This window comes from Zootoca vivipara, chromosome 12 (genome assembly GCF_963506605.1).
Source record: "Zootoca vivipara chromosome 12, rZooViv1.1, whole genome shotgun sequence".
Classification (NCBI taxonomy): domain Eukaryota; kingdom Metazoa; phylum Chordata; class Lepidosauria; order Squamata; family Lacertidae; genus Zootoca; species Zootoca vivipara.
In genome coordinates, this window is record NC_083287.1 from 25,750,798 (window position 1) to 25,822,886 (window position 72,089).

General features: G+C 43.6%; 1 pseudogene; it reads left to right on the forward strand.

Annotated features, from left to right (window-relative positions):
- Window positions 1-35,432: 35,432 nt before the first annotated feature.
- Window positions 35,433-35,571, forward strand: LOC118092414 (U1 spliceosomal RNA; annotated as a pseudogene).
- The last annotated feature ends 36,518 nt before the right edge of the window (window positions 35,572-72,089 follow it).

The window sequence follows — 72,089 nt, forward strand, 5'->3', positions numbered from 1 at the left end:
GGAAGACAGTGGGCTTATGAAATTTGGGGCTTTCAAAAGCTTTTTGCAATGCACTGCCATTCAAATAAAAAAGTCTCACATGGCTAAAAGACATTTTTGAACTGCAGCTTTTATACATATAAAAAACACACAGAAGGGGAAGAAGCGGAGGCAGTGAGAGATTTTACTTTCTTGGGCTCCTTGATCACTGCAGATGGTGACAGCAGTCACAAAATTAAAAGACGCCTGCTTCTTGGGAGAAAAGCAATGACAAACCTAGACAACATCTTAAAAACCAGAGACATCACCTTGCCAACAAATGTCCGTATAGTTAAAGCTATGGTTTTCCTAGTAGTGATGTATGGAAATGAGAGCTGGACCATAAAGAAGGCTGATCTCCGAAGAATTTGTGTTTTTGAATTATGGTGCTGGAGGAGACTCTTGAGAGTCCCATGGACTGCAAGAAGATCAAACCTATCCATCCTGAAGGAAATCAGCCCTGAGTGCTCACTGGAAGGACAGATCCTGAAGCTGAGGCTCCAATACTTTGGCCACCTCATGAGAAGAGAAGACTCCCTGGAAAAGACCCTGGGAAAGATGGAGGGCACAAGGAGAAGGGGATGACAGAGGATGAGATGGTTGGACAGTGTTCTCGAAGCCACCAACATGAGTCTGACCAAACTGCGGGAGGCAGTGCAAGAAAGGAGTGCCTGGTGTGCTCTGGTCCCTGGGGTCACAAAGAATCAGACACGACTGAACGACTAAACAACAACAACAACAAAACACATATCACATTAAAAAAATCCTTCCAGTAGCAGCTTAGAGACCAACTAGCCATAAGTTTGTCTTTAGTATGAGCTTTCGTGTGCATGCACAGTTCATATCACATGAAACACATGTTACACTTCTGATTCTAAACCATTTGAACACTGCAGGATAAAACTAGCTCTTAATGGAAAAGATAGCCAAGAGATGTTAGCATGCTGCAGGAAATGAGTAAAATACGATCAAAGACGTAAAAACAAAAACAAAAAAAGGAATTAAATGGATAAAAAAAGACTAAAAGCCACAGGAGGTAATCTGAGATCTATGGGAATGATAGTTTTCCAAATGGAAGTGATGTCTGTTCCATTGCTTAAATCGTTTAGGCCCTTATTCAAAAAAGAAAAAAGAAAAAAAGCTGTTAAAGGTACAGCCACTGCTCTTGAAGTCAGTGGCAAAGTTCCCATTGATATTAATAAACTTCAAAATTGCATCCCAAGTAATCCTTTGCTACTCAGCAGAACTCTTGCATTATGGTGGAGAACACAAGAGTATATGTTCCTTTTCTAGAGTCAGTCAAAATGCAGGCATCTTAGTTGAGAGCTGTAAAAGAGAGCAAATCCATTTCTTATTTTTAAAATTATACTTGTTTCTTTAAACTGAGGCTCATGAGTTTTCATTGAATCGTAGAATTGTAGAGTTGGAGGGGATCCCAAGGGTCATCTAGTTCAACCCCTCTAACCTCTGCTTAAAAACCCATGCCAAGGCTCATGGAAATGCCATTTACCTTTCCGCCACAGCGATACCTATTTATCTACTTGCACTGGTATGCTTTCAAACTGCGAGGTTGGCAGTTGTGATCAACCACTGAGCCTCTTGGGCTTGCCGATCAGTAGATTGGCCGTTTGAATCTGCATGATGGGGTGAGCTCCCGTTGCTGCAATCCCAGCTTCTGCCTCAGAAAGCAAAAAGTCTTGAACTAGCCTGATTAGAGATGACAAGGATGGAAGTTGGTATCTTCTGCATGCAAAGCATTTACTTCCATGTGGTTTGGTTAAATTTCTCTGGCTTTCTATTATTTGTTTCTTTGCTTTTATTTAAATTTGAAATGTGATTGAGATATCAATCTATCCTCTCTACATTTTTCTCAGAAGATGTTTCCACAGGAAGAAAAGCTACCCCTGTCTCCAATCCAGTGTTTTTAAGGAACGTAACACTTCTGACTTCTGTTGTTGAAACTTTCTAAAACATGGCTTTGTTTTTGCAAAATGCCACATGGCGGAGTATTGCTTTACATATAGATCAGCCATGCCATGAGAAAAGTAATCAAAAGATTTCAGACACAAACTTTGGGGAACTTCTCCATTGAAATAAGGAGGCTCTGTGCATGCATGGGAGAAAAATTATTAGAGGATTTTTCAAGCATTCCCATGTATTAATAAAATTTCCAAAGCAAGCAATTGTGATAGACAGATACTATCTAGTTGTGGTCAAATAGGGGCCTCCTCAATATTACACCTTATTCTTTGCATAATACATTAGAACTCTAGCAGTTGAAAGCACTGCTTATTAATAAACATTTTATTTATCTGACTGAGAGCTGAACCATAAAGAAGGCTGATCACCGAAGAATTGATGCTTTTGAATTATGGTGCTGGATGAGACTCTTGAGAGTCCCATGGACTGTGAGAAGATCAAACCTATCCATTCTGAAGGAAATCAGCCCTGAGTGCTCACTGGAAGGACAGATCCTGAAGCTGAGGCTCCAATACTTTGGCCACCTCATGAGAAGAGAAGACTCCCTGGAAAAGACCCTGATGTTGGGAAAGATTGAGGGCACAAGGAGAAGGGGATGACAGAGGATGAGATGGTTGGACAGTATTCTTGAATCTACTAACATGAGTTTGACCAAAGTGCAAGAGGCAGTGGAAGACAGGAGTGCCTGGCGTGCTCTGGTCCATGGGGTCATGAAGAGTCAGACACAACTAAACAACAACAACAACAACAAAAATGACATTTTCACCATCCCTTAAATTTTGTTTAATTGCCACACAATCCTATGCATGCCAATTCAGAATAAGTCTTACTGAATTTAATGGGGGTCTTACTCCCAGGTAAGTGTGTATAAAAACCTTTCTCAATATGGTGCCCCAGCCAGCATGATCAATGGTCATAGATGATGTGAATGTCCAAAACATGAAAGGCACCAGGTTGAGGTAGAGTGGTAAGTAGGGCTGCTGTTTTTCAGTAGTTACTGGAACCTTCCTGAAGAGCAGTGCAATTTTTCTAGGAAAAAGAGGTGCCGGAACTTACCATGAACACCTCCCTCTTTCTCTTAGAATGGCAAGAGATGCATTTTGGGGGCCAAAAGTAGGAGTTGGTGCTGATGGTTAAAGCAGTGGCCTTAGTGACAGGTGGGAGTCAATTTGGGATCTGTTTTCAGCAGCGAAATGTATTCAGCCAGCCCTGACCCTTCCTCCACCATATGTGCATCAACCTATTGACTTGTGTTCCATCTTCTGGTGGGTTTTTAATTGCAGTCTGCTTAGGCATCCAATCTTGGCTGGAAGCAAGTTTCTAAATAAAAATGCACGATCCAAATGTAGACTAGACTGCCCTGTAGATCCATAAATCAGCAGTTTATGAGTTTTGGCTGGAAGAACTGCAGAAGAGGAAGGGGTGGTGTGTGTGTGTGTGTGTGTGTGTGTGTGTGTGTGTGTGTGTGTGTGTTGCATAGACCTAATGTCTTGTCCGAAGAATGCCAACCCAAATAGGAACAAACTTTGATCCCTTTCGAAAAGCTTGAGTTTTCAGCAATGCTCAGAGGAACCCATTCACCTTCTTTGCAGTGCTCGGGATCTGAAGCATCTTTTAACTTTAGCTGCCAGTATTTCAGCACACTGATTTGACAGCTTCGCTTTGATCAAATGCTCTTTTCTGCTCTGGTTCTTCTCATGACCTTTTGAAAATGATAGGCTCTTCCTCTCCTCCTCCTCCATCCCCTTGGCACATCTCTTAGAATCCCCCTATGGGAAATCAATCATCATGTCTAGCATATTTTAAAATGATGCCTGGCTTTTTTTTCAAGTGTGCCTTCTGTCTGTCTGTCTGTCTCTCTTGCTCAGATTTATAATTTTGCATGCCACTCTGCTCTCCGCACCTCCCCAGCATGCCTGCTCTTTCTTAGGAACGACCAAGGGTGAATTATTCTGTGTTAAATTAATTCACACTTTCACGATACCATCCGATGCCTCTTTCATTGGAAGTAAGATCCGCTGCATTCAGCGATGCTTACTCCCTAGAATAGAAGCCTCAGTAGCCTTTCCTGTAGTTGCACGGGGTTAGAGTTTGCAAATTCCCTTGATACATTCCGTTAAAAAGTTCCATATGATTCCTTTAGCTTAACACATTTTTTAAAGTATTCCTGCCTCCTTCAGTTGACTTTTACAAGTTTCGAGATTGATGGCAGCTAGTCTTGATTAATGACTTCCCCAAACATTTAAGCAAACATTAAGGTTTTTTTTTATAAAAAAAAATAAATCGGTTGCAACCATTCCTCTGAAGACCATATATATAATTAATTCAAGGTTCTCCCCTACCCGCCCCCCAACACCAAATGCCACCTAACAAAGCAAGGCTTGGAGACATTTGAACCATCTGGGATCTGATGCTGGAGATTGCTGCCTACTTGCAGAACCCTCCATAAATTAATTAGTCCTATTTTTTCATCTTCTTTCTGTGGGTGTATAAGCTGTTGAAGTGGTTAAACTTTCCTAGAGTAAATAAAAAACGACTAGACTGTATCTAACTTTCAGCAGGTGAGAATGAACACTTGGAAAAGATTTGTGCATTCAGATATAAAAAGATCTAAAGACCCTCATATGAAATTGGGATGTTAACCATTGCCTTTTGGAACCATCTTGTAGCATGATAATTATCATAAATCTATCCCACCTTTTATCTAAGGAACATAGAATGACATTCATTGGAGTCATTACAATACAATTAGGGATGAACAGCCATGAGTGGTTGTTGGGGTTTTTTTGGGGGGGGGGGTTGCATAAAAAACAAATTGTATTTTATTTGTATGCATTTCCCTTAAACTTCACATTCTGTATGCATTCTTCCCCTAAAATATGCATTTGCACACACGTCTTTATGTGCATTTTTTAAACTGTATTGCGAAACCCAGAGAATGTCATCCAACTGATAGCTGTGCTCTGATCTACATATATGCCTGGGACTAGTAAGTCATGTTGCTTTGCCCTAAAATACAGACTGCATGAATTTTTCGTCCATCACTAAATATGTTACATTTAGGCTGGATCTATACACATCAAAGAAGAGTTTCAGTTAAACATGTTGTAAACTTCTTAAAGGGAAATCATGTTGATGAAAAACAAGACTCCACAGCGCCATCTGGTGTCACAGTGTTATAACGCATACGAAACGGTTTTTCGTTACTAATGTAGCTGAGTCCTTATACAGTAGAACCTCGGTTGTCGAACGCTTCGGAACGTAAACACCGACAACCCAGAAGTGAATGCCTCCACTTATGATCAATTTTTGGAAGTCAAATGGCTTCCAGGGCTCGTTTCTCCATTTGTTCTCCATTTTTTCAATGGATTTTGCTGACCGGCAATTGTGCCTCGGTTGTTGAACGTCTTCAGTTGTTGAATGGTCTTCCGGAATGGATTACGTTTGACAAACGAGGTTCCACTGTACTCTACACTTCAGTGCAGATTGACTCCCAAAGTGGTTTGTAATTGCAATCCATAGAATGGTGCCTTATGAGGGACGGGGACGGGTGTGTGGAGGTGGGGGTGACAGTCTCTTCTAGGCCCTGATGACACAGTCCAATTTCTATGCTCCTCCTTCCAGAGAAGTTACAAAAAGCAGGCCTAGCATCAGGAAACGCCATCCTTGGGAAGATGCCAGGAGTCCCTGACACTCCACGAAGACCACTGATGACACCTGCTACAATCAGTCCTGTTGCCACTACTCAAATTTCCCACAACCCCCGTGATCTGACACCTAAGACTGATTTAGACGGCTGCTGCCACCTCCCAGGCCCCCAAAGATAGAAGGGAGCCCACGAGAGGTCATTTTGCTGGAGGCTCCCCAGAACTGGAGCCATCCTTTACTTAAAGCTCAACCAAACAATATTATTTTATAATTGTAAATACTTTAAAACGATAGCCATGAACAACAGAAATGGGACTACAGAAGTGTAATTGGACATCGGTATTTCCTATTCAGCTTCTCACCTCCCCCCCCCCCGTGTTTTATTGATTTTCAAAGCTTTATAGAAGTCATAACCACACGAAGAACAAGAATAAAAAAAATTAAATGGGTAAACAAAATACACCTCATAGTCCACCCCACCTTTCAACTGCCTTGGTTGTCAATGTATATGGGTTACGTATTCAACAATGCTAAGCAGGCTAAGTTGCTGCATGGCTTCCCACGCCACTATTTTCAGGGCTCAGACATTAGATTTATGGGAGGGGGGCAATGGGCCAACTGGAGATTTGCATGCATCTCATATTGTGATTTGTCACTTTTGATTTTACCCATTTTGTAACCCAGGCTGGATCTATACACATTTAAAAAATCGCTACAGAAAAACACATTATAAAAAGCTGTTGATGGAAATCCCCATTGGTGATGAATCATAGCTTTACAGTGCTATCTGGTGTCGTATGTTTATACCACAGTTCTAACAATATAATTGACCAGTGTGGCTGAGTCCCCGGTCTCCTTGCTTACCACCTAGAGATCTAGTTGCTGCACCCTCAGAGGTGGCCCAAGGCATTTGGCTGCAGGAGTTGGACCATCACAATCATGGTCACAGCCCCATGAAGCTGGTCAGATTATTCTGGCACCCGAGGCAGGAAATCCTGCATGCACCTTTTGCTGGCAGTAAAAATGCAATAAAATAAATAATTTGATGCTTGTTCATGATTAGAGATGTAAAATTTCCGGAAATTTTGAAGCTCGGAAACCCCCCGGAAAAATTGAAAAAAATGCTACATTAGCACTTCTTTTTTCTTTTCCAGATTGAAAGTCATTCTGTTAATTTAGAAACATAAAATATAACTATGGACAATTTTAATGGGCATAAAATTATCACAACTAGCAGATTAAAAATATAGTGTATCCAAACAGGAACTGAAATTTAACTTGTCATTCATCACTCTTTGCTATGCAACATGCTTACACCACCTCCCATGTTTTGCCCATGAGGCCTTACGTATTTCCTCACACTGGTGTGTGTGGTCTGTTAACCACTTTAGCTGCTACTATATGCTTAAATTAGTTTATTTCACTTTTTAAAGACTGTTTTACAGGATTTAATGTTTAAAATATTTTCATATCTTTTTCTCTCACTTCTCTGATTGCCACGACAACACATATACTTTCAGGCCCTTTTTGTTGCTCTAAATTTTCTTCCAGTGATTGAGGCCTAGTGAAGAGGAACAGAACCAATGCATAGCACACGCATGCAAAAACAAAACTGAAACCTTTTTCTTTTCTGGTGACAACAGCACCTCCTAAAGGAAGAAATGTATCGTGTTCTTGCATTGGAGAGTTCAGTTTGTAACCTAGGACTTGCTTGTCCTCATAGAAATTAGATACCATACATATTTTTTTAAAAAAATGATTTATAAAAAATTTGAACCCGTTATCTTAAAATATTTTATTCATCATGTTAAAATATTTTTTATTTTTCCATTTTTTCGTGAAAAAACAAAAAAGCTTCAGGAAAAAACCAGAAAAAAACCAGTTTTTTCTGAATTTTCGTGGTTTTTTTGCTGGGCCTTCGCATCTCTATTCATGATACTCAGAATTAGGTTCCTGGTGGGCAGCTACCTCACTCTGCCTAACAACAGAGTGTAGGATACACTTGTTGAGTTTCATACGCCTTAGCTGGAAATTGACTCCAATGCACATGCATTGTTCTAGATCCCAACAACAGTGGCCTGGTTTGCATGCCACCCTAAAGCAAACCATGGTTTAGCCAAAATGCATGGAATGCTGGAGAGGAGATCACGGCCACTCTGCTCTTCCTTGGCCATTTTGCTGCTATGCCGCGCCGCGGTTTGGCTTAGCATGCCATCTAAACCTGGGCTTGGAGTTTAGCTGTCTCCAGAAAAAAAAAACAACAACCATGAGCTGTAACCAAGGTTTGTGCTATGGTTTATGGCTTGTGGTTTGTCTGGGAGAGTTAAACCAGGAGCCCAGGTGTGGATGACATGCTAAGCCAAATCATGGTTCAGTAGAAAGAACAGGGGAGAGGAAAGGAGCTCTGGCCTTTTCTCTGGGAAGCCTGCCTGTTAGTGAATTCTTGTTAAGTCATGGTTTGACTTAATGTGATCTGTGAAGCAGGGCAGTGTCTGGCAACCTTAATCAATTTTTTTGAAGCACATAGTGGTAAGGAACCTTTAGATCCCCAGCCCTACATTGCTTTCATGTCCATTTGAAGTTTTCCTGCTGTGGATCAAAAGGGGGGGGGGAATGCTTTTAATGAGATCTCCTTAATCGGGAAGCAAATTCACAAAGCATCTAACCTTCCAAATAGTTATGAAATGGAATATTGCTGAGACTTCCTGAGCAAGAAGGGAGGGGGGGGGAAACCAGGGGTCCCCCACCCCCAACCTCTGTATTGTAAATCTTTAGAAATTGGAACCAGTAAAAAAAATGTGTAAGAATTCTATATCAATGGAGTTTGGGGTTTTTGAGAACGATAAACTGTAGAAAACAACATGAAACAGCATCAAATGTGGGCAATATTTATTTGACATGATCCTGGCTCTTTCTGCCGATCACTGGATGCATCTCATTTAATTTGCTGAGGTTTGAAAGAGGCAGAAGAGACCTCTCAGTGCTGCACTTCGTAAAACTGCAGCCAGAAACGGATAAATCTCGGTTTATTTGTCTCAAAAAAATGTGCCCTGGTTTTTTTTTTAAACACAGACATCTTGCATTTATGCTGATGGCAACATCCCTCTCCCCCCTCCCTCCAGATCACAAACTTTTTTGAGACACGCTGCCAAGAATTCTTTAACACAGCCTTCCCCAACCTGGTACTAACCAGATGTTTTGCACTGCAACTTCCATCCACCCAGAACTGGCAGGTTGGGGAAAAGGCTGCTTTAAGGTGGCCCCTTTGCCTAGGCAGCACCTGAAAGCTTGCAGCTAGCTTAGCTCAAAGTCTGCCTTGGCGATTTCAATGCAGCACTTGCTCTGGTAGCTAAGAATTGACCTTGAAGAATGATTGATGCTGTGTGGGGGCTGATGACATAAATCTGCTAAAGTGTGCCTGATGTACAGCTTCCCAGGCCTGGAAGCTGGAGCCACGTTGCTGTTCGAACACAGTGACACTGAACAGACTGTAGCAAATAAAAAAGAAAAAGAAAAAATCCCAATCTGACAAGTCCTTTAAAAAAAACACCCACCTCTCTATGCAGAGGATATGAAAGTTTATTGCCTTGTAACCAGCAAACCACTCAAGGAATAGTAAACAAGAATTATGATTAAGTGATTTTTTTTTTAAGGGTTTAAAATTTCTTAAAAGTGTTTTCTACAGAAATAGTTGTTGGGAAGTTTAGTCATGGGGATAACCAGTGTTAATCATACTCAAGAGTAGACTCACCCAGTGAAATAAATGTACATTAATTTACCTGGGCCTACTCTAAGTAGGATGGATGTCATTCAGTATCTATAACAGAGGAATCATGCTAAGTGATCCTATAAGTAAGCCCCATCCAGGTGGCTTATTCCCAGGGAAGCAGGTATAAAACTGCAACTTTAGGGTTACTTGGGAGTAAATCTCATTGAACTGAATGAGACTTACATGAGTGAAGATGAATAGGACTAGTATGCAAGGCTGCACTTCTGTGCTCTCCAAGATAGCTATTACCTAGTAAATGTGTATGTAGTCAGGATCCATGCAACTAAGCGCCAGTTCACATGACCAAACGGAAGTGTTTTGACTACAGTTTGAAGGCACCATCTTGCAATGGTTTGTGATTGCTTCTTTTCCAGTTATTCTATTTGTGATGGATGTAGATGGAAGTGCAAGTTAGTTGTGCTATGAAGCAATCTATGTTGCATCCGTATTCCCAACATGCCCTCATGGTTGTGTGAACAGCTCCAAAGCCTAATGTAAAACCTTTACTCAACACTTTGTCTTTCTGTAAAAAATCAGACCCCCATGGCCATAATGTAGCCACAACATTGGTGAAAACCAACTCCCCCCATTGTGAAGGCATTTAGATCTCAATCTTTAAGTCTTGTTAACTAAGATTATGTGACATGCCTTCTTCATAGTTAGGTTAGTCAGTTGATTTATACGCCACATTTTTCACAGATTTGTGCTCAAATCATAGCATATAGTGAGTGATACATTGCAATACTGTGTTCATGAAGTGAAGATCTACACTGAAACCTCAGTGTAGCCAAAGTGCGACCCTGCAAACTTGTTGACTGCCAGAGGGGAGTTCAAACCCACTTTGCTTCTCCTTGGGTGTTTTTTTTTTTTTTAAGGTAAATGCAGGTTGCCAGCTAAGCCAAAGTTTGGCTTAGCATGTCATCCAAACCTGGGATTGTGGTTAAAAACCCAGTCTTCATTAACCACAACCTGTTGGGCAAACCTTGGCTGAAGATCGTGGTTGTATGGAGGAGACATCTTAAGCATGATCCCTGGTTTGGACAACCTGCTAAGCCGAAACTTTGCTTCACTGCCATGCTGCATAGGACTAAGAAGCCTGGGGAGAAGCAAAGAGACTGTGATCTCTTCTTTGGAAGCCAGCTTGCTCAAACTAAACCATGGTTGGCTTTGTGTGACATGCACATGCAGCTATTGTGTGTGGGTTCAGCATGGATTTAATTGCACTGTTTGCTGAGCCGATTTCTGAGCCCACACCCACACCCCAATCAGTGTATAGTAGGTCTGCCTACAACTTTGCTATAATATCCACACACACACACATACCCGAACCTTCCTTTTGCTCTGACTTCCACATTTGCACTAATGGGCACATTATGTATTTGTTATATTATAATTGTTATAATTTGTATTGCATCCTTCATCTGTAGATCCCAGGGCAGTTCACAACACAAAAATGCAAGATAAAAAAACAGGAAATACAGTCGTACCTTGGCTCTCAAATGCCTAGGCTCCCAAACAAATCGGCTCCCAGACGATCAAAACCCGGAAGTGAGTGTTCCAGTTTACGAATGATTTTCGGAAGCCGAACGTCCGGCGCGGCTTCTGCGGCTTCCAATTGGCTGCAGGAGCTTCCTGTAACCAACTAGAAGCCGTGCTTTGGTTTCTGAATGTTTTGGAAGTCAAAGAAACTTCCGGAACAGATTCCATTCAACTTCCAAGGTACGACTGTACCTAATAAGAACAAGAACAAATCAATAACAACTCCCCCCCCCAAAAAAACCCCATTTAAAAGGGTATCAGATGTTAATCCGCCCAAGGCCTGGTTGAAGAGAAACGTTTTTGCCTGGTGCCTAAAGATGTATAATGATGGGACCAGCTTAATCACTCAGGGGAGATTATTCCAGAAACAGGTAGCCACCACGGAAAAAGTCAATTCTCGTATTCTATAACAAAATATCCCATGGTTGTTATTTTGGTTCATAATAGAAGAACATTCAAAAAGAAGAGCCCCACTGGATCAGAGTAAAGCCCCATCTTGCCCAGGATTCAGTTCCTACCCTGGACAACCAGAAGCCTACGGGAAGCCCAAAGCAGGATAATACCACTGCTCTCCTGTTTATACCCTGCAGCAGCTGGTATCTGAGGCTTACTGCCTCTGATTCTGTATGTAATACATAGACATAATGACTTGTAACCCCTGATAACCTTATATTCCATGAATACGTCTAGCCCTCTCTAAAGCCATCCGTGTTGGTACCTTTGCTACTAATGCGCTGTGGGAAGAAGTGTGTGGATCTACATACAAGTGGGGGGGGAAACACTATAAATAAGTCATAAATTAAATTGTTATAACCAAAGAAAAAAACACGCTATGGAAAATCGCTTAGAATTTATTTGCTCTCTGGCGCCATCTGGTGTTGCATGTTTATAATGCATTCAAAATGGTGTTTCTTAACTACAGTGGTACCTCGGGTTACAAACACCTCGGGTTACAAACACTTCAGGTTACAGACTCCACTAACCCAGAAGTAGTACCTTGGGTTAAGAACTTTACCTCAGGATGAGAACAGAAATTGCGCGCAGGCGACCTATAATCAGCTTAATTGGAGTACCCTGGGTTCTAGTGTTATGTAAGAGAGAATAATGTTTCTCTATCTATGCTTTCTAGACCATGCACAATTTTACAAACCCCTGTCATTTATGTCCACGCTGGTTTCTTGCAAAAAAAAAAAAGGCCTCAGACTTTGCAACATTCACTCATCCTTGCAGCAATCCCAAGAAATAACTGCTGTTTGTATTTTATAGATGGGGGAAGGTGGGTGAGAAGTAGTCTCCCACCCAAGGCATCTAACCAACCCAGGGTCAACCCTTTGTTCAGCGAGCCACGGTGGTCTCCCATGCCTATAGTCTATAGCTATACTTCCTCCGCAGCTGAAAACTCTCTCTAAACGTGCAAGATTTGTGCCAGAGTCAGCTAATTTACACTCCATTAAATCAGCCAGCCAAGGAGGATCTTTGAAAATACTTCATATATCAGAGGATATTTTAGGTGTGTGTTTCTCCTCATGCTCTTAAGAATTGCCTTCTATCAAACATTTGAGTAGCATTACCATCTGCAGCTAGTACAATAGCCAGATGTCAGGGAAGGTGTGTGTGTGTGTGTGTGTGTGTGTGTGTGTGTGTGTGTGTGTGTACAACACACACACGTGGGCATGCACATACTTAACATCTTGTGGAGAGCATTTACTTTTGCATGCTCAAATTGGAGAATATTGTTTGTACTGCTGGCTTTCTAAATAGCACCCTGCACTGTTGACAAGGAAAGGAAGAGCTAGATTTATTGTTATGTACTGAGCTTGGGTCCTAGAACAATAGGCAGGTAGGATCCTAGAAGGCAGCAACCTGATTGGCCTGCAGGAGCCGCCCAATCAGGCCACAATAGGAAGTGAATCAGCCTATATCACTAGAACAATAGGCAGGTAGGATACGAGAATGCTGCATCCAATTGGCCTGCAGGAGCAGCCCAATCAGGCTCCAGGAAGGGAGCAGAATCAACCAATCACGCGGGACCCATTGTGTAAATAATGTATATGAAGCCATATACATGTTATCTATATGTATTTTATCTGGTTAATAAACAGACACAAAGAAATACATTCCTGAACAGATGCAGTGTCTTCTTAAATGGAGTTCTATATACACAAAGGAGTTTTCACATCCTGTGATCAATGAGTTAAAGACCAGATGTGCTGTTGTTCACATTGTCAGCCTTCCAAAAATAAAGCAGGCATGGGGGGGGGGAGATTGGGGACAAGGAAGAGGGGCCTTTACGTCTTTGTCATCACTGGAGTCTCAGTCAGAATTTGGCCCCAATGGATTTGTATCTGGAATAGAAGAAGGACCTTCAATGCAAATAGCCACGAGGAAAGCACAATGCCATATCCTCCAATATTTCTCTGATGAAAATAGGGAAGTCATATTCCATCATCATCATCATTGTTTTGTTATTTAGGTAAAGGTAAAGGACCATTGGATGGTTAAGCCCAGTCAAAGGTAACTATGGGGTTGCGGCGCTCATCTTGCTTTCAGGCTGAGGGAGCTGATGTTTGTCCACAGACAGCTTTCTGGGTCATGTGGCCAGCATGACTAAACCACTTTGGGTGCAACGGTACACCGTGATGGAAACCAGAGTGCACAGGAACACTGTTTATCTTCCCACTGCAGTGGTACCTATTTATCTACTTGCACTGGTGTGCTTTCGAACTGCTAGGTTGGCAGGAGCTGGGACAGAGCAACGGGAGCTCACCCTGTTACGGGGATTCAAACCACCGACCTTTTGATCGGCAAGCCCTAGGCTCTGGGGTTTAACCCACAGCGCCACCCACCCATCTGACTGGGATGTCCCAGCCACTCTGTGTGGCTTCCAACATATATAAAAACATAATGAAACATTAAAAATTAACAAAAACCACCCCTTCCCTATGCCTTCAGATGTGTTCTATACTTTGTATAGTTACTTATCTCCTTGGCTCAAGAGTTGCATAACTCTATACCCTCCAACATTTCTCCAATGAAAATAGGGACATCCAACAGCGAAACGAGACAGCTTCTGTAAGTCCAGGACTGTTCCTGGAAAATAGGGACACTTGGAGAGTCTGCAATACCCATTGGGACCAAAGGCAGAAAAAAACCCTCCCTCCCACTTTAGGGTCCTGATCCGGATTAGGTCCCTCCATATCTGATACATAAAATTTAAAAACCATGCAAGGGATAATGGCATGAATAATGCCATATCTAGTTTGGTGCAGACCCATATGGGTTTAGTGTTTTGATGGCAGATGCTTTTTAGAAACAGTTCATTGTGGTCCATAGACTCTGGTTTTGTTCTGGGGTGTTTTGCAACAATTCTCAACTGTGGAGGATGAAAAAAGAATTGCAGTTGTTTTGAAAATAATAAACTGCAATTTGGGGGACAATGCAGACTTCGTAAAACCTGATTGCTAAAACATATGTACTTCTGATCAATGTCACTGACAAACAGGCTTACAAATAAGCATATAACAAAGTCATCACATTTTAAGTTTGAATAAAGTGAGAAAAACTAATTGGGGGAAGGGTATGCTTAATAAATTGTTGGGATTTTCCCCCCTTTTTTTTAGCTGATCTCCCCATAAACCAAGAAGAATGAGAATGTGATACATCATAAACTATGTGTTACTGTTTTCTACAATCACCCAGGCCTTACAATTTGATTAATTGCAGATCCTGAATCACTGAAAATAAATGGCAGTTAATTATCCCTAACACCTCTGCAGGAACAGATTGGGGAGGACTGCGAAATTAGCACACTGTGGTCTGAGCTAAATATATCATTTTAGCTTAACGAAATGCAATAATATTGTAATTCAAACTTATGTTCCACAAAATTAATAGCTTTTAATACTGAAATACCTCCATTTGATCTACCCCATATTTTATATGCACTGACGTTTATATGGAGGGTTGTTCTGAAATAACCATCACTTCCAGAAACTGGTTTTGAAGTTTGGATTTCAGACTACTATTCTTAAGTGAGAGTTTTAAATGGGAGAGGACTTTGTTTATCTTAATATTTTAGGTGACTTTTTGCCCTCCGTTTTATTTTTCCATGTTTAACTATAGCCAGTTCTGTATTGTCTCCGAGGAAATAGTTTGTAACCAAACTGTCATCTACTGTGGCCATAAAAGAGCTTCCCACTTTAACAGAAGTTAAGATATACAATGCTCGAAGTTCCATATCTGCCCTAGAATTTATATATGGGCATCCATCTGTCTTAGGAGAGAATGGGGGATTCCGTCTTCAGCGGTGAAGTCAAAGGGTTGTGTCTGTAAAGAACGATACACTAGATGCAATCAGGGAAATATCTGGGGCAGGATAATTCCACAATTAATTCCACAGATGTACCTAAAGCTTTCTCAGAGTTAGTCTTTCAAGGTGTTCTCCATCCTACCCAACAAATCCCCCAAACGGCTGTGACCTGATTCCTGTAATTCACCTTCCAGATCCTTTCCCTCTTTGAAATATTTGCTAGAGGTGTGCGAGTATACATTCACATGCTGTGCTGTGTGTGCATTTATGCATTTCAACCAAAGAGGACACAGGTTTTCATGAAGTTTGCATATGCCAACACACACACACACACACACACACACACACACACACACACACACGGCACTTAGGCCCAATTAAGATCTTAAGATCATGGAGAGTTAGGTTGATCACCCTAATTTCAATGAAATTTACATTGGATCCATTCCTATATTACTTTGCATTAAGAGTATGTTGTAGTGTTATAAATGCATTGCCCATATAACCTGGGCTACGCTACTTGGCTACATACTCTGAAACAGGTGTGCTGGAGTCATCAAAGGAGGGACAAGATGCATTGTGAGATGCAAAATCTAGAGTGATTTGCCAGGACAGACTAGAGATCCATCTTTACTTTGCATTTGAAGCACAATTCTCAGGGTTTTGTGGAAACGGTGACTGACTGTTCAACCACTCTGAAACTTGTTGCGCTGTGAGGGAATAGGGTTCTCCTAACAACAACAAGCTTGTTCCCTCTTCCCTGAGAGATTTCAAGATGGCTGTCATATCTCCTCTCAGTGTCTTCTTAGTCTCCTTGGTCTGTTCAATGGGACTTCCTCCCTAGACTGTGATTTTAGCGCCGTACTATGATACCACTTCAAACAGTAATGGCTTCCTTCAAATAATTCTGGGTTCTGTAGTTTGTTCCAAGTCCTGGGAGTTGTTAGGAGATCTCCATTCTCCTCATAGAGCTACAATTCTCAGAGATTCTGGGGAAGACACATTGATTGCTAAAAAAAACCTTTGGGTTGGCAATAGGCATCTCCTAGCAACTCTCAGCACTCTTAACAAACTACAGCTCCCAGAAATCTTTGGGGGAAGCCATGACAGTTTAAAGTAGTATCGTAGTGCTTTATACGTGTGGTGTGAATGGGGTCTTAATCTGGTAGAATTTGCATATGCTTGATTAAAGTATCTGTTTGATTCAAGACTTCAGCAACAAAACGCTAGACCAGGGAAGGATATAATTTCACTTCAAGGGCTGGCAGATTATTTGCCAGACACAAAACTGCGTAGGCCTATATCTATGGGGCTATCTTGCTGTTGAAAGCTGAGGACATACATATGCTTTTAAAATTAGGCCCATATGTACAGATACCCAATTTGCGTGAGCCAATGATGAGATGAGTTTTTCCATGACTACTTCAGCTTTTCCTTATTAAAATATTTATTTGTAATGCAGTAGCAATAACAATATTTTGTGGTCAAACACAATATGATCCCTTCATTTCAAATGTTATGGATTTTTTTTACCCACCAGGCATGCAGCAATGCCATGCTTAAAACAATAAACCAATAAAACAAACTTATATTTATATAGAAGTATCAGAAATCACAGATAGGGCCTATAAGGAGATCGTTAATCTAGAACACCCCAGACCACAGTGTTTCTGTCTTTAATCTTCCAAAATAGTTTTTTTATCCAAATTTGACCAAAAAAAAAAGTGTTAAAAAAGGCATAGCATTTTTATATGACATACTTCAAATATTGTTGCTTATGATCTCAGCTTCTGACAGTAAATATTGGGTTGGCAATTTTCTGGAATTTAGAAAGAGGATTTTCTCTCTCCTCTCTTCAGCTGAGTTTCTCTGTAATAGATCTTTTGCTGACTTTGCCCTTTCCTTAGACATGAGAAGTTCCATCAATATTTGAGGAAGAGTGAAGTGGGGAAAGTACATTGAAGAAATCTATTTATTATAGACTGAAAGTATGTCTTAGATCTGCAATGGCATCCCATTGATTGAGGCTGTCGGGACAGTGCCCCTTTCCCCCAAATGGACCAGCCTCCATTGCTACCACCAAAAAAAAAAAAGATTAACATTAAATTTGTAGGTGCTAATTTATAGTATTGGTTCAAATTTAGAAAGAATCACTGTAATTTAAATAGAAATACAATGCATCACATCGTAGTGAGGAGGTGGCCTGTGTGCCTCCTTAGTCTGGTGTTGAGGTCCTAAACGTGATGGGTAATTTCAGGGCCTCTGCCTTCCCTTCTTATGGTTCATTTGTCTTGAAAGCAGACTTGGACTAGACAACCCTTCAAACAGGAATGTTCCTCTGTTTAGACGGACACATGGGTACCCTCAACACTGGAGAAGATGGACCAGTAGTCTAATTCAGTGTAAGGCAGCTTCATAAGGCAGCTAACATGTATAGTTAATATATGAGTGGAGAAGAACATGCCAACTTTGTCCCTGTCGCCATCATCCTTCCTAAGATGGAGGGCAAACTCCAGGGAGCCTCTGATAGTTGTGAACTCTGCAGGGTTGTAGTTCACGTAAGTAAATACACAATACTTTGGCCACCTCATGAGAAGAGAAGACTCCCTGGAAAAGACCCTGATGTTGGGAAAGATTGAGGGCACAAGGAGACGGGGATGACAGAGGACGAGATGGTTGGACAGTGTTCTCGAAGCTACGAACATGAGTTTGACCAAACTGTGGGAGGCAGTGGAAGACAGGAGTGCCTGGCGTGCTCTGGTCCATGGGGTCACAAAGAGTCGGACACGACTAAATGACTAAACAACAACAACAAAATACACAGGAGGCTTCCTGTGTCGGATCTTCCCCTTCCAACTCACAGAGGAGGAGAGAGACAGTGAAATCAGGGAGCTTGGTGCTCATCCCCACCTTTCACATTCACATGCTTGTTTTACCCAAGAGTAGAACTCGAGAAGGGGGGTAGGGTGTGGCTTTGGAAGAGATGTTTATCAACAACAAATATTCCTCTCAAATGTCATTTGCTGAATTTTCTCTCGTCAACCTTTCCTGCTCCCAAAAGCCTCAATCTCTCCCTGAGTCCAGACATGGGCAGCCCCCTTCCTCAGACCACCAGTGACTATTCTGCATCTTTATGGTCATTATTATGAGACATACATTGTATCCATAAAAAACCCTCGCTATTGGATACACTGAAGGGTTTTTCTCCTTTTTTGCAGCTTGTGCTTTTAGATGTCACACCTCTTGCCAGCATCTGAAATTGCCCAGTCCTCTCTCAAGAGTCTTTCCCCTCTTGAGATATAGCTCGCCTCTGTCTTCAGCTATTACTTTCCACTGCATTCTCATTCAACACTCTGTCAGTTCCAGAACTTCCTCTTCTCCCCCCACCCCCGACACACGGATGCAGACACTAAACAGTAAATTGAATTAAGGGCCATTAAATAAAATCTGCAATGAGCAAATGACAACATGTGAAGCATTGCAGGCTGAAGTATTCAGTTGGTGTTGAAGCTCACCTTTGAGTTTCATTTAGGGCAATGCCACCTGGCTCAAGTTATGGATCAGCCAGCTGATGTCCCCCTAATGCCCTAGAGTTATGCTATGTTGAGCACAAATGATCCGGGGATTTGTGAAGAATTTAAAATGGTGGCCACGAGTTGCTGGTCAAAAGAGTGCCACCATTGAGTAAGTCCACCAGATGGGGATTTCACAAACAACAAGTCCAGGATTTAGTCATTAACATATCTAGGGATGGCTGTGAAGAACTCCAACCAGAAACAGTGGAGGAGCCACTTCCAGTGGGTGGAGTTGATACCGAGCTAGATGGACCAGCGTTCTCATTCACTTTCCATGTTTCTATCATAGCTGTCAAGTTTTCCTTTTTTTAAGTGAAATTCCCTTATGCTGGGGAAACCCAGCCAGATGGGCGGGGTATAAATAATATATTATTATTATTATTATTATTATTATTATTATTATTATTATTATTAGGCTTCCTTGTGAGAAAAGGAAAAACATGACAGGTATGGTTTCTATATTGCTGATGAAAACTACCTTTGTTCATTTGGCTTGCTTGCAAGATTTATTTACAGGTATTGGCCTTCTGAAACATTTGACTTTGGGTTTGTGAGCTACAGTTCCCAGAGTGGTTTATCAATCAATTCCTCTATACAGGGCATTCTGGGAATTGTAGTCCTGGAAGGGGAAATGGGGCCTCCTAAAAACTCGAAGCACCCTTAACAAACTATAGCTCTTTGGGGCAAACCATGGCTGTTTAAAGTGGGATCACACATTTACTAGGGACACAGGTGGTGCTGTGGTCTAAACCACTGAGCCTCTTGGGATTGCCGATCGGAAGGTCGGGGGTTCGAATCCCCACAACGGGGTGAGCTTCCGTTGCTCTGTCCCAGCTCCTGCCAACCTAGCAATTTGAAAGCACACCAGTGCCAGCAGATAAATAGGTACTACTGTGGCGGGAAGGTAAACAGTGTTTCTGTGCGCTCTGGCTTCCAACACGGTGTTCCATTGTGCCAGAAGTCTGTGGACAAACGCCAGCTCCCTCGGCCTGAAAGTTAGATGAGCGCCGCAACCCCATAGTTGCCTTTGACTAGACTTAAATGTCCAGGTGTCCTTTACCTAAACCACAGAGCCTAGCGTTTGCCGATCGAAAGCACGCCAGTGCAAGTAGATAAATAGGTACCGCTCCGGCGGGAAGGTAAACAGCGTTTCTGTGCACTGCTCTGGTTCACCAGAAGTGGCTTAGTCATGCTGGCCACATGACCCAGAAGCTGTAGGCCGGCTCCCTCGGCTAGTAAAATGAGATGAGCGCCACAACCCCAGAGTCGTCCACGACTGGACCTAACGGTCAGGGGTCCCTTTACCTTTACCTTTAAGTCTCGTTGAGTTTTCCTTCTCTCTTCCCTGCCTCATCCCCTGGCCCGTGGTCTTGTTCCTGGCACTTTTATTTTATATTTAATTGGGCATTCTTCTTTAATTTGCTGCTGCGCTGGAGGTGAGCATGAAGAAGTGGGACTGAGAAGCGGGTGGCTGTGAAAAGTGTTCCTTTCCCCGGGTCTACAAAAACAACCCAAATGAGCAGTTGGTAAAGCCATCAGCTTCTCTCCCTGAAACATACAGCAAACATGTGCCGTGACCTTCGCCTCTCCCCTTTGATTTACAGCTGCATTGGAAAGCAACTTAACGAGGTGGCATGGAGCTTCAAGAGCCGCTGAAGTCAATGTATTGTCTAAGTGTTATGGATGTTAATTAGATTAGGAATATGCTGAGGCTGTTACAGTTCCTGCATGGAGAGAAGGGTGGAGAGCACTCGTTTGAAACTCCGCTTTCTGTGGCATGGAAATGCAGGAAAAGAAGAAACCCTACACCCGGGGAAATTGTAGGGTTCCACTGGATTCCACAGAATTGTAAGAACTCCAATAATAATAGCATTTATGAAAGAGCCAAGAAAGTACCAGACATGAGCTTTTAGAAATAATAAAAATAAAATAAAATAGCCCTGTTATTCTTGCATTGTTTTCACTATGATAGTGACACAACCAGGAATGGTTTAGTGAGAAAATGCAAGTAGCGGGCCATTTTCTAGGCAGCACAAATTCTAAGACATGAATGGGAATTAAATTGTGGGGGAAAGCAAAGTAGTTGAAGACAAGGGGTAGCTTTTCAAATGGTTCTCTGGGGTTTCTATCTCCAAATCTAAAATAAAACCATTCTAAAACAAAGCAGAGCTGTGCTGGCGATGTTATTTTTATTTATTTTTTTAAATATAATTTAAAAATCAAATATATGTAATATTGCTGATAGTTTGGGGACTGTGGGATGTTACTCCCAGCTACTTTTCTGGAAGCTGTGCCTGTCTTTCAGGTATGGAGACAAATAATCCAGATGAAGAGAAGAATTTTTAAGTATTCAATATCTGTGGCTCTTTTAGGGTATCATGCCATAAGGAAAAGGAATTCAGAAATGGTTAGTAATTTGTTAACAGCTGCTAAAATAGAGAATGCTAAGAAATGGAAAACTTCTGTTACACTTTTTATGACATGCTGTGGAGTTTGCTGTCTGTTGGGTGACAGAGATTCCCCCCTCCCCCAGAAACAGGGTGCCACCTTGAATAAAATATGGGGGGGGGGCAGGTAAGCCCACCCTGCATAATCAATCACAAGATGTGGTGCAAGCAAACCATTTGAATGTCAATGCCTATCAACTTTTGGGTGTGTGTGCAGCCCCCTCAAGCTTTTTATTGGGGAACCTGAAGAGACCTCGGCCCCTAGAAGTTTGCTCCTATGCCCAGAAAAGAACCATCTATACCATTTTGGGCAGAATTGGATGAAATTTGCAGACTTCTTGGTTCATTATTTTCAAAAAAAAAAGGAAAAATATCAAAAAGAGTGGCAGCATATTTCAGTTACCCTTATGGCTAAGATGGGTAATTGTTTTTGCACTTGAGGTCACCAAGGGGTGTGAGAGAGTGCCTTTTCTTTCATTCTACAAATCACCTTTCAGCCTCCTCAGGTGCTCACACTTACACGAAAACCCAGCCAAGGATATCATGGAGTTTTGAACGAACATAGTAAAGGAAGGTTGCAGATTGTTGTGCCATAGAAGAGGACACTTGTTCACACACCCCTCAGCCACCTTGTAAGTAAAGTGAGCATGAACACTGTTAAAATAAAAATATAAAATAATTTATAAAGCTCTGGGAAAGAGAATCGGGGGGGGGAGGGACCTCCTTTTGCACAAGGCAAATATTACTTATAACAGAGGTTATCAACATTTTGAGTCCACAGCTCCCTTGACCAACTACATCTTTGTGTGGCACCCCCGTGGGGCTCAGGAGCCCAGTTATGTCACCCCTTGCCTGCAGAGTTGGCAGCCTCTCACTCTTTTACAAACACCCTCCCTTGTGGAGTGTGCCCTCAGCCTCCTCTCCTCTCCCCCCTCCTTGGGAGTCCTCTGGGCAGCCACAGCTGCTGCCCCTGGTCTCTAAGCTGCCACCCATGCCCCTAAGAGAGGTGCCTCCTCACACTGCCCCACAGGGGCCTGGGAAGCATCCCATGGCCAGCCCCAGAGGAACCATTCACCTGGGGAGCTTGTAGCCAGGACTGCTGCAACAAACAGCTGTGCAAGACTTTGGGAGGCAGAGATGCAAGAGGGCATCTGAGGAGGGAGGGAAGTAAAGAGGGACTGAGGCAAGTGTTGCCTGCTGCAGCACACTGGTTGAAATCATCATCATCATCATCATCATCATCATCATCATCATCATCATTTCATGGGTGGGGACCCATCTGGCTGGGTTTCCCCAGCAACTCTGCGCAGCTTCCAGCAAAATATATAAAAAACAATAACATGTCAGACATTAAAAACTTCCTTGAACAGGGCTGCCTTCAGATGTTTTCTAAAAGTGTAATTCTTTATCTCCCTGACATCTGATGGGAGGCTGTTCCACAGGGTGGGCACCACTGCCGAGAAGGCCCTCTGCCTGGTTCCCTGTAACTTTACTTCTTGCAGTGAGGGAATTGCCAGAAGGCCCTCGGAGCTGGACCTCAGTGTCCGGGCTGAATGATGGAGGTGGAGAGGCTCCTTCAGGTATACAGGACCGAGGCCGTTTAGGGCTTTAAAGGTCAGTACCAACACTTTGAATTGTGCTCAGAAACATACTGGGAGCCATTGAAGATCCTTTAGGACTGGTCTCGGTGGCCACTCCCAGTCACCAGTCTAGCTGCCGCATTTTTGATTAGTTGTAGTTTCCAAGTCAGCTTCAAACGTAGCCCCACGTAGAGCGCATTGCAGAAATAACCAGAGCATGTACCACTCTTGCGAGACAGTCTGCGGGCACGTAGGGTCTCAGCCTGCGCACCAGATGGAGCTGGTAGACAGCTGCCCTGGACACAGAATTGACCTGCGCCTCCATGGGTCCAAAAAGACTCCCAGGTTCCTGGTCGTAGAAATTTGAGGGCAGGATTTGGTACAGCGCTACCTATCACTATAAACTTGGCATGTTCAGAACTCAACTTGCAGTGACTTCTCCAATTCTTTGGGCACCCAATGCCTAACTTTCCGATATAGAAAACCAAGTCAAAGTTTGTTAGTTTTGATTATCAATTCTCCATGGATGACATGAGTCAGTTGAAGTTGGGTGCCTGGGATGGATTCAAGACTGCCATCTCATAAAGAAGCTTCCATTCACAAAGGAAGGAATGGAATGTGAACAGTGATTACTGTGATAAAGAGGCAAATAAGCCACAATACAGAACTGAAAAAGAACTATTATGGTTTGTGAACAGAATGAGTCTTCTCCTTTTATGGACAGACACTCCTTTCATTCGTGGATCAGAACCTATGGAGCATCCAGATTAGAGACCCCTGGAATTGCTCACTAGAATGGCTCCTTTTTCCAATGTTCATGCTTGTTGAGCTGAAATCCACATTCACTACTTGTGTGGCATTTAGGATACAAAGGATTCCATGGTCTGAAATAATTGCAAAGTCCTTTCAGGATCTCTGTTATGGTCATTTTGTTTCATTTGTTTAGAAAAGTTAATTCATTTCCTATTTCAACGAAGTTGCTGGCTTCATGGGGGGAAAAGGCTATTAATGGAACATTAAAAAAGAAAGAAAGAAAACTATGCAAGTATGATTACAGATCCTGTATATCACTTGCATCTGTGTGGTATCCAAATGAAACTTGTGACTCCTGGGAGAAAGAGAGAAAATCAACAGGGAAGTAGTTGCCCTGTTTAAAAAATATAATTTGTTTTCAGCTTTCAGAGCCATGTGTGTGGGACCATTCTATACATTTTTTATTTAGAGGGTCCCATTTTCTTAAGCTTGGTTGCTTAACAACAACAAAATTTAATCAGTGAGGTTGTAGCTGTAAGTTAACCGCTCATATATCATGTGAGAGATGCAGGTATTTCATTTATGGCACATCCACATATAAATATCCAAAGTGGAAATGGTTCTTAAGCTACTGACTTCACAGGCTCCATCTGGCATTTCAAGTATTCCATCAGCAAAAGAGAATGCCCAGTTTTGACTCGACTACAAAATGCCCCATTGACTGAGCAATTTGTCATTTACTGAGAGAGAGGGCATTGGCTAAAGGATGCGGACATGCAGGGAATGTTCAGTTAGGCATTTCTGCTGTGTGACAGCCCAGAGATGAAACAGTGTAGTGGTTAGTGGGTTGGACTAGGACCTGGGAGACCAGGGTTCAAATCCCCACTTAGTCACAAAGTTCACTGAGTGAGCATGGGTCAGTCACTATCTTTTGGCTTAACCTGCTTCATAGGATTGTTGTGAGGATAAAATGAGAGAACTACGCATGCCATATTGAACTCTTTGGAGGGAAGGTGGTATACAAATGTGATAATGATTATAAAAACCGTCACTAGTGTGGATGTCCCCTACTTGCTTTCTTGGTCAACCTGGAGCATCCAATTGTATTCATTAGACTACAGATGTTCAGATAGAAAATATTTTTATTTATTTATTTATTTACAAAAATTTATGATGCTCAATAGCAGTGTTCTCTGGGTAGTTTACAGGCAATCAAAGCATTCAGATCTCTCTCTCTCTCTCTCTCTCTCTCTCTCTCTCTCTCTCTCTCACACACACACACACACACACACACACACACACACACAGAAAGAGAGAGAGAGAATACAAATTTCAACATGGAAATCCTGCATGCACATTTCAACAGCAGCAAGAAGAACAGCGTAGGAAAATACCCAGTGCCGCTAAAATATATACAGTATAGCAGATCAGTGGATTAAAAAGTTCATCATTTTAAAAGCCTGTGAAATTTTTAAAAAGGATCTTCACTTGTCACTGAAAAGAGCACCAAGAAGGTGCCAGGCAAATCTTTCCAAGGACATGACTGAATACATCCTTTCTCTTGAATCCATCCATTACAATTCAGGTTAGAGGAAGGAGAAGAGCCATGGCTCAGAGGAAGAGTCCTCCATGCAGATAGTCCCAGGTTCAACCCCCAACATCTCCAGGTAGGACTGGGAGAGAACTCTGAAATTCTGGAAGTGCAGTCAGATGGCAGGTTCCTATGTCCCAAGTGGCAATGACCTCTGAGGACCATATCTCTCTCTCCAACAAATATATATATATATTTACTCCCCCCTTTTTGCAGTTACTAATTTTTTAAAAAAATTATAACACTGCATCTCCTTCATTACTCCAATTAAAAATTAAAGGTAAAGGGGCCCCTGACCATCAGGTCCAGTCGTGTCCGACTTTGGGGTTGCAGCACTCATCTTGCTCTATAGGCCCAGGGAGCCAGTGTTTGTCCGCAGACAGCTTCCGGGTCATGTGGCCAGCATGACAAAGCTGCTTCTGGCGAACCAGAGTAGCACACGGAAACACTGTTTACCTTCCCGCCGGAGCGGTCCCTATTTATCTACTTGCACTTTGATGTGCTTTCGAACTGCTAGGTGGGCAGGAGCTGGGACCGAGCAATGGGAGCTCACCCCATTGCAGGGATTCGAACCGCCAACCTTCTGATCAGCAAGCCCTAGACTCTGCGGTTTAACCCACAGCGCCACCTGGGTCCTTTCAAAGGTAAAGGGACCCCTGACCATTAGGTCCAGTCGTGACCGACTCTGGGGTTGCGCGCTCATCTCGCATTATTGGCCGAGGGAGCCGGCGTACAGCTTCCAGGTCATGTGGCCAGCATGACAAAGCCGCTTCTGGCAAACCAGAGCAGCACATGGAAACGCCGTTTACCTTCCCGCTGTAGCGGTTCCTATTTATCTACTTGCATTTTGACGTGCTTTCGAACTGCTAGGTTGGCAGGAGCTGGGATCAAGCAACGGGAGCTCACCCCGTCACAGAGATTCGAACCGCCGACCTTCTGATCAGCAAGCCCTAGGCTCAGTGTTAATTTTAATTGTTTGGTTTACGTTAATCCTGCTAATGAACTTACATGTGTACAATAACATTTCAAGTAATACCCAAATTTTCCCCAGCCTTTTATTAAGCCCCCCCCCAATTCCTTATTGCTCCTATAGGTTTTGCCATTTTGGCATAGTCCATTAATTTAGTTTGCCACTCCTCCTTGGTCAGTACAGAATCTTCTTTCCATTTCTGAGCATAAATCACCCTGGCTGAAGTTGTAGCATACATAAACAGGTTCGTTGTTGTTGTTGTCGGTATCTCTGTATCAATTATCCCTAAAAGAAAAGCTTCTATTTTTTTTAGTACAGTAAAAGCTATTTTAAACAATTTCTTCAATTCATTATAAATCATTCCCAGAATGCTTTTCCCTCTGACAAGGCCACCACATATGGTAACAAGTACCTTCCTTCTCTTTACATTTCCAGCATGTATTTGATTTTGATTCCTACATTTTTGCTAACTTACTTGGTGTTGAATACCATCTGTACATCATATTCAAATAGTTTTCTTTCAATGTATAGCATGCTGTGAATTTCATATCTACATTCCACATATTCCATCTCTGATTCCAGGTAGGTAAATGTAGAGGATGTACATTATTTCCTCATCCTATCTCTGTCAGATTCTCAATCAAGTATGGGGGAAATCCTCTCATTTGAAGACTGGGAGCCATACTTAACCATAGCACAAATTAAGATTGAGGTTCTGGTGTTGACCTCACAGTGGCCGTAAGTAGCTGGTTGGGTGTTGCCGATTACCAACTGCTGCACCTCACCACAATACCTCCTTCTCTTATCTAGTGTTTCCCCCCAGGGATGTTACGGTGTTGCAAAAGCTGAAGTCTTTTGCAGAGAAAGGCTTCATTGTGGCTGTTACAATAGGGAAAGTTTAGCCCTGTTGCTAGAGATTTGTCAAACATTTCAGAATGCGCTTCTCAATTTGCAATCAGTTTGGCACTCAACTCTCATAACTAAACAGAGATCTGTCTTAGGAGGGACGTCTGCAGGCCTGAACAGAAAGCATTTTGTCTTCTCTAACAGGAAACCTAAGGCACTACTTAGGCAGCCCCATATATTCAGCTGTGCCTGTCAGGACAATCAACATGTAACTTTTGATCTGCGGGGCAACAAATATATGAGTTGTCGTTTTGTGCTGGAATGGAATGAGAGACAAATCTGCCAGAGGTGAGCCCATGCCCCTGGAAGACTTCTCCACATCCTAAATTTTGCCAAGCTGAGACTGGGGGATTTCCAATAAATATGTCTAACAAACCCATAAAAAAATTCCAACTAGCATGCTGACTTAAGTCCTAATGTCAAAATACAGAACCACATAGGCTGTGCTGCATGATTTCTTGGCTCCTGCACTGCAAATTAAATCTCAGCAGAACCACTGCTTTTTCAAACAACAAAAATGAAGTCTATCCCCTTCTCCCCTCCTTCCAACCAGGGGAGAAAAAAAAATGCAGAATAAGCTGTCCTGAGACCTTGGGGCCAAACATAGCAAGGATGAAAAAAAAAATTGTTCTTACATTTAGGTAATCAAATCGGGGCGGTAGCTTCCTAGTCCTGGATAAGGCGAAGCCTTTGGACCTCATTGTCTTATAATTTCCTCTTGCCATCCACAGAGAGAGGCAGTATTTCACATAGCACTTCTGTTTACAAAGCAAAGGGCCTCACTTAAGCATCGTTTGCTGAAAAAGAGTGCTGTTCTGAGGAAATGTGAGTGGGCTGGAGCGGGGATCCCTGTTGAGCAAACTTGGCAGGACCCAAGATCCTGGCTCGGTCTGATATTAAAAGTGAGTCATCAGTTTACCCACACAGCAGGGCCTCTCTCCGGCCTTTGCGTAGTGAGCAACTTGACAGAGCTCCAGAAGATCTAAGCCCGGTTTCTATAATTAATAATAACTGTCTGAAAGAAGCTCCTTGTTAAGAAACACTCGCTTTTGTACTGTGCGACTACTCTCAAGAGCATTTCTTTTTAAATCTATTAAAACATTGCAGATCAAATCTAGTACTTGAAAGGATAGTTTTAGGCCACAATCTTATACACTGTCATCAAGGTTTCATTTATTAATAAAATTTATTAAATTTGTATACCGCCCTTCATCTGTAGACCTCAGGGCGGCTCGCAACATAAAAAGACAGTATAGAAACACAAAATGCATGATAAAAACAAGAACAAAAATACAACAACTTAATGGGGCTTACTTCTGAGTAGACATGCCTAGGATTGTACTGCTTGAATGTTATTTAGGTCACATCCACACCATACATTTAAAACAGTTTTCTCTTCTTATAACAGTCATGGCTCCCCCCCCCTAAGAATCCTGCAAACTGTAGTTTATTTAGGGGGCTGAGAACTGTAGCTCTCTAAGGCGCCTCTTAAGAACTCTTAGCACCCTTGACAAGCTGCAGTTGTCTGGATTATTTTTGGAGGAAAGACAATGCTTTTAAAGTGGAATAAGAGTGCTTTCAATGTATGGATATTAACTTAGTCCTTACTTGAAAGCTGTTTCCAGTAAGATGAGGGGAATTGGCAGTGCTCCAGAAGTTGTTGAACTTTGACTCTCATCATCCCTGATCCCTAGCCATGCTGGCTGGGGCAATTGAGAATCTGAGCATAATAATGTCTGCATACCTTGAAAATGTCCCAGAAAAACTGGGACATCTCTCTCTTTTTTTCCCCATGCAAGAGCACAGTTGGCCATTTTGGGTGCTGTGATCTCACACGATTTTACACCAAGATCTCGCCCGGGGGGGACCCCCACGTTTTTCAGGGGCCACAATTTTGCATGGCACCCCAAAACAGGCATTTTTGGGTGCTGTGCTCTCAAGCCAGGGCACAAAGAAGCCTGGGAAACATATAAATGGTGGCTGCCCGGTGCCAGTAAGAGGAACACTACCACTTCCAGGTAAGACAACGTGGGGAATTGGCCTAGGAGGAAGCCCAGCAGAGGGTAATCTGTGAAGGGTTCCCTCAAGCTTTGTGCTGAACCTGGTCAGCAAAGATGCTGCTACTCTCCCGCCATATGTTGGGGGGCTCCATAACATAGTGGTTCCAGTTTCAACCACTGGCAACTCCAGGTAGGACTGGGAATGCCCCCTGTTGGAACCCTGGAGAGCTGCCGCCATGCATTGTAGGCAATATTGAGCTAGATCAGGCATCCCCAAACTGCGGCCCTCCAGATGTTTTGGCCTACAACTCCCATGACCCCTAGCTAACAGGACCAGTGGTCAGGGATGATGGGAATTGTAGTCCAAAACATCTGGAGGGCTGAAGTTTGGGGATGTCTGAGCTAGATGGACCACTGGTCTCATTCTGCATAAGTCAGTTTATGATACGAGAATGAAGGTGAGAACAAGGCCTCAGAGCATAAACTGAGATGTGGGAGTCCCTAGTACAGTGGTACTTCCAGTTACAAACTTAATTCATTCCGGCAGTCTGTTCTTAAGCCAAAACCTTTCTTAACATAAGGCAGCGCACTTTCGCTAATGGGGCCTCCCGCTGCTGCTGCTGCTGCATGACTTCTGCTCACATCCCAGGGCAAAGTTCGCAAATAGGGGCACCTACTTCCAGGTTAGTGGAGCTCGTTACCTGAAGCATTCGTAAGGAGGACGGTACGTAACCTGAGATTCCACTGTACAATCATCTCAGCTACCAACTCTCTGGGTAGCTGTGAGCAAGCCTCCATCTCTCAGTCTCTGAACTGTCTCCATCTGTCAGCAATGTGTGGGTAATAACACTGATTTGCTATCTATCTTTATGTATGTATCTAACTGCCAGTCCCTGCCTTTCTACAACATACCATAAGATATTGCCTGGCATATGCCAGGTGAGACGAGTGATGCATAGATTTGAACCACCAGCAAAGGTCCATCCGTAAACTGGAATCTGAGCACCATGAAGCCACTCTGAAATCCATAGGGGTCACAAAGAGTTTCATTGGATAGTCATAAGTAAGGCAAAGTAAGTGAAACAAAGCTGACAAGCAAACTCACTTAAATGCCTGGCTGTGATAGGACAAAAACCAGAGCCCTTTCCTACTTCTGAACTGGTATTTCTGTTTCTTACATGGAGGGGCATAAAGTGTGTGTGTGTGTGTGTGAAAATATAAACAGATGGATAACCACTTTAAAAATCATAATGCATGCTTTCTGAGAGCCACGCAAGTGCATACTATAATGTTATTCTCCACACCTGCTGGTTCAAAATACTTCAGGCATTTTAGCAATGGTGAAGAAACAAACCTCAGAACAATCTGCTAGATATATATTTAATATATACCTCTCTCCCTCTCTCTTTGGTTGCTGGAAAATACTTTACCTTCTCTGGGGATTTTACCCTAAGATGCTTATCTCTCCTTACTAGTTTTTCAGACGGAGCATCTACTTTTATGTTAGAAGGCTGGTGGTGTAAAGTTTGGAAGTTGGTTCTGAAAGAGAAACTGACTTAGAAAAAAGCTGAGCAAGGGTGCAATAAAAAAGGATGAATTTGAGAAAACCTGGTGGCTTTCTCTAACTCTTTTAATCCAGCCTGGATATACTACGTAAATGTCCACCAAACGACCATGTTCCTCTTTGGGCAGACTGTGTTCCTAGATACAGCGGAACCTCGGTTTCCGAGCATCTCGGAAGCTGAACGTTTTATAACCCAAACACCAAAAACCCAAAAGTAATTCCTACCATTTTCGAACGCACTTCGGAAGTCGAATGGCTTCCGCGGCGTGTTTTTCCATTTTCACCATTGAAATTGCTGACAGCCTTTTGCGCCTCGGTTGTCAAACATTTCAGAAGTCAAACGGTCTTCCAGAAAGGATTATGTTCAACAACCGAGGTTTCACTGTATTAAGTTTTTATTATCCTCATGCACCCCATTCTATTATTGTATTCTTTTGTCCAGTGGGTTTTTCTTTCCGTTTTGCTCCTGCTCTGAAATGTAATCCCTGTGTTCATGGATATTTGTAATTTCTGTTGTCTTTTCCTTTGTTTATTTCTTTTGATTATTGTGATGTTAATGTTGAAAATTATCTATAAAAACAATGAGAATTAATTAGGCTGCAATCCTATATCAATTAATCTGGGACTTACTTTTGAGTAGACATATATGGGATTGGACTATTAATTGCATGCATAGTTTTATAGTCAAAGGTTAAAAGTAGGTATTGTATTCTCTCTCTGTCCATCTCTTTTTGTACTCATGTGTACAACTTTATGCAATGAAAACTTGCAGATGAATTTCCTTCCTTCTACAATACCTCTGATGATTGACTAAAAACCTTGTTGGTTGGACTCCAAGATTATGAATGAGTTCCCTCCTCCATTTCACTCTCTCACCTAGGTTTTCTGAGGAAAGGACATTGCCACATTATCTGGCTGCCATGCCGCAGAATCGGCACATAGTAAAATCTTTTGTCTGTAGCCTTTGCATGGCGAAGTTATCATCTTCTGCAGGGTGTTTGAGCACACATTTCACAAGCCACGAGCTAAGATGTGTCTTAATTAATTGAATCTGGCTTGCCCTCAGTCCTCCATCAAGCTTTCCAGACCTGCAAAGCTTTGAACCTTGAACATGAAAGGAAGAGGTATTTATTGGAATCTGTAGCGGGCAATGCTTTGCTGCTCATCTGAAAGTATTGCTTGTATTTCACTTCATAAAATAATGGACGTTGGAGCTGTCTTTTGTGAACTAGGCCGGCAGTCTTGTCTAATTTTAGTGGTAAAGGCAATAAAAGTTAAGTATTCCAGCAGCGAAGCTAGCTCCATGGTTGCCTTCAAAAGGTTTGCTTCTGTCTTGGCCTGTACATTAGGATATAATAATATCAAAGGCCTAGCATGGAATGAGACCTAATTCTTACAGCATTCCCATGTCACAGAAGTCAGCTCTTCATTAAGAATTTAGGATGCCGCAACTTCTTTAGTGTGATAGGAACAATGTGTAGAAGGAACGATTTCTCAAGGAGTTATTGGGTATTTCCTTTTGTTCTTTTTAAAAGTTTCATTCTCATTTATTTCCCCCCTTTTCCCACTTGTGGTTTACTTTTCACACAGTCTTTTAAGTCTTTGGGGTACCTTTATCAGGAATATAAACTCAACTTCTTTTTGAAGCATGAAAGCTTCCCCGCAAAGTTTTTTGTTTAAACAAAATGATTTTATTTTATTTTTTAAAAAAAACCTCTACAGAAGTGGCTGTTTCCAGACCACTTCTTGTCACTTGGGATAGGCACGTGATGGACTCGTTTGAGATTCATATTGCATTTGATTTTATTTGGTCTGGTATATATTTTTTGGCTTGTTTCAATCCCTGCTCTCTGCTTGTGTGAGATCTTGGAAACAAAAGAAGATCTGATCTTGGCACAGCATAAGATGGCTGGAAGTCCCTTTGCAAAAATGTTGAAAGCAGCATATATCATCTTAGCTTCACACGCTTGACGCAGTAGCACTAACAGAGAGTCCCTGTCAATTGGAAATCATTTCTAGTTGCTGCCATTTCTTTATAATATTTTTGTGTGTGTGCGTCAAGGGCAAGGTTTCCCAGATTTCTGATAGCTGATTCTCAATTCAGATTGGAGAAGCACCTTATTCTTACTCCTGGGCTATTTTTTTAGAGTGTGCAAAACAAGTCACGAGGGAAGCTGCTTTAAATGGAGCTAGACCATTGGTCCATCTAGCTCAGTATTGCCTTCACCGATTGGCCACAGCTCTCCAGCACTTCAAGCAGAAGACATCCCAAGCCCTGGCTGGAGATGTTGATGATTGAACCAGGGACCTTCTGCATTCAGAGCAGAGGCTCTTCCACTGAGCTTCATTATGTATTTTTTGGGGATTGCCATATGTCTGGAATTTCCCAGACATACCTGGAATACTGCGGTCAGAAGCAGTGCCAGGGCGGAAATCAGCAAAGTGTCCAGGAAATGTACAGATATACGGCTTCCCAATTTCGTGTTCTCATTTTGTGTATTACTATTTTTTTGTGAGTCACCCCGCAATCTTGATGAAGGGTGGTATGCCAATTTAATATACAACAGAAACAGAAGCAGGAACAATGTCTCAGCAGAATTCTCTGATTACACCTAAATCAAGAGATTAGGGGGGGGGGGAACCAAAGATTCTGGCTGGAAGGCAGTAGTGTGATCTGGTGGGGGGCAAGGAGCCAAGGGCTCCCACAAAATTTTCAAGGAGGGGCCAGGCCCCCTCAATATTCTGCAGCCTGCTGCAGGCTCTGGTGAACCTTTCCGCAGCCATGGCAGGCCCCATAGGGCCTACCCACAGCTGTGATGGCCCCTGCCAAGCCCCCTCCCACTGCATGACTATGCTGGAAGGAGATAGGACCAGAACAGAGGCCTCAGAAGAGCCTTCAGTTAATTTATTGAGTACACTGCTCCGGCCTGGCTTCCTGCTAATGTGGAGGTGTCATTATTTCCAGGATATTAGAGTCAGAAGATCATGAGCTGTATCAAACTAAGTCAGAGTAGACCCATTGAAATCAACAGGCTTAAGTTAGTCATTCCCATTCCTTTCAATGGACCTCCTCGGAGCGTGACTTAGTTGCAGACCCTCCAAGTGCCCCTATTTTCCCTGATTAAGAGAAGCCGTCCCGGTTTCTGATTTGATCTTGGAATGTCCCGCTTTTCCTTAGGATGTCCCTATTTTCATTGGAGAAATGTTGGAGGATATGGAGTTATCCACCACCTGAGCTGCCTGAAGGCAATCCTGTTAAATGTTTTATGTTTTACTATGTTTTTATATACGTTGGAAGCTGCACAGAGTGTTTGGGCAACCCCCCCCCAAATGTGTGGGGTATAAATAATAACATTATCATTATGGAATGGGGCGTCCCTATTTTCATTGGGGAAATGTTGGAGGGTATGTAGTAGCTTCCTACCGCTTAGTTTCCATTTGATTAGGAAGTTGACACAATTGGCATGGCGTCTTATGTGCTGAACAATGCTGTAACATCATGTGTTGCCTCTTGCTATGCAATAACAAGCCGCCAGCTTACCATTACGTGCAAGCGAGGAGCGCTCTTTGGTGTTTGTGGTGCAAAGTTCCAAGATCAGAGAGATAGTTTGGAAACCTGGGTCAAAATGCTGGAAAACAAGTTACCATTTCAAAACCAGCCACTGGCACCTACTTATTTAAAGATTGTAAAAAAGAAATAATTTTTTTTTTGGTAGGCTTAGAATGCTTATTACCAGCAGAGAGTTTGAAGCTCAATACGCTGCGCTGAGGTCACAGTTACTTTGATGGCGACATGACTGTTTTCTCCCTGAGCCGAGATTTCCTTGGTAGCTATTTTAAATGGTTCTCCTTTGGCTTCTCTGCCAGGAGAGGGCAAAGGCACCTGCAAACTCATCCACATCAATCAGCCCACAACACTCAAATATGTCAGGGTTACTGCACAAGGCAAGCTGGAGAAAATTGGCAGTCTGGATATGAAAGCTGTGGACTGGAGACAGGGCGTGTGTGTGTATGTGTGTGTGTGTGTGTGTGTGTGTGTGTGTGTGTGTGTAGCTTCAACAGATGATTGACTATGAGCAGAGGTGATGAAGCCAGCATTTTCCTAAGGCAAAATTCCCATAATCCTCTGGAACCTCTAACCAACCCTCGCTTTTATACCTGAAGCGACTGCACTGTAATTGTGCATCCAGATGTTCGCCTTCCCCACAAAAGCCAGTAGCAAAACAGGAAGACTTGTTTTTTTTTAAAAAAAGCTTTATTTCTTGTTAAAACATTTGCAGCTCATAACAAACAAACACAAATCATAACAAATCATATCATATCAAATCATACCATATCAAATCATATCATACTCCATCCAAATCTAAAGGAATATAAAACAATATACAAAAACAAAAAACAATAATATAAAGTGACAAAAAACAAGAAAACGAAGGAATCCAAAGAATAAAGAACAACTTCCAATCAATTTAATATCGCTTCCCTTTTTTATTATATTACATTTACTTTGCTTCTTCCTTGTTAGATATAATTAGATATCCTTCTCTCTTTTTTCCATTTAAATTCTCTAACTCTATATTTGTTTTCTCAATCTAAGCAAATCACCAGATTCATATTTAAACCTTCTTTATGCAAATATTCTTCCACATATCTCCATTCATCTTTAAGTTTTTGTTTTGGAACATTCCTAATTAAAAAAAACAGGAAGACTTGTTATCATTGAGGTTTGGAGCTCCCGGTTCAGCTTTGACTTACTAGGGATGGGGGAGAAATTTGCTTCAGTTTGCTTCAATTGGCAAGGGAGATACCTTGGTCATGAAGGAGGTTTTCCCAGGGTGAGGTCCGTCCGCTGCATTCTGAAGTGTGCTGAACCCTGAGATTTCCCCCAAATGTGGGGAACCTGGCTGCATAATTTGTGTCACAAAACTTACCAAATTCACACTTTCTGAAACAAGATGCAAAGCAAAACTCAGCCACCCATTAATTCCCTCCCTACTTCTCTGAATTCTGCAAGGCATTTTCCCTGCCAAGTAATGTGCACCAAAATGCATAAATTAGTGTAAACTACAGGTGAAACTCGGAAAATTAGAATATCGTCAAAAAGTGCATTTATTTCAGTAATGCAACTTAAAAGGTGAAACCAATATATGAGATAGATGCATGACATGCAAAGCAAGATATGTCAAGCCTTTATTTGTTGTAATTGTAATTATTTATCGTTAGGGGGGTCAATTATAAATGGAATGTAATTAATGAAATGTAATAGCGATGTTTATTTTTGTTTATTTTTGTATTATTGTAACTATTTGTTTTATTACTGTGGAATTTCCAAAAGAAAGCATTTGTAAAAATTAAAGGAAAAAATAAAAATAAAAAGTTGCATTACTGAAATAAATGCACTTTTCAACGATATTCTAATTTTCCGAGTTTCACCTGTATGTATATAGTTGCATATATTAGTAAAAAATGTCTGTGTTTATTGAACAAATCCCCCACAAAATCCTATGTAAAGGGTGGGTAGAAGCAGTGCTTTTCTGGTGGGGGACACGGGGGGATGCATACCCTTAAACATTTTGTGAATCTAAGTTTGGCGTCATTGAGGGGTAGTATAAAGAAAAAAAGTACTGGGTAGAAGTAACACAGGTTAAATAACACAGGTGCAAGTAAAAGGTAAAGGACCCCTGACAGTTAAGTCCAGTCATGAACGACTCTGGAGTTGCAGCGCTCATCTCGCCTTACTGGCCGAGAGCCAGCGTACAGCTTCCAGCTCATGTGGCCAGCACGACTAAGCAGCTCCTGGAGAACCAGAGCAGTGCACGGAAATGCTGTTTACCTTCCCGCCGGAGGGGTACCTATTTATCTACTTGCACTTTGACGTGCTTTCAAACTGCTAGGTTGGCAGGAGCTGGGACCGAACAATGGGCGCTCACTCCGTCACGGGGATTCAAACTGCCGACCTTCCGATCGGCAAGCCCTAGGCTCAGTGGTTTAGACCACAGCGTAACACATAAAACATATGAGTAAAAGAGGTCATGCAACACAGGGCAGTGTTATCAATCAGTAATGCAAATAAGGCTATAGCAACCAAAGACAGGAAGAAAATAGCCTGCTCTATTTGCTTCCCTTGGTAACTGAACATTGGTCTGTTGGGTTTAATGGCTGACACTTGACTCCACTGGTTGTGGGTAGCAAAAAGACTCTTTCGTGGGCAGCTTCCAAATGCTACGATTTATCACTGGCATCAGCCTGCACTGGTGGGAATTAATGAATTAATAAATATATTGCAGAATGGCAAAATAGGCTACCAACCACAGATTTGCTATGATCTCCCAGGGACTCCATCATCCATATACTGTACAGTGGAACCTCGGTTGTCAAACGTAATCCGTTCCGGAAGACTTACAAAACATTTGACAACCGAGGTGCAATGGGTGGTCGGCAAATTCCATTGAGAAAATTGAGAAATGTGCCTCGGAAACTGTTCAACATCTGAGGTGCGTTCAAAAATGGAAGCATGCACTTCTGGGTTTAAGGCGTTCGGAAACCAAAACGTTTGGCTTCCGAAGCGTTCAACAACCAAGTCTTGTGTTTTCACATCTGTTAGTACAGCTACAAATTGGTGAATTGTTTCTATATAACTTGGAATGTGTTAACTTGTTGCCTAGCATTCAAAGTAGATGTGTCACCAGGATGAAAGTGATATTAGACATTAGATGAAGAAGGGTGACTTTTAAAAAATGACATAAAAACTCATGTTAATGCTGTAAAATACATAGAAGACAAACAATAACATTTTTTTTTCACTCCACCCATTCTTCAAACAGTACCACAGAAAGGAAAATGGAAAACCTGATATTACGGTGTGTGCATTTTAAAATCTCCATCTTCCATCAAGGCTGCTCACTATTTATAGAGCTTTTGCATGATTAATAATCTCATTTGAACAGGCTAATAAATAATTTGGTTAATATTCTTTAATTTATTTAATCAACTACACCAATTAATCAATTAAAGGTTGATCCCTCACCATACGCTGTGTGCGTCTGTGTAACACTGTGTATCCTGGACAATTTGTTTCCCCCTTTGTTCTGGAAAATTAAAAACCCAATTACTATGCAGCAAACTTATTACTGAGGTTTCAAGTGCAGGTTTACTGCTCCGTACACTTAAGTCTACATTGCAAAGGGAAAACCCCTCAAATATCAGGAAAAAGGCACTTCTGAAAGGTGGTGGCTAGGTGGCGCTCTATTTCCTCTTTGAAATTCAGGGAAGTTGGTTCTTTGCTGGGAACATCAAACACAAAAAGGGAAGATAACAGAGGATATCTTGTAAGATGACGTTGCACAGTTGAGAAGTTGCCAGAAAATGGCCCAAAGCTTGCATGTTTATAATGCAACAATAGCCATGCGTGAATATGTAGCCTCACTTGCAATTTTTCTGTGGCTCATCTGGGTGGCTCATCTGCACTGGGATGTTTTGACCCCACAAAGGACTTCGTATCTGCCTATTTTCTGGATTTCCCCCAAATTCATGTTTCGAAAAGTTTTCCAGAGCAACCTAAAGTATAGGCATTTGGCGAGGTTACCCTGCTCTGTCCACATGTTTTCTTTCAACACATTTAAAAATGCATTTTGATAATATTTTGGAGCTGCAAACTCTGTCAGAACATTCAGGAAGTTCCAAAGCTAGTGGATAGCTAAGTTCTGATCCACATATATAAGTCCAGGAGCTCCACAGATCAGGCAATTGGTAATGGAATTCATGACAACAGAATTGGAATTAAAAAATAAATAAATGTTTGATGCTCCTCTAAGCGCTGCATTTTTGAGCGGCAAGAGTTGAAATGATCTCTTAGAAGGAAGCTCACTGAGAATTGAGACAAGACATGGGGATTGTTTTAGATGTCATGTATCTCTGCCTTGCCTCCAAACATCAATGCCAAGGCATATTCCCCCCCTCCCCAGTGAACACCAGGTCTATATATAATCTAGAAACTTGTGCAGGAGGAAGAAGGCAGCAATTTCTATTACAACATTTATTTCTAGGATAGCTCAGTCAGTACAGCATAAGACTCTTAATCTCAGCGGCATGGGTTTGAGCCCCATGTTGGGCAAAACTTCCCCTGCTTTTCAGGGGGTTGGACTAGACTACCCCTGTGGGCTCTACAATTCTATGATTCTCTGTATTCATCGCAAGCAGCACAGTTTCCATTCCGCTGCAGTGTACTTTCCCCCAAATACTTCAATATTCATCTTGCCGTGTACAATTAATACAAGTTACCTAACCAATGAAACTATTTGCATAGCTTACTTAACTGGCATTCATTTCAATGTAAAAGAAACATCAAAAAGATATTTAAAAGTCGTTAATTATGCTTGCAGACTTAACCTCACGAATCTAGATTTTCAGATGACATAGACTGTGATATTCCTGCATTCTCTCACTCCACACTGAAGTTAAGAGTCATCTGCAGGCAGCAGGGGGCTTCCCCCAAAGGGAGATGCCCCAAAGTGGTTTAGCCTGGATTCTCAGCTCAGAGACATATTGAGCAGAAAAGTTTCCATTGAGCCTGGAGGACAACTTGTCTTCATTTCATTTGCTTCTTTGCGTTACTTGGTTTCTGGGCTACAGAAAGTTATCTGGGTGGTTTTACCGTGGTGCTTACCTGTATGTTAAAATCTTCAGCAGAAGGTTTTCTGCAGGTGAGATGAGTGGGCACCAATGGGTGGCACCCCAATTGTGGAATGCTCCCCCATATGGCTGTGCCAAAATGTTGAACTGTGCTCCCCACTCCCAACCATTCTCCATTCATTTAGGAGAAAAGAGATTGCATTTGAAAAGGAAATGGAAGATAATTTTTGGCAAAATTCTTGTGGGTGGAGTGCAGTGCTTTTGGTCGTGATTACCTTACATTCAAGGTGGAAGCTGCCTTGGGCTACAAACACACCATACGTTCAAAGCACATTAAATGGGGACGCAAGTCCCGCTGTGGTCTAAACCACTGAGCTTCTTGGGCTTGTCGATCTTAAGGCCGGCAGTTCAAATCTGTGTGACAAGGTGAGCTCCCGTTGCTTTGTCCCAGCTCCTGCCAACCTAGCACTTTGAAAGCACAAGTAGATAAATAGGTACCACTGCAGTGGGAAGTTTCCATGCACTCTGGCACTCGTCACAGTGTTCTGTGTGCCGGAAGCAGTTTAGTCATGTTGGCCACATGACCCAGAAAGCTGTCTATGGACAAATGCTGGCTCCCTTGGCCTGAAAGCGGAGATGAGCGCCACACCCCATAATTGAATTTGACCGGACTTAACTTCAAACACATTTAAAGCACTTTAGTTCCACACAAGAATCCTAGGAATCCTTTAGTTTGGTTAGGATGCTGGAACATTTAGCTCAGTGAGGGGTAAACTATAGTTCCTAGGATTTGGAGGGGAGAGATCAGGTGTTTTAGATATATGGTCTGTATGCAGTCTTACACTAAGTCAGATGGTATGTAAGGCAGGGACATTTATATTTTCACATGCTCTCAACAAAGGGAAGACGTCAGTCCCAGGAACGTGGTCAATGCAGTGTAATGTTGGGTAGTTAAGTCAGTATTCTCAAAACACTACTGTGCCCTCTGTTTTGTTTAATCCCCGTTTACAACTGCTTTATGAAGCAGGACAATACGTACACTAATTTTTGGTGATGGGGGATTGAGCCCTGGTTCTTAGGGGGGGGGAGGGGTAGCTAACCATGTTCCTGCTGCTATGTCAGTAGGCCAGAAGTTGGAGTAGCAATGGAGCAGAGTCTTAGTGGACCAGTTTTCTTAGTGGAGTGACTTCTGATAATCTCTGAAAAGAATTACTTCCATAGATTCCCAAGCACAGGGATAGACAACCTTTCACCCTCGAGATGTTGCTGTGCTCTAGTTTCCATTGTCTTTGACTATTGGCTGAGGTTGATTGGGGGTGGGGTGGGGGAGTCTAGCAACATCTGCAGGGTCACAGTTTCCTCCCTCTGGTTCTAGCATCTCAAGCCGTGCAGAACATGATCGTTGCCGGAGGACGTGAATTTCAATGCAAATGCATTTTACACAACGACAACAGCACAATTCCCCAAAGAAGAGTTGTGTGTGAAACTGTCGATTTAAAGAGACCACTGTTTTTTTCCAGGATGCAATTGATTTTGCGACATGGAAGACACTCAGATTTATTGCCTATTAATTTATTTACTTTATTGCAAAGTTTTGCTGACTTTGAGCTGCATTTCTTCCGCAGGTATCGTTTTTTAAAAAATATTTTGTTAGCCGCCACCACCACTCACCACTCTCCTTGTGCCTGTGTGTTCTCTTACCCATCACTGCCAATTAATCATATTCGCTTTTAAATTGCAACAGCTATTATTTTAAGTCGTGCTGAATCATAAAATTTAGGAAATTTAAATCCGGCTCAAATACTGGTTTTACAGAGAAGCGGGTTATTGAACCAGACAACCCGTGTTATTTAAGTACTGAGAAAGTCAGATGATATATGTGTGAACAGATCTTGATTGCAGCCAAACTACTTATAAGGACAAATTCCAATACTTTTTAAGGGGTTAGAACTGAATCAGTGGTTTATTTTTCAGTCATCAAGATGGAGGAAAATATGTTATTTAGCAAATACGCTGCATTTCACAAAGTTCTCCGTTGCATGACTAACTTCTTTTTAAATTAAATGGCAAGCATTCTTAAAGTGTAATTTACTAGCACAGCTGAATTCCCCAAGGTTGTATAAGCAAACTGTAATGCTGTGCAGTGGAATGCACAGCAACCTTCCAACAATGGATAGCAACAAGTCAACAATTTTGGACTTGCATATATTTGCAGGCTCCAAAAATATACAAAACAGAGGTAGAGAACCTTTTTCTGCCTAAGGGCCACATTGCCTTCGAGGCAGCCTTCCAGGGGCCACATTGGTGGGTGGCATTAGAGGTGAATATAGATGGAGCGATAGATTTAGATTTTACCCAATAGGCAAGTTTCTACATACACTCACAACTCATGAGGAGCGTGTGAAGCAAGGCTGGAGAGGAATGGGGTCTTGGGAGAGATCAGGCAGAGAGGCTTGGAGGCCCACATTCGCCCCTCAGGGATGAACCTGCTCACTCTTGACACAGGATGTTTTCTTTAGATTCATGAACAGAAGGGCAGACCCTCCAAGTGTCCCTATTTTCCAGGGGCAGTCTTGGATTTACAGTTTCTGATTTGATCCCACAATGTCCTGCTCTTCCTTAGGATGTCCCTATTTTCATTGGAGGAATGTTGGGGGATATGGAGTTATGTGACCCCCGAAGCAAGGAGATAAGTAACTGTTCAACCTTTAGAAGACATCTGAAGGCAACCCTGTATAGTAAGGTTTTTTTTTTAAAGTATTTAATGTTTTATCATGTTTTTATATATGTTGGAAGCTGCCCAGAGTGGCTGGGGCAACCCAGTCAGATGGGCAGGGAATAATAATAATAATAATAATAATAATAATAATAATAATAATAATAATGTCTCTGTTTTCACTGGATAAATGTTGGAGGGTATGGAAGAGCTTGAACAACTTTTAAGCCTATGCTTTAATCTCTCCCATTAAAATCAACAGGCATTAAGGCTGCAATCCTATGCGTACAGTTTCTTGGAGATGAGCCCCACTGAACAGAGTGGGACATTCTTCTAAGTAAACACCCATAAGATTGGGTTGTAAAAATACTTATCTCTGGCTGGATTGTGCCCTAAATTCCTCCCCGTCTTTTCCAACCTCTGCTTGGTGAGGTCACTTGAGATTCCCACTGACCTTTTGAACACAGTATAATTCTGTTACCGGTGCTGCTGAAACAAAAATTATTTGACTTGTAGAAAGGGGAGCTGGCCTTTGTTGTCAAGCTGAGCCTCTTTTTGTGGGTTCTGCGAACTGTCCTCAGCACTGATTAGCTTAATCCCTGCCTCATAAAAAATATTTTTAAAGAGCACTTTCATTTTTGCTTTGAAATACCCTTCCTTGCATTTAATAGCAGATATTTATAAAGGGGTTTCTGCTATGTATCTGCATCTCTGCAACCAGTTCCCGGGGCTTATTTATGTTTCGTTGTGCACGACCCTGGTTGGTTCCAATAAATATAATTTTTAGCTGTAAACAGCTGAGGGTGTAACACTCATCCCATAGAGCTCCTACTCCACCCCCCCCCCAAATTCCTGATTTAAATTGAGCTCAGCTCACCTGATAACCCAAAGTTGTATTTAAATAAAACAACAACTAAGAAACCTCAGAACTCATTTATTTGGAAATTATGTGCAGAATGCAGCTTCAAAAACCTGAAACCTGTTTGCCTTTGAAAGTCTTGCCTTTTTGAAAATGTGTGTTTAGGAACACATGGAAACATAGAATTGTAGGATCATCTATCCAACCTCAAAAATATGCAGCAATCCCGCCTGAGGATTAGAACCTGCAACCTTGGCATTATCAGCACTAAGTTCTAACCAAGTGAGCTATTCAGGCTGATTGGAATAGGGGGTGACTTTTGCAATGAGTGACACAGTCTAACCCCAAGCAAAGGATTCTCAGCCTTTTCATAATCTTTAAAATAAGAACCTGCAAGGGAAGAGGGAATGCAGGACTCGAGGGGGTCAAAGCAGACACAGTGGAAGTGCCTCGAATAAGCTCTTGTTTCCAAGCTTGATTTCATCAAGTGTTGCAAAGCCCCAAAGACCATTTGCAAACACGTCGTTTTCTTCATTGCCTCTAATTAACGTTTTCCTTGGCTCTCGCACTCAGTGAACTTGGGAGGGTTTTGAAGAAGAAGGAAAGTCTGTTTCCCCACTTCCCTTTAGCAGGTGGACTTCTCCCTGTTCGACCAGTAGTGACATTGTGTGATCCTTCCACTATATTTTATTGGATTTATTGATTTTTAATAAATACATTTTTAGTCTTCAGCTCTGACAGAAGATGGAACATTCCACAAATCCCAGCACGGAGCTTATTTGATGAACTAAGTTTGTGCAGTGTGTCCAGGAGTTATGGAGTTGTTTGCAAAGGACTTTATTGTCCAAAAATTTATGGCAGCAATATAAACTCACAAACGTCTCTCTCTCTCTCTCCCTCTCTCCTGCAAGGAGTTGGCTTCAGTAGCCAAATGACGGATGATGTGACAAAGTGTGATAGCGAGCACAACTGCAGGGGAAACAGCAATAAATAAATAATAATAATTAGAAAAGATAAAACAGGAGATAAAATGGCTTTCAGTCAAAGTGCTAATGAATGCCTATGCTTTACTTTTTCATAAAGTAATAGCCCCCTACCCAAGTTCTCCCTTTGATCATATTTGTGGTTTTGTGAAATATACTTAAAGTCACTTTTTAAAAAAGGGTTGGCAGTTACAGTATTTCAGCCTTGGAGGTTTTGACAAGTTTTCCCCACTATCCCTCTTAAGTAAAACATCTTTACTGTTAAGCCTTTGCTTTATTTCTTTTTCCTTTCCTTTCCTTTCCTTTCCTTTCCAAGGATATTAAGCATCTCATGCAAAACCAAGGTAGTGGTAGTAGTAGAAGTAATAATAATTATTATTATATGCCACCCATCTGACTGGGTTACCCCTGCCACTCTGGGCAGTTTCCAGCAAATTAAAACACAATACGACATCAAACTTTACAAACTTCCTTGAACAGGGATGCCTTTAAATGTCTTCTAAAAGTCAGATAGTTCCTCATTTCCTTGACATCTGATGGGAGGGCGTTCTGTTACCGAGAAGGCCCTCTGCCTGGTTCCCTGTAACCTCACATCTCTCAAGGAGGGAACCGCCAGAAGGCCCTCGGAGCTGGACCTCAGTGTCTGGGCAGAATGACGGGGGTGGAGACGCACCTTCAGGTGTACTGAAGGGTTTAAGTAAATGACAAGGTTGTTGCAGCAGCAAGAAGTTCCCTCTTACTCCAAACGCTCTTCCAAAAACAGGCTTCATCTTAACCAACCTCCTGAAGCTATGAAGAGATGAGGCCAAATGTTCCCCAGTAGGGAGAGAGTCACATGTGCAAAACATTTCCACTGGGGGGGGGGAGCCCTTCCCTGACTCGAAGCGTACCTAAGGGTTGGTGAAGCCAGACGCCGCCAGGGGCGCAGGCCCAGCCCCCCCAAAAATTACCCCAAATTTAATTTGTAATCAGTTATCTCTGTAAGGTCATGAGCTTCGACAAGAGCTGGGAGCTGGGCAGCAGGAGAAATGGCAGTATGAAGGAAGACTGCTGGAGACTATGGATTGTATGGTGCATATATATATGCCTGGCAATGTGCTGCCACTACCATGGTGAGAGCCAACATGGGAGAAGTTTCCCATCCTTCTAGCACCACGGCAGAAAGATGTGCACTCCACCCCCCCTTTCTCCTCTCCTTGCGCTCACTTGGATGCTTCAAGTACATGGTTCACATAAAATGTAGTAATTTCTAATGTAGCTATTGCAGTAAAGTGAGTTATTCAGGGAGAAGGGTGCCGAAACAGCCCCTTGCCAAGGGCGTTGAAAATCCCCCCCTAACAATTTTGCGCCCGGGGCAACCGCTACACTATGCCACTGGCACATTTGGGGGTACTTATTTTTTATTATTTAATGCATCTATTTTTATTTAATTTTTTATCTGCCCAGAAAGATAGTTTACAGCAGGGTCCCCAAACTAAGGCCTGGGGGCCGGATGCGGCCCAATCACCTTCTAAATCCGGCCCGCGGACAGTCCGGGAATCAGCATGTTTTTACATGAGTACAATATGTCCTTTTATTTAAAATGCATCTCTGGGTTATTTGTGGGGCATAGGAATTTGTTCATTTTTTTTTCAGAATATAGTCCGGCCCCCCACAAAGTCTGAAGGACAGTGGACTGGACCCCTGCTGAAAAAGTTTGCTGTCCCCTGGTTTACAGTTTACAGTTTTGTTTTTAAATAAAACATGAAACCACCACGATACCACAAAATAAGCATCAACGTTAAAAACCAGAAACAGTCAAACTTTCCCAGCCTTGCGGATCAGCGTTCGAAACTCTAATGCAGGGGTCAGCAAACTTTTTCAGCAGGGGGCCGGTCCACTGTCCCTCAGGCCTTGTGGGGGGGGCGGACTATATTTTGGAAAAAAATATATGAACAAATTCCTATGCCCCACAAATAACCCAGAGATGCATTTTAAATAAAAGGACACATTCTACCCATGTAAAAACATGCTGATTCCCGGACCATCCGCGGGCCGGATTGAAAAGGTAATTGGGCTGCATCCAGCCCCCGGGCCTTAGTTTGGGGACCCCTGCTCTAATGCAAACAGTTGCGTTTTGTGACAGGGAATGTACTTGCTGTGATTTGTTGAGGAAGCCTTACTGCAATGACGGGACTTCAAAGAGAGGCCCCCCTCACTCCAGTCCTCTCGTTCTGATTCGCCAGCTTCAGTAGCTCCTGCATTAGGGTGAATGTCCTCCATGAGGACCCACAATCTATCGTTTGGTGGTAGAGCTTTGAATACAGAAGGTCCACGTTGAACCTCAGGCATCTCTGATAGGGCTGGGAGGGACCCTTCCCAGAAGCCCAGGAGATCTTGCTCTCCCCCTGGCCAAGAGCATGGGGATTAATTCTGAGAAACCTCTTGCAATGGAGCACCTGCACCAGGCAGGATTGGTACCTCCAGCTGTTCAGTGGAGACAACAATCCTAGTCAATTGCAAGTAGCTTCCCTACAGGGGGCGCCATGCAGCAGCAGTCAGGATCAGCGCTGCCACTGAATACCTATTCTGCAGCATTCCTGCAGGATATTGATGAAGATTTAATGATACAGGTGGCAGTGTTGATGTCAGGGTTCTCCTTTACCACCTGAGGCCCATTCATTTAATATTGTCACCTTGGAGAACTGTTGACCAGGGGAAATTTCCAAGCTCACTAGATTGGTAATCATAAATCACTGCCAGAAATGCAGTGGAGGCTGATGGCACCCAGACCTGGTGGAGCACCTAGGAGGTCCCATGGGTGGGGCGGTGCCTCCTTGTGAGATACCTTTGCAAGGGCAGCACAGATGAACAAATTATTGGCCCCTGAAAGTGTCCAAGCTTGGCCCTTGCTGTCGCACTTGCTTGTCTGGAGGATCCCACTTCTCTCATCCATGATATTATTGTTACAGGGGAAATATTGGGTCGTGGTATTTGGATGTTTTGGGGGGGTTCAGAATCTTGGCAGGGCTATGCCCCACTTCGCCCCCTAGGGATGCTTCCCCTGCGAGAAACACCCGGGGAAGGGGACTATAGACTGCAGCTGTTTTTCCACGGCTCAGGTAGCTTGCCTTCCAAAATCCAGGACTCTTGACTCCCTTTCTCTCACCAAGTAGTCAACACATGTTCCCAAAGAAAATACAACGGAGGTCAAAATGGCGGGTTTTCATTGGGCAAAGTGTTGATATTAGAGCAAAGTAAAACAAGAAGCTGTTTTACGAGAGCTGTCAGTAATTAGCCCTGCTTTTGAATTACATATTGGTTTCTAAATGTTGCTTCAAGCAGGTTTATTGGATTCCCTCTGAGTTCAGTCATTTAATATGGCTTAATATAGGCATACACTATGTTGGAAAGGAACAGCTCCTGCTTATTTATTTAAAACTTTTATATGCCACTTCTTTCTTAAAAGACCAAAAGCCGTTTGTCATATGAGAAATCGTAAAATGATGAAAACACAGCGAATGCAGTTTAAACAGCAGCAGCCAGAGGAAGTGATCTAAGATCCAAGAAAACATTATACAGTTAAGTACAGTATCCCTCTACTCAGAAGATACAAGTTCAAACATGCCCGCTCCACTCAGAAGAAAGGGGCCTCTAAGATGTCGTCCAGCCACTGGCGGTGGTAACATTTTGATTTGGTAGGGCTGCAATTTTTAACCATGCTGTTTTCGTCACAATAGGTCTTGTGCAGCACTTATTTAGGAAAGTGCGCCATTGCACATGTGCAGAGTGCCGTCAGCTCCTCTGTTCTCTAAGGAAGGAACAAAATTTTTCTGTGCTATCTATGAACAGAAAAAAGGCTTCTATACTTCTTATTTAGCAATCAAGCCATGCCACACAAGGTTTTTTTTTAATCTTTGGGATGCAATCAGGGCCAGGTTTAGATATGATGAGGCCCTAAGCTACTGAAGGTAATGGGGCCCTTTATATGTCCAGCTGTCCTTTGTCAACAACAAATTGTCACTCTTTTATGTGTTGAATATATGCTATAGTAATTTATGGACCTAATGGGTATCTAAAGGCATTAGCACATAACAAAATATGTACATCATAGGAGCCTACGCAACACAAAACACTGTTAGGTAAAGAGATTCCTAAGAGAAACGTCAATTTTTTAATGTATGCTACAGCGGCAGCAAGAATTTTGTTAGCAAAGAGCTGGAAATCCCAAGCAATACCAACTATCGATGACTGGCAGATGAAGATGATGGAGTTTATGGAACTGGCTGAGATGACCGAAAGAATCCGTAACCGGGGGGAAGAAGCGATAGAAGAAGAGTGGAAAGATTTTAAACTGTATTTAAAAAATATGTAAAAGTTATATATTAAGATCAGAAGTAGGCTGAAATTAAACTGTGGAGATGATGAATATGCAAGATGTAAATTATAAAATAAGATATGACAAGGTGAACAAATTGGTATATAAATTGCTAAAATGTTGTTGTTGTTGTTGTTTAGTCGTTTAGTCGTGTCCGACTCTTCGTGACCCCATGGACCATAGCACGCCAGGCACTCCTGTCTTGCACTGCCTCCCGCAGTTTGGTCAAACTCATGTTCGTAGCTTCGAGAACACTGTCCAACCATCTTGTCCTCTGTCGTCCCCTTCTCCTAGTGCCCTCAATCTTTCCCAACATCAGGGTCTTTTCCAAGGATTCTTCTCTTCTCATGAGGTGGCCAAAGTATTGGAGCCTCAGCTTCACGATCTGTCCTTCCAGGGAGCACTCAGGGCTGATTTCCTTAAGAATGGATAGGTTTGATCTTCTAGCAGTCCATGGGACTCTCAAGAGTCTCCTCCAGCACCATAATTCAAAAGCATCAATTCTTCGACGATCAGCCTTCTTTATGGTCCAGCTCTCACTTCCATACATCACTACTGGGAAAACCATAGCTTTAACTATACGGACCTTTGTAGGCAAGGTGATGTCTCTGCTTTTTAAGATGCTGTCTAGGTTTGTCATTGCTTTTCTCCCAAGAAGCAGGCATCTTTTAATTTCGTGACTGCTGTCACCATCTGCAGTGATCAAGGAGCCCAAGAAAGTAAAATCTCTCACTGCCTCCATTTCTTCCCCTCTATTTGCCAGGAGGTGATGGGACCAGTGGCCATGATCTTGGTTTTTTTGATGTTGAGCTTCAGACCATATTTTGCGCTCTCCTCTTTCACCCTCATTAAAAGGTTCTTTAATTCCTCCTCGCTTTCTGCCATCAAGGTTGTGTCATCTGCATATCTGAGGTTGTTGATATTTCTTCCGGCAATCTTAATTCCGGCTTGGGATTCATCTAGTCCAGCCTTTCGCATGATGAATTCTGCATATAAGTTAAATAAGCAGGGAGACAATATACAACCTTGTCGTACTCCTTTCCCAATTTTGAACCAATCAGTTGTTCCATATCCAGTTCTAACTGTAGCTTCTTGTCCCACATAGAGATTTCTCAGGAGACAGATGAGGTGATCAGGCACTCCCATTTCTTTAAGAACTTGCCATAGTTTGCTGTGGTCGACACAGTCAAAGGCTTTTGCATAGTCAATGAAGCAGAAGTAGACGTTTTTCTGGAACTCTCTAGCTTTCTCCATAATCCAGCGCATGTTTGCTATTTGGTCTCTGGTTCCTCTGCCCTTTCGAAATCCAGCTTGCACTTCTGGGAGTTCTCGGTCCACATACTGCCTAAGCCTGCCTTGTAGAATTTTAAGCATAACCTTGCTAGCGTGTGAAATGAGCGCAATTGTGCGGTAGTTAGAGCATTCTTTGGCACTGCCCTTCTTTGGAATTGGGATGTAGACTGATCTTTTCCAATCCTCTGGCCATTGCTGAGTTTTCCAAACTTGCTGGCATATTGGGTGTAGCACCTTAACAGCATCATCTTTTAAAATTTTAAATAGTTCAGCTGGAATATCATCACTTCCACTGGCCTTGTTATTAGCAATGCTTTCTAAGGCCCATTTGACTTCACTCTCCAAGATGTCTGGCTCAAGGTCAGCAACCACACTACCTGGGGTGTATGAGACCTCCATATCTTTCTGGTATAATTCCTCTGTGTATTCTTGCCACCTCTTCTTGATGTCTTCTGCTTCTGTTAGGTCCTTACCACTTTTGTCCTTGATTATGGTAATCTTTGTACGAAATGTTCCTTTCATATCTCCAATTTTCTTGAACAGATCTCTGGTTTTCCCCATTCTATTGTTTTCCTCTATTTCTTTGCATTGCTCGTTTAAGAAGACCCTCTTGTCTCTCCTTGCTGTTTTTTGGAAATCTGCATTCAGTTTCCTGTATCTTTCCCTATCTCCCTTGCATTTTGCTTGCCTCCTCTCCTCCGCTATTTGTAAGGCCTTGTTGGATAGCCATTTTGCTTTCTTGCATTTCCTTTTCCTTGGGATGGTTTTCGTTGCTGCCTCCTGTATAATGTTACGAGCCTCCATCCATAGTTCTTCAGGCACTCTGTCCACCAAATCTAAATCCTTAAACCTGTTCCTCACTTCCACTGTGTATTCATAAGGGATTTGATTCAGATTGTATCTTACTGGCCCAGTGGTTTTTCCTACTTTCTTCAGTTTAAGCTGGAATTTTGCTATAAGAAGCTGATGATCTGAGTTACAGTCAGCTCCAGGTCTTGTTTTTGCTGACTGTATAGAGCTTCTCCATCTTTGGCTGCAGAGAATATAATCAATCTGATTTCGATGCTGCCCATTTGGTGATATCCATGTGTAGAGTCGTCTCTTGTGTTGTTGGAAGAGAGTGTTTGTGATGACCAGCTTGTTCTCTTGACAGAACTCTATTAGCCTTTGCCCTGCTTCATTTTGAACTCCAAGGCCAAACTTGCCAGTTGTTCCTTTTATCTCTTGATTCCCTACTTTAGCATTCCAATCCCCTGTAATGAGAAGAACATCCTTCTTTGGTGTCATTTCTAGAAGTTGTTGTAGGTCTTCATAGAATTGGTCAATTTCACTTTCTTCAGCACCGGTAGTTGGTGCATAAACTTGGATTACTGTGATGTTAAAAGGTCTGCCTTGGATTCGTATCGAGATCATTCTGTCATTTTTGAGATTGCATCCCATTACAGCTTTTGCCACTCTTTTGTTGACTATGAGGGCCACTCCATTTCTGCTACAGGATTCTTGCCCACAGTAGTAGATATGATAGTCACCCGAACTGAATTCGCCCATTCCCTTCCATTTTAGTTCACTGATGCCCAGGATGTCGATATTTATTCTTGTCATCTCATTTTTGACCACATCCAGCTTACCTCCACTCATGGTTCTTACATTCCAGGTTCCTATGCAATATTTTTCTTTACAGCATCGGACTTTCCTTTCGCTTCCAGGCATATCCACAACTGAGCGTCCTTTCGGCTTTGGCCCAGCCGCTTCATCAGCTCTGAATCTACTTGTACTTGTCCTCCGCTCTTCCTCAGTAGCATGTTGGACGCCTTCCGACCTGAGGGGCTCATCTTCCAGCGTCATAACTTTTATATGCCTGTTGTCTTTGTCCATGGAGTTTTCTTGGCAGGGATACTGGAGTGGCTTGCCAGTTCCTTCTCCAGGTGGATCACGTTTAGTCAAAACTCTCCACTATGACCTGTCCATCTTGGGTGGCCCTGCATGGCATAGCTCATAGCTTCTCTGAGTTATTCAAGCCCCTTCGCCACGACAAGGCATTGATCCATGAAGGGGAAATTGCTAAAATAGTGTATGTTAAAGAACCACAGTGGATGGGGGCCCGAGGAGGTCCATATATACAAAATGTGAGAGGAAATTAAGTATAGTATTTTTTTTCTTTTTTGTTATGTTTTTTGTTTCATTGTAGAGTTTGTAGTGTTTCTTGTATTTCTTTTCTGTCTGTATTTTTTGTGGTGTTTTGGATAAACTGTAATAAAAATTATTTTTTAAAAAACACAAAACACTGTTGCTGTGTGTAGATTTTATTTTGTTTGTTTGTTTTATCTTATCCAGGGGTTTTTTCCTTTAATTTTTTGGAGGGCCCTCAAAAGAGTGGGGCCCTAAGCTATAGCTTGTTTAGCTTATATGTAAATCTGGCACCGGATGCAATGCAATTCTAGGAAAAAAAGTAATGGTTAGATATGAGCAATGAGTTAGCACATAGATATCCACTTCCACCCCATAAGGTACCTGCTTCATCAGCATCAAAAAAGAGAAGATGCACCCATTTTTTTAACCAAATTGACATATGCTAACATATATTTAAGGTTTAAATTTAACAATAATCACTGTAATTTAAAATAAATCCAATATTCCTTACCATATTGGGAACCTAGTAACCCAAGCGCTTGCTCTTAAGACATTTTTGCTGTTTTATTATTTGTTTGCTGCCTTCGGCTCCTTTGGAGGAATGGTGGGGTATAAATTTAATAAATAATCTAGAGGACACCTTCAAATAGAGGACTGTTCTCTGTAAAGTCGGACGCATGTACATGCCTACCATAATATCCAACCGGTGCTATTCTAGAATATCTTTCCAATACCAAAGTCAATAAATTCAGTCATGCTCAAGCCCATCATACTAAATAATAGCAATTGCAGCTTTTAATAATGGCTTTGCTAAATGAAATTCTGGTTGCTTAGTCATGATCTTATCGATGGAAACCAAGGCTTGAGAGATGGGAGTCATCTTATAATATTTATTCTAGAAGAGCCATCCCCTTCCTTTCCGCGGTAAAAACAAAAATGCCTCAGACTGGCTTGCATCATTTAAAAACAAAGCAACAACATAGAAACACAAATTTAAAACAACAATAAAAGGGACGATGACAGCAGATAAACAATTGAGGGGGTCAGGCCAAATGGGGACTGAACTAGGTTGACAGCCCACATGTTGCATACTCTCCAGTGTTCTGCTGATGAAAATCAGGATGCATGTATTTTGGTGCCACACTCCCGTGCAAGCCAACTGTGTCTTTTGCATTCTCGCGCAGCACCAGAAGATGTGCATCTTTCAGTGCCATGCTCTGTAGGAGGCAAGGTGACTCTCATGAGACCATGGTACCACTGCAAGTGTTGGCGTATCCTCCTCTCCAAGCTCAGTGTCAGGCTTGATCACACAGTTGTTGTTGTTGTTGTTGTTGTTGGTTGTTGTTGTTGTTGTTTAGTCATTTAGTCGTGTCTGAATCTTCATGACCCTATGGACCAGAGCACGCCAGGCACTCCTGTCTTGCACTGCCTCCCGCAGTTTGGTCAAACTCATGTTCGTAGCTTCGAGAACACTGCCCAACCATCTCGTACTCTGTCTTCCCCTTCTCCTTGTGCCCTCCATCTTTCCCAACATCAGTGTTTTTCCCAGGGAGTCTTCTCTTCTCATGAGGTGGCCAAAGTATTGGAGCCTCAGCTTCAGGATCTGTCCTTCCAGTGAGCACTCAGGGCTGATTTCCTTCAGAATGGATAGATTTGATCTTCTTGCAGTCCCTGGGACTCTCAAGAGTCTCCTCCAGCACCATAATCACACAGTAAACGTAGTTCATTAAAAAGGATGATTTATTGTCAAGACAACAAATAGCTCCGGAGGGCTTAACACAGCCTTTGTCATCATCACTCAAGATGACCCTTCTAAGGATACCTTTCGGTTTCTAAAACAGAAAGTGAACTTATGAAGCCTACGTTTCTTGTTTTGCTTCCTGTCTAGCAAGCCCCCTATTTTCTGGCTCTGGGGAAAGATTGGATCAGCTCCAATCTCTTCCTTTTCTGACACACTATCTTTGTCTCTGTTTCCACCAGTTGGAACTTCCAGAGAGCTTTGGCAGTGTTCCCACTCGCCCTCCTTTGTTCCCTTGGCAACCGGCATTGCTAGAGGCAGGGGAGTTTGCACTAGCCGATGTTCCTCCTGCGTGGCAATTCAACTCTCTCTGTTCCTGGCTGCTTCCTTCAGTTGGCTGCAAACCTTCACTGGGAGTTGTCTCATTCATGACACTCAGTGGCGGCACCGCTGAGGAAGGATAACAGGACATTCTGGGATCCAACCACAAGCTAGATGGCTTCTGTAATTCCAGGATGTCCCTGGAAAATTGGAATGGTTGAGGGGTAAACTGCTGGGTTAAGCGATCAGCACATACTTCGTACAAAGAGGAAGCATCATGCATGGGAATCATATGCAGAACCCCCATATTGGATTGGAGCACACGATACCAAGTATGTTAATCTCATCAATGTCTCCTTACCTGAGCTTCAGTCACTTTAATGGGGATTCAGCACTGCTACCCTTTTCTGGAATGGGGTCCATAGGAGCCATTTTAAGACTCAGCCTGTTTAATATAGACATCGACTAAAAACTAGAGGTTTGTGGGAGGAAACAAATACATGGACCAATTCAGTGACTACATTATAATAATAATAATAATAATTTATTATTTATACCCCGCCCATCTGGCCGGGTTCCCCCAGCCACTCTGGGCGGCTTCCAAAAAAAACCAGAAATTCTAAAATACAGAAATCCATCAAACATTAAAAGCTTCCCTAAACAGGGCTGCCTTGAGATGCCTTCTAAAGGTCTGGTAATTGTTCTCTTTGACCTCTAGTGGGAGGGCATTCCACAGGGTGGGTGCCACTACCGAGAAGGCCCTCTGCCTGGTTCCCTGTAACTTGGCTTCTCGTAATGAGGGAACCGCCAGAAGGCCCTCGGAGCTGGACCTCAGTGTCCGGGCAGAACGATGGGGGTGGAGACGCTCCTTCAGGTATACCGGACCGAGGCCGTTTAGGGCTTTAAAGGTCAACACCAACACTTTGAATTGTGCTCGGAAACGTACTGGGAGCCAATGTAGGTCTTTTAGGACCGGTGTTATGTGATCTCGGCGGCCGCTCCCAGTCACCAGTCTAGCTGCCGCATTCTGGATTAGTTGTAGTTTCCGGGTCACCTTCAAAGGTAGCCCCACGTAGAGCGCATTGCAGTAGTCCAAGCGAGAGATAACTAGAGCATGCACCACTCTGGAGAGACAGTCAGTGGGCAGGTAGGGACTCAGCCTGCGTACCAGATGGAGCTGATAAACAGCTGCCCTGGACACGGAGTTGACCTGTGCCTCCATGGACAGCTGTGAGTCTAAAATGACTCCCAGGCTGCGCACCTGGTCTTTCAGGGGCACAGTTACCCCATTCAGGACCAGGGAGTCCTCCACACCCGCTCGCCTCCTGTCCCCCACAAACAGTACTTCTGTCTTGTCAGGATTCAATCTCAATCTGTTAGCCGCCATCCATCCTCCAACCGCCTCCAAGCACTCACACAGGACCTTCACCGCCTTCACTGGTTCTGATTTAAAAGAGAGGTAGAGCTGGGTATCATCAGCATACTGATGGACACCCAGCCCAAACCCCCTGATGATCTCTCCCAGTGGCTGCATATAGATGTTAAAAAGCATGGGGGAGAGGACAGAACCCTGAGGCACCCCACAAGTGAGCGCCCAGGGGTCTGAACACTCATCCCCCACCACCACTTTCTGAACACGGCCCAGGAGGAAGGAGCGGAACCACTGCATGACAGTGCCCCCAGCTCCCAAGCCCTCTAGACGGTCCAGAAGGATGTTATGGTCGATGGTGTCAAAAGCCGCTGAGAGATCCAGCAGAACAAGGAAACAGCTCTTACCTTTGTCCCTAGCCCGCCGGAGATCATCGACCAGTGCGACCAAGGCAGTTTCAGTCCCATGATGAGGCCTGAATCCTGACTGGAAGGGATCCAAATGGTCCGCTTCTTCCAGGCGTGCCTGGAGTTGTTCCGCAACCACTCGCTCAATCACCTTGCCCAAGAATGGAAGATTTGAGACTGGGCGATAGTTGGCCATATTGGCCGGATCTAAAGATGGTTTTTTAAGAAGCGGTTTAATAACCGCCTCTTTCAGCGGGTCTGGGAAGGCTCCCTCATGGAGAGAAGCATTTACCAACCCGCGAAGCCCATCGCCCAGCCCTTCCTGGCTAGCTTTTATAAGCCAGGATGGGCAAGGATCAAGGAGACAGGTGGTTGGTTTCATTCGTCTAAGCAGCCTGTCCACATCCTCGGAGGTAACAGATTGAAATTGATCCCACAAAACTTGACTAGACAGGACTCTAGCACTCCCCCGCCCCGGCCCTGCTCCCACGGTGGAGTCTACCTCTTCCCGAATCTGAGCGACTTTATCTGCAAAAAACTTTGCAAAATCATTGCAGGAGATCATGTGGCCCGTACTGGGCCCGGATGGAGCAGGTGGTTCCGCTAAATTGCGAACCACCTGGAAGAGTCTCCTGCTGCTGTTTTCTGCAGATGCGATGGAGACGGTGAAGAAGGTCCTCTTCGCCGTCGCCATTGCCACTTGGTAGGCTCGAAGTTGAGCTCTAGCCCGTGTCCGGTCTGATTCAAAATGAGTTTTCCGCCACCGGCGCTCTAGCCGTCTCAACGACTGTTTCATTGCCCTCAGCGCCGGGGAAAACCACGGGGCTGTCCGGGCTCCATGCAATCTGAGAGGGCGCTTCGGAGCCAGACAGTCAATAGCGCTGGTTAACTCCGCATTCCAGCGGGCCACCAGGGAATCAGCTGAAAGGCCATCGACATGGGATAAAACATCCCCTACCACTCTTTGGAAGCCAATTGGATCCATTAAGTAGCGGGGGCGGACCATCCGAATCGGTCCCACCTCCCTGCAGAGGGAAAGGGTTGCGGAGAAGTCCAGTTGCACCAGAAAGTGATCTGACCATGGCACTTCTTTTGTTTCGCTTTTACTTAATGTCAGATCACCAACATCCATAGAGGTAAACACCAAGTCCAAGGCATGTCCGCGGCTATGAGTTGGGCCAGACTTATTCAGGGACAGCCCCATGGTGGCCATGCTTTCCATGAAGTCCCGAGCGGCTCCTTGTAAGGTCGTGTCGGCATGGATGTTAAAATCCCCTAAGACAACCAAGCTAGGTGTCTCCAGGAGCACATCCGACACGACCTGAAGCAGCTCGGGCAGGGAATCCTTGGTGCAGCGGGGAGGTCGGTACACCAAAAGGAATCCTGTACTGCCTCTATTGCCCAACTTCCAGAACATGCACTCAGAGAACTGGGTCTTTCCAATAGGACGCCTGGTGCAAACTAATGACTTCCTAAAAATCACTGCAACCCCCCCTCCCCGCCCAGATGGCCTGGGTTGCTGTGCATAAGAGAAACCTGGTGGGCAAGCAGCGCCAAGAACGGGCCCATCGGCTTCCTCCAACCAGGTCTCTGTCACACATGCCAGGTCAAATCCTCCATCCACAATCAGGTCGTGAATGGCGGTGGTCTTATTCATCATCGACCTGGCATTGCACAGCAGCACCTTCAGGTCATGTGGGTATCCCTTGCTGATTCCAATATCCGTCCGGTCAGGACCAGACCTGGAGGCAGGGATAGTCCTCAGACAACGACTAAGTCTGCCTCCTCGGTAATGACATGGTCTGGTCTTAGCGTAACTCCTCCTCCTACCCGTGACCACTGAGATCGGTTGTTCCAGTGCACACCCCCCTGTGGAATCTGCCCCAGCCATTTTGCTTGCTGGGACCCCCTCCCGGGCAGCCCTGACCCCTCCCCTTAAAAACAAAATAAAACCTCTGTAAAAAACAGCAAAGAACTCAACAAAAGAAGAACACAAAAAAGACAATAAAACAATAAAACCAAAAACAATAAAAATTACAAATACACTAAAATTTAACAGATTCCCACCCCCAACTAAAAATCCCTCCCACCTACCACCCCAAACACAATAAAACAATAAAACCAAAAACAATAAAAATTACAAATACACTAAAATTTAACAGATTCCCACACCCAACTAAAAATCCCTCCCACCTACCACCCCAAAGAAGATTTAATTATGATTTATGATTTAATTCTAAAATCATATTGTTCCTGGTTTTGACTACGCCTAAATGAATTTTCAACTATTGGCCTCTAGGGTTGCCATATTTAAAAAAGGAAAAACCAGGACACCCTCAAAGTTGTTCAGCTTTTTCTTTTCTTTTTACAAAAGGACACGATATTCTGATTGACTTGTCTAAGATCCAGGACAAAGCAGCCCACTATAGGGACACTAGTCAAGGAGGCTATTGGACACTTGATTACTTGCCCCTTCTACATATTATCCCTTATTTCAAAGGTGTTTATAAAGTTCTCCCAATTGTAGAGGAAAACTGCAGCCAGCTTTTTAGCATGCATGGAACGACAGTATTTTCCATAGGCAAAGAATGGAAGCCATTAACCTGGTGTGTGCTCTGTTGTATATATAATGTGTGTAAGTTTCGGCCCAAGGACCCAATTATGTGAAAAGGGAGAACATTATCAATGGCTTGGAAAGTCTTTTAAAAATTAATTTTCAAGGAAACACTATAGAGTAACCTTCATAAAAATACTTCTCTTGGAACAGTGGCTGTTCATGATTACACTGTCAAGGTATTATTTTAAGAATTCGTTCGGTAAACCCTGAAAACATCTGGACAATTCCTAACGTTAGTGACCAGGAGAGCATTTCTTATATTATGAAACTGCTGCAGAATAGGAACAGGTAAAAATGCTGTTGTTGTTTAGTTGTTTAGTCGTGTCCAACTCTTCGTGACCCCATGGACCACAGCATGCCAGGCACTCCTGTCTTGCACTGCCTCCCGCAGTTTGGTCAGACTCATGTTCGTAGCTTCGAGAACACTGTCCAACCATCTCGTCCTCTGTCATCCCCTTCTCCTAGTGCCCTCCATCTTTCCCAGCATCAGGGTCTTTTCCAGGGAGTCTTCTCTTCTCATGAGGTGACCAAAGTATTGGAGCCTCAGCTTCAGGATCTGTCCTTCCAGGGAGCACTCGGGGCTGATTTCCTTCAGAATGGATAGGTAGAGACCCACCATTTTTACAATTTAAAGGGGGCTCCTAATAACTTGTAACAGAGGTGGTGATGAACCTGCAGACTTCTAGATGTTGCTAGACTACAACTCCAACCATTCCTGAGACCATTAGCCATACTGGCTGGTGTTAATGGGAGTTGGAGCTTCTTATGTTCTTAAGCTTAGGACTTCTTAAGCATTTCTTCCTTCCCAGTTTAGCCCATTGCATTTGCCATAAGTATTAATGCATTGTGCGATACCTTTCAGTATGCATGCAATGGATAGGATCTTGAAACTTGGGTTTAAGAAATGAAAGTATATGGGGATTTGGAAAAAGACCAGAGCTCACCTGGAAAACATCTGAATAGGCTTTTAAAAACATAATATTATACTACATTTCACAGCCAGTTTGTGATGGCATGAACTAGCTGTATTCTCTAGGCAAGGATTATTCATTTCATACATCATTTAGAGCTAACTGTAGAGATCCTGCAAAGGAATGTTGTCTTGAACATAAAATTGGGAGAAGCAGCATGGCTTCTAAAGCCCTCTGATGTCTCTGATTTGAATTATTTTATTTTTCTTGATTGCAAGAAGGATATGCAGCTTTCTCTTTTTACTTGGAGCATTTAAGTAGTGAAAAATAAGGTTCTTCTCTTTGTTGGGGTAAGTAAAGCCAAAACCATGATATTTTGGGCCATAACCCACAGTCCTCAAACCCTCCTCCACCACCAGGGAAACTAGGTAGCATATAAACCTAATCAGTAAATTTGAAAATAATCTCTCAACCTGGGGGGGGGGGGCAGGGAGGGAGTTCATAGTCACATACTAGGAGTATTATTTCAGATTTTCGGGATGAGCCAAGAGCAGGGTTCTCAATAAAGACTGTAGAGACCTGTTTCCAGATAAATTCAAATTGCAGGTAATAAATTAATATATTTTAAAGAACATTTGTTTTGGCTACTTTTTAAAATCTCACCCTAAGGATTAGAGGCATGCTGTTGACATTAGGCAGGCACCCACATTTTTAAAAGATGCCCACTCTTTTTATTTAAACAAAACTCTCCAGTTATATAAGTTAGTATTTGCTTCTAAATTTCGCTGATTTTATCCATATATTATTTATATATTTTATATTGTTGTATATATTAACACTTAGAATTTGGGGTGGTGGTGGTGAAGCAGTTTATATATATTTTTCTAAAAAAATAAATTTCCCAATGCTGTCTTCCCCTTTGCAAGCCAATGGTAAGCTCTCCATTGTATATCCCCTAAAACCCCAAACAGAGGCTCACCCTTACCAATTACCTTTGGAGTAACAGGTCTCATAGCAATTAACAAGTTTTCACTTTTAAAAATTAGTTTGGTGGTGTTTCCTTTTACATCAATTTAAATATAATTGTCGCCTTCTCATTAGTTCAGTGCAGCAGAGAAAGATTTCATATTTCATCAGCTCCTGCTTGAACTTGTGTGATCCCACTCTTTCCATTTAGCTCTCAACACTTTGCAGACTTAAGGAAATTTCATATCTCATTATGCTATTTGTGGAGGTTCTAGTACAATCATGCAAGATCTCATTACATTAATTTTCCATTTGTTTCTGGCATGCTCTGATCTTGTAATTGGAAATACTAACAAATGGGGAGTTCTCCAAATTTGATGCACGCATCCTATTTCATTCCTCAAAGTGTTCCAATCGGGATATTTTGATACCCTTTGGTTATATCGGGGCCATTGGAAGATGATGTGGAAATTGTAAAATAATGTCAAGAATATCAGGCGAGTGGTGCAGAATTCTGCCAGTATGGTTATAGAAGATCTTTCCATTTTCACAATTCTAAAACTTACAGTAACGTCTCCCAATGTGAATTGAGTTCAGCCTTGGAATATAGAGCAAAACCCCTTGTTGGGAGAATGTCTCTGTGCTTGGACAAATCTGAAAGTGAACAAGATGGGCCAGAAATGGAGAGGCAGGATTATGGGACTGGGGAAGCCTCCAGGTGTTGTATGGTGAAGCCCCAAGCACCACCACATTTCTTAGATAATGAAACACACGGACACCAATATTTTGGGTTAATGGGATAAATAAGGCCACAACTTTATTGATTACAGATGTGAGTGGTATTGACTTAGGCAATGGAACTGAACCGACTATCCTGACTCCTGCCCGTCATGCATGTAGTCTCATGAGGGTCAACCACCAGTAGGGGGAGCCCTGTTGATGTACATCAACTGCGAGCTCCCCCAGGGTCCCCGAAGGGGTCGTGACTTGGTCCTAGCCCATACCCGGGGTTCGGACAGGATCCACAGCCCCGGATCCCTTTAATGGAATACCCTTAAAGAGGAGGGGCAGATGAAGGCCACAATTTCCCCTCCCATAAACCAGGTTTACCAATGCCTAACCGCCAAGCCTTACAAAGTTGTGACGATTGCTATAAGGCAGGTGAAAACCACATGGCTGGTGCCAATATGCCAGGTGGGGAAATTCCTACCTGGCCCCCTCAACAGGTGACCAACCGTAGTCCATAGCAAGGCCAGGATGACGAATGCATGAAGATAGGGTGGGAGGGTGGGAGATCCGGTGCAGGAGGAGAAAAAGGAGAATGGGCCCTGGCTGTGCGGAAGTTTAAATCTGGTAAGCCACGCCCCATGGTTGACCCGATTGGTCGGCCGTAGGGTGTGATGCAGCCGGGACTCCCGATGATTTGGGCGGCATCGTCACGCCCTCTGCTGTACCTGGGGAGTGCTAGTGGCCAGCCTGCAACTCCGCCCTCCCAGGAAGGTGAGCGGTTTACCTTACCCAGGCAAAGGATAAAGCAGAGGTTGCTGGCCATAGGAGCCAATTCCTAGGGGCCAAGGGGGCTCCGCTCCCCAATAAAATATTCAAGCCCCCCCCCAATTGATGGGCATTGCCATTCAATTGTTGTGCATGCACATGTGATCGATTATGCAGGGCGGGGTTTACTTGGGCCCCTCCCAATAGTTTATTCAAGCTGGTACCCCTGCTGCTAGCACACTAGGGTTCTCTATTGGAACTTTCCCAGGCCACGCCCCCTCTCCCCAGGCCACACCCCTCACTTGCCCTGCTTCGAATCCCAAATGTTTCTGCCTGGTTTGAATGTGGCCTTGAACTCTGATGGTGTGTCTTCATTGTACGAATGGAATATAGAGAGGATGTGTATAAAGTAGTCCACTGGGTAGATGCAGGCATTTGATGTTCTGCCTTTTTTTGCCTCTGGCACCCCACCCACCACAGGTATATGGCCTATGGAAGGTTGTCCATAAGGGAATGTGACCGTGGAGTTGAAAATGGCTCTAAATTATTGAAATTCTGCCCCATGCAGTCGGTTTCCATTGATTCCTTCAGCGTGCAAACTATCGCTCTGAATTTTGTAGCGCTTTACTGCAGCAACATGTTGGGAGCATCAATTAAACCCTAAATATATGTATATTGCAACTGGGAGCCAAATGCAGTTCATTTATGTCACCCATCTAGAAAGCCACATTTGAAAAACGACATGTAAGAAAATAATTAAAATCAAGCCTGAAGTAGTTTTTTTTAATTTTACTTTCTCTTTCCAAAATTAATGTGACCGAGGATGGGGGGAGGGGGGAATCATATTTACACTACTTAATATTGGTAGGCAATCTGCTTTCTTTTGTGTCACTTGAACTAAAACCAAACAAATGAGGCCAAGTGGATGTTTATAAGCCCAGATCAAATTAATTAGCAGTTCTGTTCCCTGTCCAGTGTCCTCGGCCAACTATTGCTATACTCATGAGACTGAAAGATGAATGTCACTTATTTATATCGTAATTAAGAAGGGGTTTAATTTCCCAGTGGCAGAATTGAAGACCGTTCCACTTTCTTGGGAACCATATGATGAAAATGACCTATATTTACCCTGTTGTAATGTAACACAGATTTCATCGGCCTGGAGCCCTCTGGGTTTTCTGAACTACAACTCCCATAAGCACCAGGCACCATAGCTGATGGTCACAGATGATGAGAGTAGTAGTCAAAAATGTTTGCATCACAACAGGTTTGGGGTGGGTGGGGAGGAGAGAAGGCTGATATAACAATACTGCCGGCATAATTCTAATATCAGGAAACTGCTGCAATATATAATAATAATAACAACAATAACAATTTATCATTTATACCCCACCCATCTGGCTGGGTTTCCCCAGCCACTCTGGGCACCTTCCAACCGAATATTAAAAACAGTTCAACATCAAACATTAAAAACTTCCCTAAACAGGGCCGCCTTCAGTTGTCTTCTAAAAGTAAAATACAGTGGAACCTCGGTTTATGAACACCTCGGTTTATGAATTTTCGGTTTACGAACGCCACGGACCCATCTGGAACAGATTAATCCACTTTCCATTACTTTCAATGGGAAAGTTCGCTTCAGTTTATGAACGCTTCAGTTTATGAACAGACTTCTGGAACCAATTGTGTTCATAAACCGAGGTACCACTGTAGTTGCTTATTGCCTTGACATCTGCTGGGAGGGCGTTCCACAGGGTGGGTGCCACTACCGAGAAGGCCCTCTGTCTGGTTCCCTGTAACCTCACTTCTCGCAGTGAGGGAACTGCCAGAAGGCCCTCGGTGCTGGATCGGTGCTGAATGGTGGGGATGGAGATGCTCCTTCAGGTATACTGAACCGAGGCCATTTTGGGCTTTAAAGGTCAGAATTGTGCTCGGAAATGTACTGGGAGCCAATGTAGGTCTTTCAATGTAGGTGTTATGTGTTATGTGGTCCCGGCGGCCACTCCCAGTCATTAGTCTAGCTGCCGCATTCTGGATTAATTGCAGTTTCCGGGTCACCTTCAAAGGTAGAGCGCATTGCAGTAGAGCGCATTGCAGTAGTCCAAGCGGGAGATAACCAGAGCTTGCACCACTCTGGCAAGACACTTGTGCCATATCTTTTAAGTAGAAGCAGGTTACAATAGGCAGGTTTTTCCTTCCTTTCAAAGCAACAATGTACAGATTCCAGTTCTGCTTTTCTAGTAGTAAATATTCTTACAGGATTGTTGGGGGTGGGGAAATCAATGTGCTTTTCTTCTTCTTTTTTTGCTAGTTTGTTTCCTGATTAAAGAGTTTTTAAAATGTGGTTTTACTCTGCTCTATTATCTTCTAACAGGTGCTGGCTTTCATTCAAACAGAAATGCACACTGAAAGCTTTTGGCCAAGACCAAAGCTTAATCAGGACCAGAACCCCTTCTGATTCTACCATTGCTAATTTATACAGTAGTACTGTAATGAATACTGCCTTGGTTAACCATAATCTTCATTTACCTCATACATCTTTCAATTGAGTTAAGTCATTAGGGGGAGAAATAGATTAAAGAATGAAATCTGCAGTGGTATAATCTCTTCCCTTGCTGAAAGCAGCAAGACGTAATGATGCCAAACACAGGGTGCAGGCTAATCCGAGGTCTGCTACTCACTGAGGTGGACTGTACCACTTCAGACTGCGGGGCGGGCTGGCAGGAATCACACGATGGAATACGCTTCCATATCCCTCAAAAGTCCCTCTGCATGAGGCACTAGATAAGCCTTCCCCAACCTGCTGCCCTCCTGATGTTTGGGACTGCCACTCACATCAGCCCCAACCAGCGCAGCTGTATTGGTATTAGAGAGGAGTGCCTAGCCTTCTGCTTGACATGCTGACATACACTTTGTGTGGAGGCACGTTCAGTCGTGTGAGAACTAGACCCCACAGAGAGAGATCCACTGGGATGTTTTCCTGTGCATGCCCCATTACACCGAAAAGTGGTGTTCCCATTCATTTAAATCAGGCCCCCACAGGAGAGTTTGCTGGTGGACTGTGTCAAAACAGTTCATTATGCAGGGGAAGAGATGTTTGTCCCCACCCTCTAGTCTTGTAATTGCTGTTTCTGAGACCTTTCAGCTGTCCGTATTTCAAAACCTCAGGGGCTTATTGTTACTGCTCTCTTGCACTGCCCAAAGAGAATGTGACTATTCAAGACTTTCTTTTTTTTAAATGCAACTTCTATTTCATTGGTGATGTTGTTGTGAACAGTTTGGGGGTGGGGGGAGAAGGTACTTCCATGTCCCCTTTCTGCCAAAGGATCCCTTTGCATTAGTTTTCAGTTGAGAAATCCTTAGCCCTGCCCAGATATCCATATGTGTTGAAAGGGAGGAATCCCATTCCTGACTTCCATGTGTCCTGGGGTGCCATTGGTACACAGCCTCCCTCCATGCATTCACCTGAATGCACATAACCTGTTTCCCCTAGAATAAGGTAAAGGTAAAGGGACCCCTGACCATTAGGTCCAGTCGTGACCAACTCTGGGGTTGCGCGCTCATCTCGCATTATTGGCCGAGGGAGCCGGCGTATAGCTTCCAGGTCATGTGGCCAGCGTGACAAAGCCGCTTCTGGCGAACCAGAGCAGCACATGGAAACGCTGTTTACCTTCCCGCTGTAGCGGTTCCTATTTATTTACTTGCATTTTGACGTGCTTTCAAACTGCTAGGTTGGCAGGAGCTGGGACCAAGCAACGGGAGCTCACCCCGTCACAGGGATTCGAACCGCCGACCTTCTGATCAGCAAGCCCTAGGCTCAGTGGTTTAACCACAGCGCCACCTGGGTCCCTAATAAGACATACCCATAAAATAAGCCATTGCAGGAATTCCAAGCATTTGCGCAATATAAGCCATACCCCCAAAATAAGACATAGTCAGGGCCTTCTTAAGCCCATCCAGTGCCATGGGGCCAAAGTGCCTCTGCCGCCCCCTCCCTGCACGGGAGAAACGGGAGAGAGGTGTCAGGCTGCGGAGCGGGAAGCTTCTGCTGGGGAGGGCGATGGGGGGGGGCTCCGAAAGCGGCAGCTCGGCTTTGGCAGAAGGCGCTCGGCCGGCTGCTGTTGGATGCCTCAACTCCGCTTACAGTTTGCTCCTAAAAGAGAGCCGCACCTGAAAGTGTTGCCAGATGCACACTCCCTCCGCACTTTCTGCTGAAGGCGCCTCACAAGTCTTCTGCTGCGAGGAAGAAGGCGGCCGAGACGTGGGAGATGCGAGGCGGCGTGGCCTGAGGGGCAAGCAGCCGGCCGCTTGGACGCACCCCTGGGGCGATGCGTGGCCTTTGTCTGACGCGCACAGCGCCGGAGCCCGGTCCTGCTCAGCCTTTGCCCGGCTGCGCAGTAGCGGCTTCAGCCCTGCTCTCGCAGCTGCTGCTCTGGCACCACAGCAGGACAGGAGCGTGCTCTCGTTCTTGGGATGGCGGGCTAGCCGGGCACACTGCATGGCTCCCTCAGATGGAGTCACACTGCATGCACGCGCACAGCTAGCATCGTGCAGCATCCCTCCGCGGGGGGAAGCAAAACGCAGCAGGGTGACAGCGGCTTGGCAGGCGGCAGCTGAGGGGATCCCCGTGACCGAGGGAGAGGAGGCGGCAGAGGAGGAGGAGCCATAGGGCTTAATGGCCTGTTGCATCCTGCCAATGCTGGGGTGCTCCCTGGTGGCCAGGTGCCCTGGCGCATTGCGCCACCGAGCCCAGGCCTAGAGACGGCCCTGGATAAGCGCAGTTCTGGAGGGTGCCAAGGAAGAGGCGAGGCTGAACGTGTAATAATAATTTAAAAAGGCATCCCCCGAAAATAAGCCATGGGCTTATTTTCTTGAAAGGGGGGTGGATAAATATAAGATGGTGTCTTATTTTCGGAGAAACACGGTAGGTTCTTCTATGCACATCTAGTGCATGCAGAAATGCTTGCAGGGCATGGGTCGTGGATGTGTGCTGTGCATTCAGGCATGGTTCAGATAGGACCCTTGGCAATCTGGAAGACCCAAGACCCTTGGGACCAGCAGGCAGCACCCTTATCTGCATGTGCATTTACTCATATAAATGACTGAACTATTAATATAGTTAATACATTATTATTGTGATGCTTTGTTTCACCATTAGCTGAAGATTCATTTCATTTCCTAATTAGGTGAGCTGCTCACTGGTGGGCACAATGAGGCTGGAATGAACATGGTGAACCAGGAATGGCATCTATGGAAGTCCCAATGAAATGCAAGGGACTTGTGAACTGCACAAAGAGGTTGTCTCAGTGGAGACTTTATAGAAAATGATCATTGTGAATTAAAGAACATTGACATGCTGGCATATGTTTCAACCCGATCATAGCTGGTTCTTCTCTCCACCCCACCCCACTGTTTTCGGGGTTAGGTCTCCTCTTCTTGCTTTGAAACCACTGGTTGGCCACCCTCTTTTCAATCCTGTTACCTGCAGACAACATGCTTGTGAAGCAGACCCTTTGCAGCTATCAGGATTGCACCTTCTGCTCACTAGCTGGTGAATGGAGGGTTCAAGCCTGTTCAGCTTGACCGTGTGTGTGAGTGTGTTCCTGAGAATAGGACCAACACAGCTATCTGTGAGAGTTGTAGTCCAACAATATCTGAATGACCAGAGGATCTCCATCTATCCTTCGGGGTAGTAATTTATAAAAATGGGTACCCATTACAATTCAATCTACATAGTAAAGGATTTTAGTAGTGTGTCTTTAGCTCAGCTTTCAGCAACCATCAACCTAGTGCCTTCAGATGATTTGAACTACAACTCCTAGCCAGCACAGCCATTGACAAAGATGGTTTTAAGTCATGGTGACCACAACAGACAAGACATTCACCATTAGGGAGGTCTGGGGAACATGCCACCCTCCAGGCGTTGCTAGACTACAACTTCCATCATCCTTGGCCATTGGCTATGCTGACTGGGGCTGAGGGGAAATGTAGTTCAACAACATCTGGAGAGCCAAAGGTTTCTCATCCCTGTATAAGCAGAGAACACTCACCTAAAAGAAGGGAGCTGCAGAGAGAATCGTGGCTCACTTTCTCATGCTGTTTCTCATGTTATCTCTTCACCGTTTCTGTTATCCTTTCTTTCAAGCCTCTCAGATCACTGGACTATATTTGTTCTTGTTGTTGTTGCTGCTGCTGTTAATTTTCATGTATGGATTGCTTCCTTTGAAGCATCTCGAGGCAATTTCACAATACAATAAAATGCATATATTATAGCATGTTTGAAATCAATTTCAAATCCAACACAGATTTTTTTAAAAATCTCCACTTAAAAGTCTGTTGTTGAAACAAGGAAAGTCTTCCACAGGTGCTTGTGATGTTGGCCTATGATAGTGCTGGAGGTGAAATAGTTAATCGGGTTACCCAATAAGAACCCAAGGGGGTGGAGTCAGAGGGACTATAAAACCAGCCCTGAGGGGGAGTTCAGTTAATTCAGTGAGTAGAGGAGTTCAGTTGGGATTGGAGGGGGAGTTAAATTGTGGGGGAGTCTGTGGGTAGGTTGAATTAGTGCAGTGGAATATAAGCTGGGTCAGTAACAGTTAGTTGCTAGGAAGTTCAGTAGATGACTGAAGGGTGGAACTGGATGCCGGAAGGAGGTTGGTTTAGGGAGTGTTAGCAGGTATAGGAAGGTATAGGCCGGTATAGGCACCAAGTGTTTATAATTGAATGAAGACTGTTTTTGAAACCACACGCTTGTTAAACTGCAATAAATAAACAGAAGTTTTATGTTCCAATTTAACCCTGACTGGACTCAGTATTTTACCAGGTAGAGCCTGGTTGGTGGCAGCGGGAAATAAAGTAGTGGCACAGGGATCAATAGACCATGAAACGTCCGGGGACCCTGTGTGATCGCCACAGTGCTGAAAAAGCAATAGAGCTGGTGTCTGTCTGATATCCAACAGGAGGGATTTCCAGAAGGTAGGTGCTGCCACACTAAAAGCCTGATTCTGACAATGTGAGGTCACTGTTGCCCTCTCCTGAAGAGTGCAGTGATTGGCTGTGTGTGTGTTCAGGTCTTTTAGGTCTCTTGTGCACTGAGATCACATGGACCTCTAGCAACAGAGATGGATACAGGACCACTCCAGACTATGTACCAGCTCCTTCTGGGAGAATATGACCCCATCCAAAGCCTGCAAGTCACCAATTATCTGAACTCAGGAACTGCTCATCCACATCACCTCCATAATGCCCGGATTCAGACTCAGTGTTTTGGTCCTCATCCAAGCCGACCAGGAAGTCCAGGACTTGCATGGCCTCTTGATCCAGATATTAAAGTGAAATAGAGATGGATACCATCAGTGTACTGGTGACACCATATACCAAATCTCCAAATATCTGCTCCCAACAGCTTCATGTAGATGTGATACCCTGCGGCACCCCACAGCATACTGTAGCTGCTAGAGGGTTGAGAGACAATCACCTGGTGCTATTCTCTGGGGATGGGTCCGGAACCACGGAAGAACTGTGTACTTCCCCACCGATGTTCAGAGTCAATTCAGAAGGATGCCATGGTCAGCGGTATCAAACTTGCTGAGACACCAAGTAAGAATAAGAGGGTCACACTCCCCATGCATTGCCTGGAGAGCCAGATTTGTGGAAGTTCTCCATTTATTCTATGAGCCTGCTGGTTCTGTTTTGACTTTTGTCCCTTCAACCCTTAAGGACAAGGCAAAACTTAATCATAAGACAAATTGTTATTGTTTTGTGATGATAGGGGAATCCCATTGATAGTGAAGACAATCTAGAGTTATATGCTCTGTGTGAGTATGTCTCCTGCTAGAGTAATAGTTTTCGTCCCGCCTACAAAATTCACATCGAAATCTTCCCATTTCCCGCCCAAACATGTCTGTATTCCTTTCTGGTGAAGTCAAACGCCTGCCTTGGCATTTTATACATCTGAGCCATTTGATCTATCAATTAATAAGACTTTAGCCAAACACTGTAAAGTAGGGGACCATCAGAGAGGCCTCAGCCCTTGGCTGGGATTGCTAAGACTCACTGTGAACAGCTGGCCTCTTTACAGTCCTTGTGATGCAGATTAAATGAAAATAATACATGGCAGAGAGAGAGAAAGGCAAAATCATTTGAACTTCACAAGTTATAGCCCTGAGCCATTTCACTACAGCTCATTAGGGAGTTTATGTTTATACTGTAATGCCTTTAAATATATCTGATTTTTCTAAACAGGGTTTTGTAAATTAGAACTTTCCCAAGGGGCTAACCCGGTGCAAGCTGTTCTACTTGGACTGCAGCCGGAACGAAAAGGCTACAGGGGAGCAGGAACGGATCAGAGTTTAAGGGCTGGGGCCGAGATGGTACTCGACTTGGACAAGTTCAAATGTCTCTCAGCCATGAAGCTCACTGGGTGGCCTTGAGAAGTTCTCTCTCTCTCTCTCTCTCTCTCTCTCTCTCTCTCTCTCTCTCTCTCTCTGCCTAGTCTGCCTCTCAGGGTCATCCCAAAGCTAGTGAAAATCCAAGTAAGAATGATAAAAATGGGTTGCTTAACAGATTCACATTTTCACATTGTGATTTATGCAACAAGTTGTTGTTTGTCTGTTGTAAGTTGGCTCCGAAATGCACAAGTAAACTGATTACGTGGGAAATAACTTGCATGAGCGGCATTACACCAGCCAGTTGTGACGTTGCTCTGGATTCATGACTTAGGGCAGGCTTCCTCAACCTCGGCCCTCCAGATGTTTTTGGCCTACAACTCCCATGCTCCCTAACTAGCAGGACCCCAGTGGTCAGGGATGATGGGAATTGTAGTCTCAAACATCTGGAGGACTGAGTTTGAGGAAGCCTGACTTAGGACATCAAACCAAAACCACAGTATCTGTAGGCAGTTGCATCCGGCACTGTCATCGTCACCAGATGTTGATACCAAACATCACAAACAGATTTGCCATGGAGTTTGTGCAGATAGGCGATGGCAAAAACAAGATGAGGGAAGCTGCATCTCTGCACCAACCCAAAGGTTTTCTCGATGTCAACAACCCAGTTGTATCAATGGAAAGCTACATATCTGTAGCGTGCAGCATAGTTGGGCAAATTGGGCTTGGTTGTCTCACGTAACCATGGACGCTATCATGGCTACTACACTAATCTGTGTTCTGTTCCAGCTTCACATGTCCACAGGATTAGGGTGAGCCTCAGTTGCTGCTGCTTCTCATTTATATACTGGTGGCTCCCCACTTGTGTGTGCTCGATTCGCATGCAACTGTGGATGTGAACGGTGCCAGAAAATAATTTAATAAATTGATTGAAACTGCAAAAAGGACCGAAAAGAGTGGGGGAAACTGCAAAAACCGCACAAAAAGAGTTAGAAAACAGCTAGTAGTCCCAGGAGCCTTTACGACTGCAATCCCAGGAGCCTTTGTTAATGACTTTTGAGGCTTGTGGAGACTTTGAATTTGAGAAAGGAGGTTTGCAGGAAGCAATTGTGGTGGAGTTTGACCAATTTTTGGTGTGGTTTACACTTCAGGGAATTGGTCCACCCGTCTTGTCGTTGTTTCCACATCATCCTCCAGTGAAGAAGAAAACTAAGAGCCACTATTGCCACCATTCATGCCATTCTGGTGAGTGGTGCTGGTTTTTGAAGGGGTTTCCAAGGGTTTTCCCGAGGTTTAGAGGGTGTTTATCGTCTTTTTAGATGGTGTTTGCTCCCTATCATACATGATTTCATGTATGCGTGCGGTACCTGGAAACATAACCCCCACGTAAGTGAGGAGGTGCCTGTACAACTTTTTCACCCACGCATAGTTTGTGGGACTAATTTTAACAGTGCGGGATGACAGTGAGGGGTGTGTCATATATCTACTTACTACTGTCCTGTGTAAAGCTATTTGGCAACAAGACACAATGAGATAACTCAGCCAACCTTTTTGAGGGGAGTCAATTGGTGTTCTGAAATTATATCTCCTGGCCGCAGGGAATGATCTAAGATGTGAAACGTTTCTGTGGCTAAATCTCACCTGATCTCTGCTCGGTCAGTGCTGGATTGGGCAGTGGCGTAGCAAGGGGGGGAGATAGGGGTGGTTTGCCCCGGGTTCCACTCGGGGGGGTGACAGTCGGCGCCCCACCCCGCAACTCCCAAGCCGAGCCCCTCCAGCCTTCCGGTAAAAAGCCCGCTCGGCGCGGCACACTACACCGAGTGGACTTTTTACCTGGAGGCTGGAGGCTCAGGAGTCGGGGGCGCTGACTGTCACCCCCCTCCAGCTCCAGGGTGGCACCAGCCCACCGCGTCGGGTGAGGTTTTCTACCTGGAGGATGGAGGCTCCGTTTAGGCTCCATTTTGAAGTCGGGGGGGGGGGCGTGATTCCCCTGTACGTTGTACGCATGTTCAGCTTCATTACGTAGCGACACATGCGTCATTACATAGGGCACAGCAATTTGCCGCCCCGGGTGACACAGCGGCTTCCTCTGCCACTGGGATTGGAGCTCCATTTAAGCTGCTCTGAGCTTCAGTGTGATATGGAAGGACTTCAGCTCAGTGGCAAAGCACTTGCTTTCCATGCAGAGGGTCCCAGGCTCAATCCTTGACCTCTCCAGCTTGGACTGGGAGAGGTCCCCAACCAAAAGCCTAGATAACCAATCA